Source organism: Mauremys mutica, chromosome 1 (genome assembly GCF_020497125.1).
Source record: "Mauremys mutica isolate MM-2020 ecotype Southern chromosome 1, ASM2049712v1, whole genome shotgun sequence".
Classification (NCBI taxonomy): Eukaryota; Metazoa; Chordata; order Testudines; family Geoemydidae; genus Mauremys; species Mauremys mutica.
Window position 1 is genome coordinate 304,841,200 of NC_059072.1, and position 72,089 is coordinate 304,913,288.

General features: G+C 43.5%; 1 protein-coding gene across 2 annotated transcripts; it reads right to left on the minus strand.

Annotated features, from left to right (window-relative positions):
* Positions 1-890: 890 nt before the first annotated feature.
* On the minus strand, positions 891-42,762 carry RUBCNL (rubicon like autophagy enhancer). Of its 2 annotated transcripts, none has more exons than XM_045013562.1 (16): positions 42,380-42,762; positions 35,014-35,115; positions 33,272-33,392; positions 24,598-25,287; positions 13,955-14,040; positions 11,017-11,224; positions 9,902-10,006; positions 7,919-7,961; positions 7,537-7,669; positions 6,982-7,127; positions 6,099-6,163; positions 4,788-5,026; positions 3,791-3,852; positions 2,120-2,273; positions 1,908-1,998; positions 891-1,398 (listed from the first exon to the last, which is right to left on the minus strand). In XM_045013562.1, the coding sequence occupies exons 2-16, from the start codon at positions 35,083-35,085 to the stop codon at positions 1,289-1,291; spliced, it is 2,325 nt and encodes a 774-aa protein (XP_044869497.1). In that variant the 5' UTR covers positions 35,086-35,115; positions 42,380-42,762; the 3' UTR covers positions 891-1,288. The 2 variants fall into 2 exon arrangements, with proteins under 2 accessions (XP_044869497.1, XP_044869493.1); XM_045013558.1 differs by lacking the exon at positions 42,380-42,762 and adding an exon at positions 41,748-41,885.
* Positions 42,763-72,089: the final 29,327 nt, after the last annotated feature.

Below are 72,089 nucleotides of genomic sequence, written 5' to 3' on the forward strand. Positions count from 1 at the left end.
GCCACAGGAAGATAAGAACTGTATATGAAGTGTCCCCACTTGTAATGTGTATTGTGAAAGATTTTCAGCTTGGAAGTGAATTGCAACAGATACTAGTTTCAGAGTTCCATTTTCTTTTAGTATAGCGGTAGTCTTTGAATGGATATTTAAGAGGAAGGGTGTTTGAAAGTCCCATAGGAAATTAGACATTGAATGACAGAAGCAGATCCAGTGTCTTAAAGGCATTTAGCTAGGGAGAAAGTACCTTTGGGACATGCTATCCAGATCAATGTCTACAATAACTCACAGTAATCCTTCCTGTAAGTTTTGGGGATCTCTGTCAGTGGGTGTCCATTGGTGTTGCAGTGAAGCTTGGACCATGTGTGCTGTCACTGCTGAGGCAAGTACCACAGGAGTAGGAGTGATATTGGTTCAGGCAATAGCTCAACACTTCTGTGTACATGAGCCACTTCCATGGCTGGCTTCATTAGAAGCATCTGCAGAAGCAGGTAAGGAAAGCAGTCAGTTTTCAAAGAGATACCCAGTACTTGGCCTGTAGGAGTCAGCAAGCTTGCAGTATTGGGCAGAGTGGATTCAGGGTCATGGACCTCCCTCTCCCCACCCTCCCCAAGTAGCCTGGCATCTCTCAGGTTGGAAAGTGCTGCCACAGAGTTTAACACAGGTCTCTTTTTAAAACAAAACTGATCCACCATTTTGAGTTAGGATGCTTACCAGGATAACATTTTCAAGAGGGTGGGTTTTTTTTTTTGTTTTTGTTTTTTTTTTTTTAAATCAAACTCGCAAGTCAAGGCATTTCTGTAGTATATTTTCAACAGAGGAGAGAAAATTCCTCACATTTTATCACCTCTTGCTTGTAATAAAAATCTGACAAGGTTAAAATAGTTTTTCAATCTTGTTTATTGTCTCTACATTGCATGAAAAGTTACACACGGGAATTGTCAACTTGTCAAATATAAAATAACAACAATAATAAAAAAACCTTAAGTTCAGAAACAAAAGAGTAAAAAACCAGTAGCAGCAAGATATTAATGATGGCATTAACATACACTTAAACCGATCACATTAAAAACTATTTTCTGTCAGGATAGGTATTCAAGCATAATATTCAAATCTTATTCTTTTTTTTAAAAAGTCACATTACAAAAATGTTAACATGGCAGGATGACTTAAAAATACCAATGTTTAAAACAACATTATCCAACCTGTAGACAGACACCATATGTATCTGTATCTAGTTTCTTCAGAGGTATATACAGAAACCTGCATGCCTCTTCATAGTAATCCAGTCTCACGTAGCCACAGATGGAGATTCCAAAAACATCCTCCGAGCAGCTATTCTCAGACATTTCGGGCATTCTCCAGACTTGAAACACTGATTGTGGAAGCATGCTTTGCAAACTGTTTACACACACAAGCAGGTGGGAAAAATTGCATCAATAATAGTATTCCTTGAAGGATGGTAGTTTATCCATATATGAAAGTAACTGAAGACAATTCATGACCAGGACAATGAAGCACAAAGTAACAAAGTTAATTCCATATTTTGATCCCAAGCCAATGAACCTTGAAGTCAATTGGAGTCTTTCCGTTGACTTCAATGGGCACTTGATTAGGTCTAGAAAAATCCGATGCAACAGCAATACATTTGCTATTTCAAACTCAAACTGAGACATGTAAACCCATACCAAGAACACACTTGAATTTTGTTTTCACTTACATTCAGACGACACATCCAAGTTTTCAAATATACAATAAACTCACTGAGACAAGACAGTTTGAAATCAGTGGGACTACTCACGTGCTTACAATTAGGCACTTAAGTACCTTGCGGAATCAGGGCCTGAAACATTATACATGCATGCACGCACATGCTCACAAGAAAGCAATAGATTTGGGCTGGAACATACCTGTACATCTTTTACATGTGGCAATCTGAAACGGGAAGAGTACATCTGAGCTCTGGCAAAATTCACAAATAAATCCCTTGGCTTGACAAAGCTAGAAGAATTGAAAGAGTTAATTACTTTTTTGATGTTTATTAAAAGTTCATATTTATAAAAATACATGGTCAGTTGTGGCTATTCTTCAGGCTATATACCAGACACAGAGATTTCCTTACCTCACAGTTTTCTACATGAGATATGGAGCTTTTTAGAATATCCCTGAGAAGAGGCACTAACAGCCCTCGTTTAGTCTTCACCAAGTCATCCATTGAGAACAGATGCAGCTCTGTCGTCAGGTGGCTGGAGACCTGTTCAAATTCTTTCAATACACTACAGATAAAAAAAACCATTAAATTAGAAAGTGGTGACATGTTTACTGAGAGCATGTTTAGCAAAACATGTAAGTGGAGACAGCTAAGTCTAATCAACCAGGAAGAACATAAAATTGATCTCTCTATATACAGCAGAACTTAGTTTAACTGGGTTAAAGGGCACTTGTGAATTTTGCCAAAAGCCTGAAAGTTATAATTTTTTTCCCCTGCTTCTTAACTAACCTTAGAAGAAAGAATATTCAGTCTTGCCTACCCAGTTTCTGCTGGAGTGTTCTTTGGAAGGCTACAGTGAGAACTTTCTTGACTCGTGGGTGAGGATGTATGGGGTCATTATTTAACAGCTTTTTCTCTCAAAGTTTGAGTTCAATAAGTATTTAAACTAAAAAAAAAAATCTGTTCTCAATTGTTTAGGCATCAATCTTGGGGGTGTATGAAAAAGCCTTTTAGACTATATAGTTATTGCAACAAGCACAAGATGACCACTATTGTACATTTTAACTTTCATTTGCTAACCATAACTGGATGGAGAAGGAGTGCATCAAAAATGCTTAGTTTTGACAATAATATTTTCATCAGTCATCGAATCGTTATTGTCCCTAGCCCTATAGTAGAAAGAGAGAGAGAGACTGACTAAAAGTTTTTGTTTTTTAATTTTTATTTATTTGCCTGGTTTATAAAAGACTAATTCTGTGGGTGTAAGCAACAGCATTCAGATGTCTTGCCCAGAACTCAGCTCAATGTCCAAGTGCTATCATATGCACCCACAACTAATTGCAGGTGCAAAACAGAGGTCCATTATTTTTCCATTTTATAGTTATTACATTAAGCATTGCAGGCAAGCGTTTGATTTAGACAAAAAAATAATAAAATTTGCTGGAAGAACATCTTACTTTTCTTTAAAGCCACCAATGTTTCTTTAAAGCCACCTTACTTTTCTTTAAAGCCAGCCTAAAACCACAGAGAAGTTAGGCTGATTGTGCAATGAGAGAAAGTAGTCACAGCTGCCTAACTCAGGCAGAATATGCACATTTTCTACAGCTTGTTTTGTGTCATTAGTTAAATGAAGATGGAGTGAATACAATCTACTAAAGAGCCATCATTTGAGCAACATATGGAATAACCACTCTAGTCACCTTAGAAAAACTTTGAATAGAAATTACATTGCTGAGGGAGGAACAATGTGAGTGTCCTTGAAGAGGAATAGTATCAGAAGGATGAAAGAAAAAATTCTGCCAAAAATAATTACACACATCTAATCATTAATCAAGTCTCACAGGGGTTTCTACAAAGGTACTGGCGGAAAAAAACAAGCTGCCTTATAAAATACACTATCACTTGACATTTGCAATAGATAAATTTGCAGGGAAAAGGAAGATATCATCAGAAATTCTGATGATCATATGGAACTAACGTCCTTAAAAAATGTGTGATTAAAAATTTTTCTGGAGGGGGAAGCTCCATGAATTACAATTGTACTTTTACCAAGTATTTACTATACTTAATCATGCTCCATACCTTTCAGCAAACCTGCAGGTTTTCAGTAGTTTTTTAATATGCAAAAGCTGTTCTTGTATCTCCTAAAGGATGAAGGGTAGGAAAATGTAGTATTTAAAATGAAAAGCAGAGCAGCATACTTAAACATTCAGAAGTGTTTAAGAGCACTAATTTAGCCAGTGATTATTTAAAAATTAGCATTTCACCATTAAAATTAGGAAAAATACAGCAGAGAGTTAGATCAGCTATATAATGCACCAAAAGGCCTGCCCCACAAGTGAGTATGCATGGCCAAAATATATGACCCGAAGCTGCAAGTTGTTCCTGCAGGATCAAAGACTATATAGAACCAATTGCTATGCCCCAGGGCAAGGGGATGGGTTTATAAGCCCTTCCCTTGGGTACACAAGGGCCAATAGACTTGTGCTGCACCCTTCTGTCCAACCAGTCAGCCACAGAGACACCCTCCTCTCCCCAACCCCCAGGGAGGTCAGTGTGCTCACAAGAAGGGCAGGGGGGAGTGTGAAATCCTTAGAGGAGTCAACTGTTTTCTTTTCCCTGCTGGCCAGACACAGCTGCTTTATGGGCAGAGAGCGGCAGCCAATCAAACTGCTGGTGTCTCCTGGTGGCAGGTACTTGTTCAACAGGGCATCCAATTCCCTGATAAACTGGAATTGGAAGTGGATTAGGAGAAGGCATCTCTTAAACAAGGTGGGAAATAGGTTTGGGGCTCCTAATGTCTGGTACAGAAAGGAGAAAAACCCCTCGTCCCCATCCCTTTAACCTTCATAAGAGTGGATGGTGCTAGTACCAGGTGAATTGGAACAGCGGGAGAAAGGTGGTACAGATAACAAATGAAAAATGACCTGCACTGGATGAGTTATTGCCAGATAGTTCCCAGATATGTTACTTAATAAAGCGGCAACCTAATTAAACCAGATTCCTGGGGTCTAGTCTTTCTTCTGGCAGTGTGCAGGACAATGCCACACTCCTCAATTACAAAGAAGCTGCTACTTACCCTGACTCTGTTCAGTTCCTTTGCTTTTGTATAGAGGGTTTTGTTGATACACGACACATTGAAGATGGGGTTTTGCCATATGCTGAGCAGGAGATGTTTGGAGAAGTTACAGACATAGTACTTTTTGAAGTCCCATTTCATCAATATTCGGGCAGGGATGGAAGTTTGCGCATAACTATGGCAACAGTCGCAGAAGTACTTCCCCAGGTAATCACAATAGCGGAGTCTCCTGATGTATTCTGAGGAGGGTCAACAATGAAGATAATTGTTTAAAGAACCATTCTTCTAAAAACTACGGTATTGCCTTTTAACTGCATCAATCCAGTAATAAATAATTCAGATCTACAGAAAAATAGGCTTGGGGGGGTGGGGAGAGGGAGTTTGTTTTTTTAAGAGGTAGAACCATGGTCAGATTTAGTATTCTGTATTAAATATAGAAAAACTCTCTTTTGCCTATGCAAGACTGATCATAGTTATGACCATCAAAATTTACACAGATCCTTACTGGAAACACTTTTGGCTGCTTCCCACAAAACAAGTTCAGGACTGGGTCTTGTGGTTACAGGTGTAACCTCACTAATTCCTTTGCAGAGTTATTGTTAATGATTCTCTGAGTCCCTGATGTCAACTCAAATATTAATTTTGTTCTGACAGGCATGAGCGAGTCTCTCTCTTTGTATAATGGACCCAGTATAGCACTTTACATTCATTTCAGAGATTTCCCATGCAATGAGACCTGATGAAGTGGATACATCTGAACATTACAATGCATTAAGCAGCTTGTGAAAAAAAAGTATCCCAACGATTCTTATAACTTCAACAGGGTTTTGTGGTCAAGTCTTTAAAAATAAGAAAACCACTTACACATCCTCTCTCTTTTTAAGACCAGTTGACAGTATCAATTGGCAAGGATTACGAATTCTATTTCAAAAGTATTTTCTAATTAAGATTTATGATTTGCAGCTTGGAGACTTATATTTTACTATTAGCCTACTTTAAAAAAAAGTCAAGCTATTTTACATCATAAATAATTTGCTTCCAGTTTTATTGTTGAAAGTCACCACTTCTAACTGTGGATAAGTAGGAGTGCTATGAAGTAGCCTACAGCTGATGGAGAAGAGCGTTGTGTTCAGGCTGTAATAACATTTCAGGTGGAGATATGATCCTACTGTGCATTGTGCTACATGCATCCCCAACCTGGAATGTTTTCTTCTAGTTAAGGTATTGCCGGAACTGCAAAATATATCCTGTCAACACAAACTGGGGGTTGCTTGGTGTGGTATGTCTGGGGGTTTGTGTTTCAATACTTACTGAGTTCTATTGGGGTTCCACAACCAGCACAAGTAAAGTTTTGTGCAGCTACAACGGCATCTCTCCTGTACAGACAGACAAAATTAAATCACACTGTCCAAAAGCATCTCTGATCAGTTACATTCTCCCAGAATGACAGACAACTGCACTAATACTTATGAATATTTTCAACTTGGAAGTCTGATCATGTTACTAAAAAAAAAAAAAACAACACAATGTAGGAAGAGAAGTCAGTTGTAAAAGAGAAGTCTGTATGTTATTTTACAGTGGAACTCTAAGTTAATCTTTGTAGACTATGCAGACACTGGTACCAGAGATCATGGTATGCCAGAAGTATGATACTTCCCCAGTCTTTCTTTAAGAAAGCTTAAAGGGATACTGTCGACCCGGAAAAAAGTCACGTTTGTCTGAACTTTTTGTACCCATTATTAATTACAAGTAACACAAAAGATTTTTTTCTGCCAACTTCTGCTAAAACAAAGTTATTAGTTTGTTTACTTTGTGCATTTGACAGCACTTTAAGTAGAGCAAGATTCATAATTTTTCTGCATAGTCAATCTTTTGCTTGCTGAAAAAAAGTCCTGAGCCAGCAGGGGAGCAAAAAACCAAAACCCCACAATCCTCAAAAAAAGTAACTCACCATATTGAGTAACAGTATATAGACAGTGTTAGTCAGGACATAATGACTCAGCAAAAGTAGGCATTACTACATAACTTCCAGTGAAACACTGGAGAACAAGGTACTGAACAATAGGCCTCATCCAAAGCCCAATGAAAATCAACAGAAATCTTTTCACTGATCTCAACAGGCTTTGGACTGGGCTTAGTGTATAACAGAAACAAAATGACCAGTCCCACAGACAGACAAATACTTGAGACTTACTTGAGTGATGGGTGAATACTAAATATTATTTGAAACCTAGGTGGGGCCCAGTCTGTGGTTCCTCTTAATCTGGCTTTGACCTTTATTTCTTCTGCCAGATTCCCACTAGACTCAAGTTCCTTTGGAATATTTTCTTTATTTGCATGCTGTTGAAGACAGAAAGACAGACTTAAGTGTGGAATTTAACCTGCAACCTAGTAGTTGAACAGATGCTAACATGCTTTGCAGACTATGCAATGAAATGTCACCTTCAACACTCCAACAGCTGTCAGTACAATCACAGTTTTGATACCCAAAGTCATGTTTAGTAGCAACTCTTGAAGGACTTCCTGTGTTCACAGAGATCCCATTTACATGACTGTCCTACGTTGCATTAAATGCATTAGAGCTTTCTAACCAAGACAGACTCCCCTCCCCACCAATTGCTTAAAAATAACCAAACCCTGAACACACATTTATATCATTCTAAGCATCCGCCTTCTCCCCATGCCAATGAGGCAGCTGCACTGAACGCTCTGAATAATAAGCACATTGTTTTCTGTTCAAAAGACTTACTTTCTCCTTAGTTGTATTCAGGCACCTAGACAGCTGAACGTTATTGGTTACAGACAGAAACTGTTTCCTGAACTCTTGGTAAAGCTTCTGTGCTGTTACTTCAGCAGAATTGCAGCCCGGATCAAAAGATAATCTGAAAATTAAGCAAGCCAAATGGTAGCATTTCATAAGTAAATTTGTGTCCTCCACATCCCTGAAGATTTCTCACACTCCTTCCATCCTCCCCCCACTTTGATTCACCTATGCCCTCTAGGATCCTTGTGCCACATCCATCAAACAAACTATGTTCCCTTCCTGCCTCTTTTTAGGAGAATCACAATATGGCAGGGAAGAGTATTGCCACCCGGCTATTTACTAAGTTATGAGAAATACAAAAAGTTACCTTTTATCTAGAGATGCTGTAATATTTTCCAAGTCTTCAAGTTCTGCAGAAAAGGAGGAAAAATTTGTTAGCCCTACAAAAGCAAAAACCTCCACCTCCTTGCCATTGTATTCTATCTACTTTAGGTTCTTATATGGCTCCCATTACCGTAGTATCTGAGCACCTGACAAACTTTAATATATTTATCTTCACAAGAGCGCTGTCAGGTAAGGAAGTGCTATTATCCCATTTTATGTTGTCAGTCCATCTCTTCTTCTGTCTACCTCTTCTCCTCCTCCCCTGTACTGTTCCTTGGAGGATGATCTTGGCTAGGCCAGATGATCTTGTTACATGGCCGTACCACTTCAGCTTGTGCTTCTTCACGGTTGTCAGGAGGTCTTCATATGACCCAGTGCATTGGGTGATGATGTTGTGGTTGAAGTAGGAGATGCCCAGGATTTTACAGAAGTATCTCATCTCTACCACCTGTATTTTCCATTCAAGTTCTGCAGTAAGGGTCCATGTCTCGCACACATACAGAAAAATGGAGATGACCAATGCGTGCAGCAGTTTCAGTTTGTTTTCCAGGGAGATGTTCTTATTCCTCCAAATTGGCTTTAGCATTGCCACTGCTGCTGTTGTTTGCGCAGTTCTTGCCAGAATTTCTGCCTGTGATCCTTCATCAGTGAGGATTGCCCCCAAATACTTAAACTGTTTCACTAGGACATCAGTCATTATTTGCTCCAAGTAGATGTTGAACAGTGTGGGCAAAAGAAGGCAGCCTTGCCAGACTCCAGCAGTGGTGCGAAACCACTCTCCTATTGTGCCATTGATGAGAACTGCACTGCTGGCCTTGGCATATAGTTGTTTAAGGGTAAGAATAAGCTTACAACCAACATTGTGCATCTTCATGGTTGCCCAGAGAGCTTTGTGCCATACTCAACGCCTTCTTGAAGTCAACAAAGACATGGTAGATGTCCTGCTGGTGTTGTAAGTACTTCTCACATAGAACACAAAGATTGAAAATCTGTTCTGAGGTACTTCTTCCAGCACGAAAGCCAGCCTGTTCTTCAGCGATGATATTCTCCACTTGTGGCTTCAATCTGTTCAATATGACTTTCAACATCACTTTGCTGGGATGGCTAATTAAGCTTATGGTCCAGTAATTTTGACACAATTGCAGGTTGCCTTTCTTTGGCAGAGTGATGATTAGTGACTGTGTCCACGTGGAAGGCCACTCATCGGTCTGCCATATCTTATTGCAGATCTTGGTGAGTAGATCTATTACTATTTCTCCTCCGAATTTCATCAGTTCGGCTAGGATATTGTCAATACTTGTAGCCTTTCTGTTCTTGAGTGATTTCACAGCTGTCTCCACTTCTTCACGCAGCATAGGAAAGTCATCCTCCCCTGTTGAATCTGGGCTATCTACACTAGTATCTCCATTTGTCTGGTGGTTTTATAGATCAGAGCAGTAATTTGTGCACCTATTGATGATGTCCCTTTCTTCTGTAAGATTGTTCCCTTCTTTGTCTTGAATTGCGTTAGCTTTTCAGATTTTTTACAGATGGGTAATGGAAGCACAGAGATGCTAAATGACTTGCCCAAGATCACACAAAACCTGTGGCAAAGCAGGGAATTGAACTCAGGTGTCTCAGCAGCTATATAGGGAATCTGTGGTGTGTGCACTTTGGGCACTACCACATACATTGCATGTGCACGTTAATATATAAGTCAACTACTGGAAAGTATTCTTGCTGTAGAAATGAACTCCTGTATTATTATTACATATGATAGAGTTTTAGCACTTATGAAAAGCTATTTCAACTCTTCCAATTAGTAGTGCACGATTACCAAGAGAGAAATTTTATCATACACTTGTGAGTTTGTACTATAAAATACATACTATGGCAACATGTAGCTCTGGAAAAGTGGCACTGAAGTAGTTAGTAAATCTATCCAGACTCATTGCAAGTTGCAGCTGCATTAGTTTGAAAGTCTTACCAATAATTACAAATTCATCATCTGAGTCACTATCGCAGTGAAATCTTCCGGCCTCATGATGTGACGGTGGATTTACTGATGAGCTGACCTGCAGCACAGCACAACCTTTAACAAAGTAAATGATCCATTAATAAGAGCTTCATGGAGGGATTAATATATTTAGATCTTTGCACTATTTTAAACATTCTGTCACTGTCTTCTCCTCTCTCTCCATCAAACAAAAGCCACACACTAAATGTAGAATGAGCTTTTAGGTTGTATGTTCTTTGGGGTAGGGACTGTCATTTCTTTTGTATTTGTAAAGTGCCTGACACAGCGGGGCCTGAGCTGGTTGAAGCCTGTATTAGCTACTGCAATTATAAATATTTAATAGTAACTTGCTTTCCCCACTCCACACACTTCTTCTTCAGTGATTTCCCCCCAAGAAGTTACATCATTTAGATTCATGTTATCCTATGTATTAAAATCCCTTTTGGGACATGCCCATTTTACAAATTCATGTATTGTGCAGTGTTACAATATCATAAGCCTTTGTTACCCTGACTCATACTACATGTGCACAAATACTGCTTGAGATTTCATCCTACTCAAATGTCTAGTGACTGATCCAGGAACTAATGAAGTACGTTATAAAGCAAATTGATGATAGTCAGACTCCATAACCCGTAATACAAAAAAGGAAGATGAAGAAACCACACATTACAAACGTTGCACTTGAAGGTGGTTTTTTTTTTTTAAATCCTAAATTGACAGTTTCACTAACAAAGAACATGAACTACAATTTCTAGTGAATCACAGTCCAGCACAAAGAACTACATATATCCCCAGGCACACTCCAAAGAGAGACACAAACCATAAAAAAAAGATACACAGATGTGAATGTTAAAGAAAAACTGGCAAGCATGGGAATCATTTGGAGAATCAAATTTATCAGGGATACATCTCATGGGACAAGCGACCTTTTATTTTTGACTGTCTGCCTGGGGAGTCAGTGAAGATTAGACAGGACAAGGAATTCACTTATGAGAAACACCCATCCCAACTCTTTCTGTAGGGTAATCACACAAAGGCAGGCAATAAAGCACTGCATTATGGGTTAACATTAAATAACTTGCCTTCATAGCCACTGTCTGAAGAAGCAGAAGAAGCAGATTGTGTCTTTACTCTGGTATAAGAGGATATTTCTGAATCAGTCTGATAGCTGCCTAGCGATCCACTGGTTTCCTCTGTATTCCAGGGCTCTGCATGTTGACTTAGGATACTGCACTTCATTTTTTCCAAAGATGCTATGATCATATCTGCAACAAAAAAGTGTGCATTCTCCTAGACGTAGAAAAGAGGAATGTTTATTACTAATTTACTCCTTAGTGTAATTAGTGTCAGCTTCTCTTCCCAACATTAACAAGCCAAGAAATGCATACTTAAAGCATACCTGGCCTTTAATTTAAGAAGCTGCAGGAAATTAAAATAAAACAATGCGGGTAAAAGGTACAGTATCCAAGAAACTCAATTTATGTCTATCTTAATTTTTTTAAAGTGTATTTGTTGCATTAATTCTCTTTCCCTCGTTTAAATCAAAAGGAAGAAACTTAAAATGCTTAATGCTCTTGGCAGGTGTGTATATTTAGGCATTTTTAAGGGCATATTCCCAAGATTACAACATAAATTTTAGTAAGCATATTTTAAACCATGTAGCATATTTACTAGGCTTTAATTCAAGGAGTGAGGTATATATAGACACTTTAGCGTGCATATTAATTTTGAAGCGGTGAGGTGTGGCAGGCTTTAATACTACCATGAGCTTCCCAGATGAGGGATGATAAAAAGTGCAAAAGCACTTGCCTATCTCACTGACTTAATTCTTTAATGTTTGCAAGGTATAATTAACCCCATTTTACAGGTGGGAAAATGGAAACTTGCGTGACTAGATCAAAAGGTCACACAGGAAATTGTTGATAAAGTCGGGGACAGAACTCAGATTCCCCTGGCTCCCACTGTGCAGTTGCTGGCTTGCTTGCATGCAACTTCAAGGTCTAATAGGAAAGCTCATTGCTTAAAAATACCCTCAGGATCTAGTGTTGCAACTTGTGAATGCAGATATCAAATAATCCACTAAAAAAAACTGAGTTACTGCTCTAAAAATGGCACTGGTTGTAACTGCAACATTCTTCACAGCAGTGTAATGGAAAGCTGTAGTAATAAGCTCTATTAAATTATCATCACTTAAGAACAATTAAAAATGAAAACTTCAGTAGGCATTTCTTCAACTTTTTAACCATCTTTAGGACAAAGAGGTGAACAACAGATTTTATTTCTAAACAATTCCAATAAAATGGCATTTTCTCAACATTACAGGCCCTCATATAATGTCTCAAGAAGTTCACTTGGGTGCCTGAAGAAACTGTATCTTAAACTACATGTTGTTCGATTATCACTACTCCTTTCAACAAGATTTGGGACATACCATTAAAAAAGGAAAGAGAATTAAACAGCCATGGTTCTGAGAAAGTTTGATGGATGCTGAATGGGGGTTAATACCTGGTCACTGGCAGATCTCAGAATAGTGCCATGTCCAATGGTTAAGAACGTGCCTGCAAGAGTTTGTGTTGCCAAGTGGGTACTTGCATATTGAGGAACTTACATAAGCAATCAGGCTGCATTTACATGAACTCTGCTCTCACTCCTTTTTCACCACCTTCCTTTTATACACTGAGCTCCTTCCCTTTAGGAAACAGCTCCGGATCATAGAAGAAAGGTGGAGAAGACCTATTAGGTCATCTATTCCCTCTCCCTCCCAGTGCAGGATTGTAACCTTCAATACACAGATTAGTGCTTTGTCCAATCTTCTAACAGTTCCCCTGGGAGACTACTCCATCATCTAATAGAGGTCAACTGTCAGGAAGTTTTCTCCTGATATTCATCTTATTTCCCCCCTGTTAGTTTTACCCCATTACTTCTAGTTAAACCCCTTGTACCATCCCTGGTGTCTGAACCCTTTCATATTTGTTATATTCTCCCCTCTCCCTTTCATAATGACTGAGCACTTTGATCTTTCCTCTAAGATGACAGACTCCTGATAATTTGTATAGAGAGGGCAGTGCTGCCTAGTGGACAGAGCACTGGATTGGAATTCAAGAGACCTGGGTTCTATTCCCGGCTTTGCCACTGATAGACAGGATGACAAAATGGTGGGGTCTAAATTAGCTGCTACCAATCAGGAAAGAGCTCTTGGAGTCATTGTGGATAGTTCTCTGAAAACATCTGCTAAAAATGCAGCAGCAGTCAAAAAAGCTATCAGAATGTTAGGAACCATTAGGAAAGGGCTAGATAATAAAATAGAATATATCATAATGCCTCTATATAAATCCATGGCATGCCTACACCTTGAATACTGTGTGCAGTTCTGGTCACCCCATCTAAAAAGATATATTAGAATTGGAAAAGGTACTGATAGAGGCAACAAAAATATTCAGTGCATGGAACAGCTTCCGTATGAGGAGAGTAAAAAAACTTGGACTTTTCAGCTTGGAAAAGAGATGATTAGGAGGGGATATGATAGAGGTCTATAAAATCTTGACTGATGTGGAGAAAGTGAATATGGAAGTGTTATTTTCTCCTTCACATAACACAAGCACAAAACAAATCCTGTGCTATACTTTCACAGAATAGCATGAAATAATGCAGATAAAATGGAGGTTTAGGAAAGGGGAAAACGTTGTTTGGAAAATGTTTGGAATGAAAAGGAAGTATCTTTAAAGTACTACATTCCCTGGAGTGAGTGAAAGGAGGGTGTGTAGATGGGGCAATATTGAAAAGCTTGGGCTGAATTTTAATTTGTAAGAATGCTCATCCTAAAACAGAATAAAAAAGAAAAAAAAACAGCAGGTTGTAAAAGACTAATTTTGGCATCACAAAAATTTGTTCTTCTAAAGCCGATCAGAAGGAATCAGTTCTATGTAGCCTGACTAGCAAACAATCAAGTGTAATTATTCATAAGTGACTATTCTGTACTAGAGTATTGGTGCAATAGATCCATGACAGCAATGATCTCACCTTCTCCACATCTACAGGAAGCATGAAGATATCCTGCAAGGAACGGTTCAAGGAAATAGCTCCTACGCTTAAAGCTGAAGTAGCACCTGTAGGCATAACAATAAGCATTATTATTAGTTATTTGTTTCTTTGCACTTGCCACAATGTGTTAAGTGCTTTCCAAGAGAAAAACTTGCCCTTGTTTTCCAAAACTGTCACCGGGTGTGGGAGGGGGGAAGAATTATCAAAGGTAGAGACAGTTTGAGAGGCCTTTGTCTTTGGAAAATACAGACAGTACTTAAGTTATCCAGCCAACCTGAAGAAAGTATGTCAAGTTTAGGGGAAACAAAGCTTAAATACACTGCAACACATAACTTCATTGTAAACCTGCCTCAGAATTCTAAGCAAAACCCAAAGCTGTTCATTTAGTACACTACCAAACACACAAAATACCACCACATTGAACTACAAATAGAGGAGTGTGGAACCGAGCAGTTAAGAAAAGCCACATGGCAAAGCCAGGACACTCCATATGCAACCCTTGGAAAACTTCATGTGTTATTACAGTAAGCACATGGAAAGTTAATGGTGCTCAGAACCGTTAGCCACTGGCTGGAAGATAAGACTCACACTAGCACAATACATGTTCCAGTGGGGGTCTAATCATACAGGGGCCAGCTGCAGACAGCGTGGGTGTTGGTTTCATATGAATGCAAGAAGTTCAGAAAAGTTTGATTTATATTTCCATATGTCCTGAATCCCTACTGCATGATAGCATATGTAGGACCACCATATATAGAACATAACATAACATAAGAACATAAGAAAGGCCGTACCGGGTCAGACCAAAGGTCCATCTAGCCCAGTATCTGTCTACCGACAGTGGCCAATGCCAGATGCCCCTGAGGGAGTGAACCTAACAGGCAATGATCAAGTGATCTCTCTCCTGCCATCCATCTCCATTCTCTGACGAACAGAGGCTAGGGACACCATTCTTACCCATCCTGGCTAATAGCCATTTATGGACTTAGCCACCATGAATTTATCCAGTCCCCTTTTAAACATTGTTATAGTCCTAGCCTTCACAACCTCCTCAGGTAAGGAGTTCCACAAGTTGACTGTGCGCTGCGTGAAGAAGAACTTCCTTTTATTTGTTTTAAACCTGCTGCCTATTAATTTCATTTGGTGACCCCTAGTTCTTGTATTATGGGAATAAGTAAATAACTTTTCCTTATCCACTTTCTCAACATCACTCATGATTTTATATACCTCTATCATGTCCCCCCTTAGTCTTCTCTTTTCCAAACTGAAGAGTCCTAGCCTCTTTAATCTTTCCTCATATGGGACCCTCTCTAAACCCCTAATCATTTTAGTTGCTCTTTTCTGAACCTTTTCTAGTGCTAGAATATCTTTTTTGAGGTGAGGAGACCACATCTGTACACAGTATTCGAGATGTGGGCGTACCATGGATTTATATAAGGGCAATAATATATTCTCAGTCTTATTCTCTATCCCCTTTTTAATGATTCCTAACATCCTGTTTGCTTTTTTGACCGCCTCTGCACACTGCGTGGACATCTTCAGAGAACTATCCACGATAACTCCAAGATCTTTTTCCTGACTCGTTGTAGCTAAATTAGCCCCCATCATGTTGTATGTATAGTTGGGGTTATTTTTTCCAATGTGCATTACTTTACATTTATCCACATTAAATTTCATTTGCCATTTTGTTGCCCAATCACTTAGTTTTGTGAGATCTTTTTGAAGTTCTTCACAATCTGCTTTGGTCTTAACTATCTTGAGTAGTTTAGTATCATCTGCAAACTTTGCCACCTCACTGTTTACCCCTTTCTCCAGATCATTTATGAATAAATTGAATAGGATTGGTCCTAGGACTGACCCTTGGGGAACACCACTAGTTACCCCTCTCCATTCTGAGAATTTACCATTAATTCCTACCCTTTGTTCCCTGTCCTTTAACCAGTTCTCAATCCATGAAAGGACCTTTCCTTTTATCCCATGACAGCTTAATTTACGTAAGAGCCTTTGGTGAGGGACCTTGTCAAAGGCTTTCTGGAAATCTAAGTACACTATGTCCACCGGATCCCCCTTGTCCACATGTTTGTTGACCCCTTCAAAGAACTCTAATAGATTAGTAAGACACGATTTCCCTTTACAGAAACCATGTTGACTATTGCTCAAGAGTTTATGTTTTTCTATGTGTCTGACAATTTTATTCTTTACTATTGTTTCAACTAATTTGCCCAGTACCGACGTTAGACTTACCGGTCTGTAATTGCCGGGATCACCCCTAGAGCCCTTTTTAAATATTGGCGTTACATTAGCTAACTTCCAGTCATTGGGTACCGAAGCCGATTTAAAGGACAGGTTACAAACCTTAGTTAATAGTTCCGCAACTTCACATTTGAGTTCTTCCAGAACTCTTGGGTGAATGCCATCTGGTCCCGGTGACTTGTTAATGTTGAGTTTATCAATTAATTCCAAAACCTCCTCTAGTGACACTTCAATCTGTGACAGTTCCTCAGATTTGTCACCTACAAAAGCCAGCTCAGGTTTGGGAATCTCCCTAACATCCTCAGCCGTGAAGACTGAAGCAAAGAATCCATTTAGTTTCTCCGCAATGACTTTATCATCTTTAAGCGCTCCTTTTGAATTTTGATCATCAAGGGGCCCCACTGGTTGTTTAGCAGGCTTCCTGCTTCTGATGTACTTAAAAAACATTTTGTTATTACCTTTGGAGTTTTTGGCTAGCCGTTCTTCAAACTCCTCTTTGGCTTTTCTTATTACACTCTTGCACTTAAGTTGGCAGTGTTTGTGCTCCTTTCTATTTGCCTCACTAGGATTTGACTTCCACTTTTTAAAGGACGTCTTTTTATCTCTCACTGCTTCCTTTACATGGTTGTTAAGCCACGGTGGCTCTTTTTTAGTTCTTTTACTGTTTTTCCTAATTTGGGGTATACATTGAAGTTGGGCCTCTATTATGGTGTCTTTAAAAAGGGCCCACGCAACTTGCAGGGATTTCACTTTAGTCACTGTACCTTTTAACTTTTGTCTAACTAACCCCCTCATTTTTGTATAGTTCCCCCTTTTGAAATTAAAGGCCACAGTGTTGGGCAGTTGAGATGTTCTTCCCACCACAGGGATGTTGAATGCTATTGTATTATGGTCACTATTTCCAAGCGGTCCTGCTATAGTTACCTCTTGGACCAGCTCCTGCGCTCCACTCAGGATTAAATCTAGAGTCGCCTCTCCCCTTGTGGGTTCCCGTACCAGCTGCTCCATGAAGCAGTCATTTAAAGTATCAAGAAATTTTATCTCTGCATTTCGTCCTGAAGTGAAATGTTCCCAGTCAATATGGGGATAATTGAAATCCCCCACTATTATTGGGTTCTTAATTTTGATAGCCTCTCTAATTTCCCTTAGCATTTCATCATCACTATTACTGTCCTGGTCAGGTGGTCGATAATAGATCCCTACTGTTATATTTTTACTAGAGCATGAAATTTCTATCCATAGAGACTCTATGGAACCTGTGGATTCGCTTAAGATTTTTACTTCATTTGAATCTATACTTTCTTTAACATATAGTGTCACTCCTCCCCCTGCACGGCCTGTTCTGTCCTTCCGATATATTTTGTACCCCGGAATGATTGTGTCCCATTGATTGCTCTCAGTCCACCAGGTTTCTGTGATGCCTATTATATCTATATCCTCCTTTATCACAAGACACTCTAGTTCACCCATCTTATTATTTAGACTTCTGGCATTTGTGTACAAGCACTTTAAAAACTTGTCCCTGTTTATTAGCCTGCCTTTTTCTGATGTGCCAGATTCTTTTTTATGTGACTGTTTATCATCTGATCCGGCCCTTACATTATACTTCTCATTCCTCTGCTCCTGACTATAACCTGGAGATTCTCTATCATCAGACTCTCCCCTGAGAGAAGTCTGTGTCCGATCCACACGCTCCACTGCAGCAGTCGGCTTTCCCCCATCTCCTAGTTTAAAAAGATGCAGCATTTCTCGTTTTACAATGTAGTAGCTGCCGTTTTCATTTTTACAGTGCTTACTGGTGATTTTGATGAATATGGAAGACAAAAGCACCATCTCATCCCTTTCAGCACCTTTTTATGACAGAGCAGAGCATACATTTGTGTGTTCCATTCTATGCATCCGAAGAAGTGAGCTGTAGCTCACGAAAGCTTACGCTAAAATAAATTTGTTAGTCTCTAAGGTGCCACAAGTACTCCTGTTCTTTTTGTTTCTCTATAGCTCTTGAGTACCTACATTCAATCACATAAACATGATGTGCTGGAATGGGTCTTAATTCTTGTTGAGATTAAAGCCTCACCTTCATTAAAATGAGTTGGCTCATATTCTAATACGTATTTTATATTCAAATCCCAAAGAACCACTACTGCAAGAAATTAGCCAACTAATATTGACAAGATAGAGGGGCAAGGGGATAGTTTATACAGTCACAACTATATATATATAATAAATAATAAATAAATAAATAAATAAATGGAGCATATGATAATAAGACCTGTGCTTACCACCACCTTTACCACTTTGCTTGTATATTGTTTCTCTCTTCCCTACCTTGCATGTATTGACTTGTTTCAGTTAAAAAGACTTTGGGGCAGGGCCTGGCTTTTTATGTACTCACATAGCATCTGGCACATTCTGGGTATACTACAATATAAAATGATTTAGAACATGCAGATGACAAGCAAACGGTCTGTCTTTTTCAAACTAGACCATCTCCACCATAGACTTTCTGCTTAAAATGATAAACTATAATGAACAGACAGGGGCGGCTCCAGGCACCAGCGCAGCAAGCGCGTGCGTGGGGCGGCAAGTCGTGGAGGGTGGCAGTCAGGCAGCCTTTGGCAGTGTTTCTGTGGGAGGTCCACCGGTCCCACAGTTTCAGTGGCAATTCAGTGGCGGGTACACCGAAGGCACGGAACCAGCAGATCCCCCACAGAACCGCCACCAAATCTGTGGGACTGGCAGACCTCCCGCAGAAACGTCACTGAAGGCTGCCTGACTGCCGTGCTTGGGGCAGCAAAAAACACACAACCGCCCCTGTGAACAGAGAGAGACTCCTGAAAACACATAAGAATAGTTTATGCAAATCATCCCTTCCAACTAATTAGCACTGAACATTTCTCAATACGTTAAGCATTTTTATTTGGCTATAATTGGACACTTCACCTTGAATGGTCCTTTAGAATGTGTTAACTATAATATGTGCTAACTACTTATGCTAAACTGTTTGATCTTGTATTTAGCTGTGACACAGACCTGAAGAAGAGCTCTGTTTAAGTTCCAAAGCTTGTCTCTCATCAACACAAGTTGGTCCAATAAAGATATTAACTCACCCACCTTGTCTATCTGGAACCCACAGGGCTACAACAACACTGCATACATTGAAGATAAAGTAATCCTGTCCTCCCCATCTTACTACAAAAGGGTTCCATTTCTCTCTGAAGGAGCTTAGTTAGGATAAGGTGGGGGAAGACAAAAAGACCAAACACAGCATCACACTAAGTAAGAGTGAGTATTTTCCTCTTTAGAAGTCTGCCTTCACATTCAAGTTTTAACTCAGCCAAGTTTCACCAAAACATTTGATTAAACTTATAACAATCTAAAATTTGTACTTCCTTTTCAGAATTTAACATCTTTACAGCCTCAACTTACATGTGCAACAGATCACTGTATGCACCGTTACAGAATGAGTGAGCTAGCCGTACTTTGGAGCTACCTAGTAGGATAAACATCCCCCTGCCTAGTCAGGTAAAGGTTTGGAAAGAGAGAACTGTGCCAGCTGGCGATAACAGCAGGGTTGCACACACAGTCTGTAGGAGGAAGCTAGGTGGGGCCTGACAGCAACATGTTTCAAACTGTGACAGATAAAACTGTATGCGGTGTTGTAGCCATGTGGGCCCCAGGCTATTAGAGAGAGAAAGTGGGTGAGATAATATATTTTATTGGAGAGAGGGAGAGGGAGGGAGAGAGAGAGAGAGAAGGTGGTCCAATACAAGAAATTACCTCACCCACTTGGACAAAATTGTCAGTTTGCTTGCTAGGAACTGTGCATCACTGCTCTAACCCTTCTGGGGTCTGGGAAAGGACATTTCAGACAGTCACATTAGGAAACTGGTTACTCTGAGTAGCCTAGGCAAAAAATTAAACCTAAAGGGAAGTAACAGCCATTTTGCTTGCCACACACCTATCACCACAAAGACCAGGAAAAACCATTCATTTAAACAGTTACCTAGCAAAGGTAGAGATTTGCATATCAAATTAAACTGTACTGAAGTCATGGGGGGGCACCTTAGTGTGGCCCTTTTTAATCAGAGATTATTGGAGGGGTCCTTAGAGGAAGTTTCACAGGATAAGTAGAAACAGTTTCATAGTTAAAAAGAAAATTCCATTAAAAATCAGTTTGTCTGGATTTAAACATCAAGGCTTTCATTTTCCTGGTTTTTTTCCTTAGCAGTGGGAGACAGGGCAGCAGGAATCACACCAACATTTAAATGGTGGGGGTGGATTTGAGAGAGGGACAAAGCTTGCTTTCAGGTAGGAATCAATCTTATCTCATCCTTCTGAGAATCAAAGGTAAGTTCAGCATTCAGGCTAGGTAGAGAGTCCCTCCTCCCCTCCCTCTCTCTCCCCCTCCCTCCAGATATTCTTGGAAGTGGTAGTGAATGGCCCTGCTCCACTAAGAAACACCCCTTCTTAAATACAGTCTATGCTTTTTTTTCCAGGTGCCCAAACTGAGACATTCCAGCCCCTTCCCCCAGTCAGATGTCTGAGTAGAGAGTTCATTATTCCATGGGACTGGGTGCAGTTGCAAGACAGTCAAAATTGATGATCTGGGGGCTTTAAAATTATAGTCATTCAACAAGGTATCAAGCATCTTTCCTGGGCTGGGCACCAGTCTAGAATGCAGCGCAACAGACTGGTCTTGACAACATTTTTCCAGCACAGAATGCAAAATTGTAGTCAGCACACAGAATGGAAGACATTGCAAAAAGAGACGTCATAATTTGAAAAAGACCTATTCCACTATGCATGATAGGTAGAGCCCTCCATAGATACAAAATTTGTATCCGCATCCGATCCGCAATCTGCAAAAAATGACCCACATATATACACATCTACATCCACAGATATGGAGATCCATGGATTTGCAGGGCTCAAATGATAGGACCCTAGCACCTGATGGGTGGGGAGGGGAGGGCATTAGGATCTACAATAATATTAACACAGGCAAGGACATTTTTAGAGTGTTGACTTCATCTTTAGCACCCCTCTCCCCTCAACCCGTTCTGGCATTTGTTTTCCAGATGACCATTACACTACCCAACATCATCAGACTCATGAGATGTGCCAAAAGCCTACATTGTTTGCAATAAGACAGATAGTTCCATGCAACTTTAACGCATAACAATCCCTGGCAACAGTTTGGAGACTTGGCCAGGATTAAACTATTCAAACCTGCATGACTAGCTGTACTTGGTTACAAACATGGGTGTAGTTTGTTTCTTCCCTTGTCTATTCCAGACAGGATCCAAATACATTGTGGCTGGTTCAGTGAACAACTGTGAATAACTGGAGCAAACCACAATTGTCAGGCCACATTAATCAACTGCTCCCAGTGTTTATGAAACTATATGTCCCAAATAACTAGTTATTGTTAAAGTCCCTGATCCTGCAGTGGGGTCTGCCTATTAAGGAGCTCACTGCAGGATCAAGACATGTTTTGAATTAACATGACATTAGCCATTTACAGATGAGAGAGACTAGAGTACTTCAGGGTGGAGCCACAGAGTTTGTCTTGGATTCACCCTCCAGCATCTGGATCTGGACATCTTGCCACCACCTTAAATTTAATTAGCAGAGGGGTAGTCTGGATCTGTAAAAGCAGCAAAGAGTCCTGTGGCACCTTATAGACTAACAGATGTATTGGAGCATGAGCTTTCGTGGGTGAATGCCCACTTCGAAGTGGGTATTCACCCATGAAAGCTCATGTTCCAATACGTCTGTTAGTCTATAAGGTGCCACAGGACTCTTTGCTCCAATTCACTGAGGGTTTCTGGCTCCTCGGAGACCTTCATCAGCAAAACAGGGTACAAAAGATTTTACATTCCTGAGATTTCTAAGATAAAACAGAAAAAAAATCAAATTCTGAAGCAAAAAGCCTTACAGTTCAAGCCTTTTTTCTAATCACAAAGAAGAGGAAGAGAGCACAAACCCCCAATTCTCTCCAACTTCAGGTCTCCTTTAAGTAGAAATCAAATCAGTTACCATTTTAGTTACTTGTATTAGAATAGCAGACAGATGTCTTAACTGAGATTGGGCCCCATTGTGCTAGGCACTGTACAAACACATGAAAAGAGACAGTCCTTGCTGCAAATAGCAGCTCACTATCTAAAGGACAATACAGACAAAAGATGGGAGGGGAAACGGGCATGAAGCAACTTGTCCAAACACACACTGGAGGCCAGTGGCAGAGACAGAAAGAGACCTAGGTCTGACTCCTAGTTCAGTGCCCTGTCCACTAGACTAGACCATGCCATCTCCCCTAATGTCACTATTTGTCCTTTATTTTCCATTGGTGACAATCTGGGACTGTACTATTCATATGACTAAACAAACAAAAACTGAAGCTTATTAGCAGCAATGTATTTGGAACAAGGGGCTCCTGCAAAACTCTTCTCCCTGATCCTGTTTATGTGCTCACAAAGAACAGTGGGGAGTAACTGATGAGAAAATAAATTCCTATAAAACAGAAGTTCTTTATCATAACAATTCCAGGAGGCAATGCTCCAGAACAAGCAAACTTAGTATATGCACTTTTTTAGGAATAAATATGGTGTGGGGGTTTTTGGTTTTTTTTTAGGAACAAAATACAAGTATATTGCAAATACAGCACAGTGTTAAAATTTGTATCGTTTGAAGGAGGTAGATGACAAATGAAGAGCTTTTGGACGGTGTCAGTCTGAAGATAACATCCCTTTGAGGATACCTGCCTTTTGGTGAAATCTGGTCTATTCCAAAAGCAAAATATATATATATTCTACAGAAGGTATAAGTCAATTATGGCATAGGATGATATAGCAGTACCCACAAAGGAGATTAATTCCCATCACAGTCAGGGAAATCACTACTCTTTCTTGCATGCAATTTGGTGTCAAACATCATAAGGGTCTCCCAGGCAGCCCCTCCAGCACATCGTTCAATCATTAGCTAAAGCAAAAAATGCCAAGATTTACTTTATTTGCTTTTAGCATAAGGGAAATTCTGAGATAAGATAAAGTCAGGTAGCAGTCTCTTAAATTACATTATCTGCATCATTAGAATTAAATGACTTATATTCTATTAGAGATTCAATACTAAATTAGAATAATTTAGAACAAGAAAATAGCAGACACACCCACTAGATGTGTTCAGAGTCTCACTGATTAGTTTGTCCCCAGAGAACAACTGTTCTTCATTTGCTATTCCTCCATCTTTACTTTGTCCCATTCCCAGGCCTGGATTACACTATAAAGTTAGGTTGACCCAGAGCTACATCGCTCAAGGGTGGGAAAAAGCCACACTCAAGTGGGGTAGTTAAGCCAACCTAACTCATGGTGTAGACAGTGCTAGGTTGACGGAAGAATTCTTCCATTGATATAGTTACCACCTGTTGGGGAGGTGGATTATCTATGGCAACAGGAGAACCCCTCCCATCAGAGTAGGCAGTGTCTACACCAGGGCCAGCAAACATTTTGGCCTGAGGGTAATATACAGTTTCCAAATTGTATGGAGGGCCAGTTAGGGGAATCTGTGCCTCCCCAGACAGCCAGGCATGGCCTGTCCCCACCCCCATGTGACCCCTCCTGCTTCTTGCCCCCTGACAGCCCCTCTGGGACTCCTGCGCCATCCAACACCCCCGTTCCCTATCCCCTGACAGCCCCCAGGGACCCCGCCACCCCATTCAATCCCCCCGTTCCCTGTCTGCCCCTGGAACCCCTGCCCGACTGCCCCTCGCCACCCCATCCATCCCCCCCTTCCTGACTTCCCCCATTCAACACCTCTGTTCCTCGCCCTCTGACCGCCCCGACCCCATCCACACCCCCACACCCCTGACCACCTGACCCGAACTCTCCTGCCCTCTATCCAACCTCTCCTGCCCTCTATCCAACTCCCTACAGCCACGCCACCCAGACCACCAGGACAGGCAGCCGTGCAGCCCGGCTGGAGCTAGCCACACCACTGCGCAGCACAGAGCACCAGGTCAGGCCCCGGCTCTGCAGCTGCACCGCCCCAGGAGCTCACAGCCCCGACATCCAGAGCATTGCACTGGCGGTGGAGCAAGCTGAGGTGCAGGGAAGGGGGAACAGAAGGGGAGGGGCCAAGGGCTAGCCTCCCGGGGCAGGAGCTCAGGGGCCAGGCAGGAGGGTCCCAAGGGCTGGAGTTTGCCCACCTCTGGTCTACACTGTAGCATTTCAAGTGTGGACAAGTCTCAAGTGGCAGCGTTTGCGTTGTCAGTTATATCACCATAGTGAGACCAGTTTCATTTGGGTCTATCCCTAGTACTAAAAAAGTCTTAACAGGAAAAGGTTTGGAAGTGATTAAATGAAAGTTACCTTGCTGATCAGAGGGCGCTGACTGTGAACGCGGGTGGAAAGCATTGCTGCCCTCATCTGTGAGTGGCATGGGTTCTGAAGTCTCAGAATTCCTAAATGCTGCTGACAGCTCATTAGCTGTTGAATCTGGAGAGATTCCTTTAAAAGCCAAAGGCTGGTCTGGTGAACTTGAAGAGTTTTTAAGTTCTTTTTCTGAACACATAATAGCAGAGTTTGCCAATGATGTGATAGTGCCTCCAGTTAATGTTACTTGGGTAAAGTAATCACATTTCAGAGGAGACATTTCCAAACGGGATGAGCTATTTAAAGCTGAAGTGATGGGGCTTCTGCCAGGATAAAGTGGGCATGATGAGGAATCCAGTGAAGATTTAGAAGAACTACACTGAGTATTATCCCAAGATGCCTTATGCCTCATAAATCTAATGTCCATTTGTGTAGAAGCAATATTGTGATGTGTACAATCTGGGTCACTGTCATCATTAGAATCACCATCAGTACTCTCCTCCCAGTGTTCCATATCGCTGTCTGGATCTTCAGTTGTCTGCAATACCGTTTTCTCTGGCAGCGAAGATGGTTTAATAGCAGATGCATTTAGAACAGATGCAAGAATTTCTTTGATGGCTGCAGTACTGTCCAGTAATGATCTAAAATTTCCTGCATGCCCAATCACTGCTGGCCTTGAGTACTCATCTGTTTAGGAAAAGTAAGGGATCAAGAGGTTAGGAAGTCATCAAAAAAAAGTTACTAGTTACAGCATGAATAGAGAATACATTCAATGGGAAAAAAAATCCAAACAAACCCCCCAACACCACCTCCACTGGAAGGTTAGGATCTTGTCTCCTGCAACCTGGAAATGTTTCTATTGTTGATCGATGAACAGTAAAGTAAGCCATTCCTAGCCAAGAACTAGGCGGCCGCCTAGGGCGCCTAGTGGTTGAGAGCGCCTAAAAGCCCACTCAGGCGAGGAGGTGGAGTGGAGGTAAGCTGGGGTGGGGGGAGGTGGGGAGGGCCACCCGCAGTAACGGGGGAGGGGCGCACAGGGGAACTGCTCCCCGCTCCAGATCACCTCCACTTTGCCTCCTCTGCTGAGCACACAGCCCCCGCTCTAATTCTCCTCCAATCAGCGCCACAAGCCTGGGAGGGGAGGAGAATTAGAGTGGTGCCAGCGTGCTCAGCGGAGCGGAGGTGAGCTGGGGCGGGCTCCCCGGGAGGGGTTAGCTGCCACGGAGGACGGGAGGGGTTAGCTGCCGCAGAGGAGGGGCTCCCCAGGCGGGGTTAGCTGCCACAGAGTGGGGGGATCCCCAAGTGGGGTTAACTGCGGGGGGGGGAGGCTCCCCGGGTGGGGGGATGGCAGGCGTGGTTAGCTGCCGCACGGGGGGTAAGCTGGGTGGGGGGTGCAAGGTGGAAGTTTCGCCTAGGGCACGAAACTTCCTTGCACCGGCCCTGGCCAAGCATATATAATTAGTAAACATTTAAACTGTAGTTGGTTGCCCCAATACGTTCCCATGTATCATTGTTGGAAACTACATGTGAGCTCAAAAGAAAGAGCCTTCAGGAAATTCTGAACAGGGAAAAACAAACAAACAAAAACCACAAACACACACTGCTCCAGTCCTTACACTATCTCCTGCATTAAGGCAAGAATGGAACATAACAGTTTAGCAAGACAGAGGAATACAGATTACTACAAAAGGCAAAGGAGTCATATATTTTGTGTCAAAAAAGAAATGCTAGAGTCTTCACCGACAGGACTTAGGCTTGGTCTACACTACAAACTTATGTCGATATAACTATGTTGTTCAGGGGTATGGAATATCCACATCCCTTGTCAATCAGTTATATTAATGTAATCCCCAGTACAGACAGCTCTATGTCGACAGGAGGGCTTCTCCCATCGACATAGCTACTGGGGAGGTGGAGTACCTATGCTGATGGGAGAAGTTCTCCCACTACAACCACTGCAGCACTATAAGTGTAGACAAGCAGGCAAGAAAGATTCCCACTAAACAAAGAGGGTAATGAAAGGTGTAATATTTAGAATTTAAACTTTCGTTTATATCCTTTACAGTTGCAAACGTCATTTTTACAAAGACACTTACTGAGTCTGCAAATAGACAGAAACAGGCACCAAGTTGAGATCTTTATAAGGACTTATTTTTGAAGCATAAAATATGACAGAATCCACTTTTAAAAAAAAGGAGCAATGGATACCTACAGAATGCTTTTACAAGAACCTTCCCATTTTTTATGTGCTTTCTTTCATAGAAAAAATTACCCTTCTTGAAGCATTTCCCCACTCACTGATACTCCTGCTGGATCCAGACCAGACCCTAGCTGGTGGGGACAGAAGGCAAGGGCATATGGTGCTTTCACTGCAGGCAGCCTTCACACTCACTCATACTCCTGCTGGATCCAGAGGAGACACCAACTGAAAGTATGGGCCCAATACTGGCTCAGCCAGCTTAGCACAAGTTACAGACTACACTGCTCTGCCTACACCAAGTTTTAGAATGTGTTCCTTTCAATCCCAGACAAGACAAGGCCAAAATGACCATGAATCCATTATTCAGAATGGCAGCAGCATTTTGTCTGGACCCTCGGCAAACAACTGTAACACACAGAGTTCTTTGGAAGGAATCAAAAGCTCTATATGCTAAAATTTCACAATTTTAAGTGAATTACTGCAAAGTTGGAGGTCAACAGAACAGGGAAGAATTTGGTTAAGATTTTTAAAAGCAGGTCTGACATCATGAATATGATGTACTAGTATGCACTGCAATCAGTAACTACAAATTATGGACTTGTAGAACCAAACATTTCTTCATCAAGAAATTTAGGAAAAACTTACCATCAGTCATGAAATGAAGGGCCTTGTCATGTGGTTGATGTTACAAGATAAGTTATCAGACCTCACATGACAAAGAAATGGGCATGTGTATCATTGACAGCAGATAAGTTGATTGTGAAAGTCTGAGAATAGGTGCAAACAACAAGATTCATATCCAGATCAAAGGGTGATTTATTAGGACCAGAGGGAATGCCAAGAACCACAAGTGGAACAAAGTGGCAAGTCTGGGAGACCTTTGTCCAGGAGTTGTCTCCTTGGACATTGTCAGGAAATGAATCTCAGCTAAAAACAACTGGCAACAAATCTCACTAAGGCTCACTCAACTGGGAGCCAGTATGTGCTGGAATTATTTGTTAGATAAGAGAGTTTACTAATTTAGGGACTCAAAGAAAAACCCTAGTCACTTTGCTCAGCCTAGCAGCCTCAATATTGTAAAAGCACATCTCAAAAAGAGAAATCTAAGGTGCATCTGAAAAACTGCTAAACATTAATGAACTGATCCCACTGCTTGTGGAAATCACGTTGCTAGTGATTTGTTACTTAAGCAGCATAGACTCAAAGAGACAGGGACCAAAAGCTAAAAGACTTTCAAAAACAAGAAAAAAGGGGCAGTACAGTAGAAACTCAGAGTTACAAACACCAGAGTTACGAACTGACCAGTTAACCACCCACCTCATTTGGAACTGGAAGTACACAATCTGGCAGCAGCAGAGAGACACACACACACAAAAGCAAATACAGTACGGTACTGTGTTAAACGTAAACTACTAAAAAAAATAAAGGGAAAGCTGCATTTTTCTTCTGCATAGTAAAGTTTTAAAGCTGTATTAAGTCAATGTTCACATGTAAGCTTTTGAAACAACCATAGCGTTTTGTTCAGAGCTGCAAACATTTCAGAGTTACGAACAGCCTCCATTCCCGAGAAGTTCAGAACGCTGAGATTCTACTGTACTTTGATTTGTTTTCCCGGGGGCGGGGGGTCAGACTGCACTTGAATATCTCCCTCCGCAAACGCACATCATCCTTCATATAAGACAAAACATTAAAAAATACAGCCTCTCCTCTACCTTTGACTCTTTTGCCACTCTTTCCAATGACAAGTTCTGCCTGCCAACCCCCAGCTCTGGCTCGGGTCACTCCACCCCCCAACATCCTCTTCCTCCAATCCTACTTTTGCACTGTGGAGCATCTCAGGTGAAAATCCCAATGACTAGGCTGACTTCCTCCACTGTAAATTCGTTCTCTCCTCCTTCAGTTCTGCCATCATCCTAAGTAAACAGCTGTACTTATCCAATTTAATTGAATCCCACACCCACAATCCTAGCTGCCTTTTTGTCAGCTTTGACTCACTCCTTAAACCTTCTCCTCCTCCCTTTACTTCTTGCCCCATACAGGATCTCACCAATTTCTTCCAAGAGAAAATTAACTACACATGACACTGACTTACCCTTTCCCCTCCTATAGCTCTCTCCACCTTCTCCTCTGTAACAGATGTAGGTTTTTGCCTGCTCACCTCCCCCACTCTTTCCACTTCCATGAGTAACCCCACCCTATCCCATCTTCTGGTAGCCCTTACCCCCACTCATCTCCTTCCTTACTCTTCTCCTTAACCTCTCACTTTCACTGGTTCTTTCCACTCACAATACAAACATGCTTTAGTCTCTCCCACCCTTTGCTCCATTTTTCTCTCCAACTACTGCCCCATCTCCCTTCCCCCATTCATCTCTAAACTCATTGAATCTGCTGTCTGTACAATTGCTGTCTGGAGCTCTTCCATCCCAAGACCTCTTCAGATTTGGTTTTTGCTCCTTGCACTCCACTGAAACCTCTCTCAAAGTCTCTAATGGCCTCTTCTTAGCCAAATCTTAGAACTAGCATTCCATCCTCATCCTCCTTGGCCTGTCAGTTGCAGTGGCAGATTTAGAATGAGTGGAACCCTGTCCGCAGCTTCATTTTCGGGGCCCAGCCAAGAAAAATAACATTCTCTCTCCTCTCTCCCCTCCCCGGACGTTTTTCATTCTTTTTTTCTTCATCCTCCTCCTCATTGGGGCAGGGCGTTGGGGTGCAGAAGGAGAAGCAGGGGGGCGGGCACTGGGAGGAAGTTTGGGTGCTGGGTGTGGGCTCTGGGCTGGTAGGAGGGGCGAGGGGTGCAGGCTCTGGCAGAAAGTTTCAGTGCAGGCTCTGGGCTGGGGCAGGGGGGCAGCGCTTAACTCAGGTGGCGCGGCTCCCAAAGCAACTGGCACACACACCCCTCTGGTAGCGGCTCTTAACCACAGGCACCACCTCCGCAGCTCCCATTGGCCGCAGTTCCCAGCTGCTCTGGAGTCGGCATTCGGGGTGGGGGCAGCACGCGGAGACACACACACACACACACACACACACATACCCCCCAAGGGCCGCAGGGACATGCTGGCTGCTTCTGGGAAGCAGCGTGGAGGGAGAGACTCAGAGCGGGCAGGGAGCTGCCTTAGGCCTGCTGCTGGCACGTCTTTGTGTGCCGCTTGGGGGAAGGAGGGCAGTGGATCTCTGAGCTCTGCCTGGGCTGGGGCAGCGCACGGAGCCACCGCCTCCTCCCCCCTACCAGGGGTGCACAGATATGTACCAGCAGCCAGCCACTTCCAGGAGCAGCGTGGGGCCACCTGCCACAGCATGCAGGCAGCCTGCCTGCCTGAGCCCTGCTGCGTTGCCGGCCGGGACTCAGGGGCAGGTTGTCAGATATTTGTCCTGCATTTTGGGGGCTCCCCTGGTGTTGGGACCCCATGCCACTTAACAGTTTGTTTCATGGTAAATCCGCTCCTGGTCAGTAGCCTTCAAGATAGCCAGCCATGTTGTTCTTAAAACATTTTCCTCATTTGGCTTCCATGACTCCATCTTCTCCTCTTACCTCTCTAATCACTCTTTCACTGTGTCCTTTAGAGGATCTGCCTCATCCTCCCTTCCAACTTTCCATTGGAGTCCCACGGGGTCCTGTCCTTAGTCCCCTTCTATTCTCCTTTATCTCTGGGTCATCTCATCTGCCAACATGAATTCAGCTATCATCTTGATGTTAATGACTCACAGCTCAACCTCTCTAAACCACACCTGCCTCCTTCTATCCAAACTAAAATCTCAGGCTCTCTCTCCAACATCTCCTCATGGATGTCTAACAGTCAGCTGAAACTCAACATGGCTAAAACAGAGTTCTTAATCATCTCACCCCCACCCCCAACCATCCTCTCACACTTTCTTGATTGCTATGGACAACACCATCATTCCACCTGTCCTTTAGGCCTGGTTATCATCTGTGACTTGGACTTCTCTCTAGGTCCTCATATCCAGGCTACGTCTAAATCATTCAGATTTTTTCTGTGTAATATCTCTTAAAATAAGGTTTTTCCTATCCATCCATACAGCTAAAATTTTCATCCAAGCTCTTATCTCACGACTCAATTACTGCAACATTCTTCTCTCTGTCCTTGAGAAATGCAATCTTGCCCCAGTCATACCCATTTAGAATGCTGCCACAAAGATCATTCTCCTAACTGGTCGCTTTGACCAACTTATCCCTCCACTGGCACCTCCTTCTCCACTGCAGGCATGAACTGCTTGTCTTCACTGTCAAGGCCCTTCACGGTCTACACTTCCTCCTACCTATCATCTCTCATTTACTATTGACAGAAAATTATAGAACTGGAAGGGGCCTCAAGAGGTCATCTAGACCAGTCCCCTGCACTCATGGCAGGACTAAGTATTATCTACACCATCCCTGGCAGGTGTTTGTCCAACCTGATCTTAAAAATCTCCAATGATGGAGATTCCACAACCTCTCTAGGCAATTTATTCCAGTGCTTAACCACCCTGACCCAGAGAGTTTTTCCTAATGTCCAATCTAAACCTCCCTTGCTGCAATTTAAGCCCATTGCTTCTCATCCTATCCTTAGAGGTTAAGAAGAACATTTTTTCTTCCTCCTCCTTGTAACAACCTTTTATGTACTTGAAAACTGTTATGTCCCCTCTCAGTCTTCTCTTTTCCAGACAAAACAAACGGAATTTTTTCAATGTTCCCTCATTTGTAGGTCATATTTTCTAGACCTTTAATCATTTTTGTTGCTCTTCTCTGGACCTTCTCCAATTTGTCCACATCTTCCCTGAAATGTGGCACCCAGAATTGGACCCAATACTACAGTTGAGCCCTAATCAGCGTGGAGTAGAACAGAAGAATTATTTCTCATGTCTTGCTTATAACACTCCTGCTAATAGGTCCCAGAATGTTGTTCGCTTTTTTTGCAACAGTGTTACACTGTTGACTCATATTTACCTTGTGATCCACTATGACCCCCAGATCCCTTTCTGCAGTTCTCCTTCCTAGGCAGTCATTTCCCATTTTGCATGTGTACAACTGATTGTTCCTTCCTAAGTGGAGTACTTTGCATTTGTCCTTATTGAATTTCATCCTATTTACTTCAGACCATTTCTTCAGTTTGTCCAGATCATTTTGATTTTTAATCCTATCCTCCAAAGCATTTGCAACCCCTCCCAGCTTGGTATTGTCTGCAAACTTTATAAGTGTACTCTCTATGCCATTATCTAAATCATTGAAGAAGATATTGAACAGAACTGGACCCAGAACTGATTCCTGCGGGGCCCCACTTGTTATGTCCCTCCAGCATGACTGTGAACCACTGATAACTATTCTCTGGGGACAGTTTTCCAAGCAGTTATTTTCCAACCATATTGATTCCTACATCCAATCAGCCCATAATGTCAGCTTCTGTAATCCACTTGTTAAAAAGTTTCAAACAAGAATTTTTGTGCTTTCTCCCATGCTGCCACTCATGCTTGGGAGGAGCTCCCATAAAGATGTGCAAAGCTACCGCCTTAAAACTCTTAGCCAGGATGCCTAAAAAAAAAAAACCCAGTTAGGCCACTGGTACCACTACCTATTACACTCACCAACATTGTCTCATTGTTTCTTTCTACTCCCCCACCTGTCTGTATCCATCAGATGTTTCTTGTCTTATACTTAGATTGTAAACTCTTTGGGTAAGGACTGTCTTTTCAGTCTGTGTTTTCACAGTGCCTGGTACAATGGAGTCCCATAAGTAGGACTCCTAGGCACTAAGGTAATAATGACAAAGTGATTATCTTGCCTTCTGAGGCTTTCAATGTTCTCTACTGATTTCTCCAACTTTCTATGCACATCATTTAAAACAAAGCTTAAGCGAACAATGGAAGGGACTGTCCAAGTAGAAGTATTGTGATTGTTGCCTCAAAATTGAGTGTTTCCAATGGTTGGATTTTATTCTGGGTCAGCACTGGCTAAAATCCTAGACTGGCTAACCCACCATCATAAACTTTCATCTTTACTCTGCGCTCCCTATGTTGCCAACATCAGAAGTGTTACTTTAAACTCAAATTTTGAAATTACAACTAATATATTCCTACTAATAGCTTCATCTTGCAAATTGTATTCAAGCTAGTAACCTGTTGAAGTCAACAAAATTATTATTATTTGCATGAGTAAGGGCAAAGTCTTTATTTTCAAATACCATTCAGATTATTCATGGGAAGAAGCATTCATTTTAGCTTTTGAGCACTCAGATTGCTGTTCTGACCAGAATGGATGGCAGGTTCTTCTCAAGGCAAGGAAGTGAGGCAGAGTGAAGGAGACACTTTTGTACTGACTCATCTCAACAGCCAACAAATAAATTTTCAATTTCAGTCAGTTAGCTCTCGGTAATTAAAGAGCTATACAAATCTCTACCATTTCTATTAACAGGCTGATTATCATGCCATGCAATCAACAATTAAGACTATGAATTAGAAAATCAATGATAAAAGTCATACCTGAGAGATCTGAAATTTGAGGTGTCTGAGCAAGACAGCTAATCCTTGCTGGAGCAAACACTGTAGCATTAGATGAATACACTGACTCGGAGACAGTTACCTTATTGCTTTGCTTGGTCAACTAAGACAAAAAAAACAAAACAAATTAAAAAAGACAATTGGATTATGGAGTTCTCTCAGGAGAACAATGCACAATCTTTTATTAAGCACTGCAGAGAAAGACAGAGTTTAGTCAAACCTGTGTTACAAAAATGCTCTAATCTCTCACTGTAATATTGTTGCATTTCCATTGTTTAGGTCACAACAACATAACAGTTCAGGACTGGCAACAAAAAGTGATATGCTTCACAAATGTAATGGCCAATACAACTATTTTATTTTTAGTTATTTTTGAGAAAACAAAGTTACTAAAATATGTTGGGGGGTGGGAGAAGCAAAATATCTAAGGGGAAGAGGAAGAAATCCTGTTTTCCTAGGCCCCAATCCTGCTGACACTTATGCACATCCTAATTCTACTACCATGAATATTATTTATTTCAATGTAACTAACTACTCGTGGTAAAGTTAAGCATGTGCCATTTACAGGAATAGGTCCTTAGTTTGTGTTGAATTAAGATGTTTAAACACACTAGCATAACACTGAAAGTGTTAAGAAAAGAAAGAGGAACTGTAATTCTTGTAAACTAATAGTTGGAAGGGAGAAGCTGCTTAGATACGTACTGTTTTTAAACTAAACAAGCTGCACCAGAGCCTGACAGCAGACAACAGTCTCGTTAGTTTAAAGATCAGAGCAAAGCTCCTTTGGAATCTGGGAAGGAAAATCCAAATCAAAACTGAAGTATTTTCATTTTAGCTGGAGAATAGTTACTGGGGACAACCATATATTATTGTATGTTTGACATAGTTAGAATTCAATAACCTAAAAGGTTAGGGAAATATTCCGTTAAACATCGGATTTCCTTTAGACCCTTTTCACAAGATTCATTTTTAAAAACTAACATTTCCAAACTTGTCATATGTAATACACACACACACACACTATAACCCAGCACCATCAAGACCAAGATTTCTTATAGGAACATAAACATTTAGCAACCAGTCCGTTTGATTAAAACTTATTTTTGAGTACTCATTATTAATCAGTTATGCAATAAAGAAGTGCTGCCTTTTAGGACCCTAATGCCCTAATTATCACACAAGTCAACACCACACCTTACTGCAAGTATTCTACAACTATAACATTTACACTGAATATATTTTTACTCTAAGATGCTGCCTGTTAGATCTTATCAGAAGCAGTTACTAGTCTCAGAACGTAGATAAGATATTTTAATTACTTTCAAAACAACTCCCACTTAAATGAGATAATATTTCAGGTTTTGGGAAAAGCTTGAAAAGGGAAACTCTCTTAGATATGTTTAATTATCAAACAAACATTTTAGTTAGACACAATTTTACTGTAAAGTCATAAATGAGTTATCTGAAGTCAATGTCCAAACCTAACAGAGGTATACAATGCACAGTTGTAATCAAAACTAACTAGTCACAACCAATTTTAGTTTTTCATAAAATAAATAATACATTTGGTTTTCAATTTGTGTTGGGCTTAAAGTCCAAGTTCATCATGAAACCAACAGCAGTTTAAGGATACAGCATCTACTGCACCTAAATTAAATGAAAAGCAATAACATAAGAGGATTTCCAGTTAATTAAAAAAAGGAACCAAGAACATGTTGCTTTACCTCTTGAGCACTTAACTGTTTGAAGGCTTGTGTTCTACCGTAGCTCATTAGTGATCCTGTGTGGAGAGACATGATGGGAAAATCTTCATTTTTTAAAATTACCTGGAAGCAATTGAGAAAAGGTGATAACAATTAACTAAATTAATCATGCTTTCATTTTGTTTTTCAGTCTTTAAATTCAGACAAATCTTTATGTACTGTTAAAGCTTGACAGTTGTGCAGTTTCTAACCTTCCCATTTACTACCAAGCACAATTTAGAACCTGCCAGGGCTAAGAGATAGAAAAAAAAAACCTTATTGGAACAGCCACTCTCTCTTCCTCTAACATCTATTATTCTAGAAACAACTGCTTGTTGTGTATTTCAACTCTTGCTTTTTTGCCCAGGATATCTGTAAATAAGATTTTGTGCTTCTTTAAGATTTAGCAGTTTTAGCTATCTTTTCCCCATCTGTACTCACAGTATTCGTACATAATATAAACTGCAGTTCAGAACAGATATACCATGAAACTGTTAATATACTGTCCACCAAACTACAGTAGGACTCCCAGCTAGTACCAGGACTGGATTAAGGAATAGGCATTACAGGGTCCTGTCTCCTAGAGTCCAGTGAAGAGATCAGTCCCCGTTTTCACATTAGAAAAATGTTTCTAATCCTCCTGATAGCAAAGAAAAGCTTGAAAATGTGACTTGGCATAATTAATGTCTGCAAACAGCTAAAACTATAGCTCCAAATGGTCTGAATAGCCCACCTCATCTTAATTCTGAAACCTACTTCCATACCCATGTGGAATGTGCCCAAAGGGCTAGATTGCCTTAATTCAGCTTTGTCTGCTATCACATGTGGACAGCATCGATGTTACAACAGTGGAAAATTTTTAGGAAAAAAATCTGTTGTGGACAAAGCCTTAGGGCACTATTGTGTCATATCTATTGAACTCGGAACACCCTAGTACAACCAATGAGGGTCTATTTAAAAAAAATAAGGCTGTGGCATGATGATGATCTTTTAAAAAAAAAACATATATAAATATATATATGGCTTGGAAGGATTAGATTTTTGTTAGCAAATGTCAATTTTACCATGTACACACAAACTGACAATTATTTCCATTGATGATAATCAGAATTTACAGATAGGAAAAATAAGAAAAATGTTGCTTGAAAATTTATTAGAGTTTTATTTAAGAATATTTACTTTGTATATTTTGACACATGAGGTCCACAATTTGTGTTTTAATGGTTACAAAGCTTTAACTTTTTGAATCTCAATGTCTACTCTCAGGAAATAATTATTGTCTGACTCCTCACCAATTTCCCACAACTGTGAAAATGTAAAATGAATAAAAACAAATGCTTAAAAGTAAACATCAATATTATCCATCTAAAAAATAAAAATCAAATTCTGCCACCCACATATGTATTCCACAGTACTATGTAGCCCTTTAAGTGAAACTGACCAACCTTACAAGAAGCCATTAGATGCGAGAGAGATAATGTTCCAACAAAAATGTTTTAAATAAATTATTAGAGAGACAAAGTAGGTGAGGTAGTATCTTTTATTGTATCAACTTCTGTTCGTGAGAGAGACAAGCTTTCGTGCTTACAGAAGTCTTCTTTCCCAGACCTGAAGAAGAGTTTTGTGTACATTCAAAAGCTTGTTTATTTTATAGTTAAACAGGATAATATAATCTTTACTTTACATACAATAGAATACAAAGTAAGAATATTAGTCTTAGAAACACTGATGAAGATTGACTTAAACCAAATCAACTGCTACCGAAGTCCAACTCTATGCTCCAGTATTTATTAATATTTGTACAGTACCACAGATATGTGCTGTCTTTTACAAATAAATTCAAACAGTTTCAAGACTTGAGATTACAAATCTAGGGCCGTGATGCTTATAAAAATGCATAACTTTACCCACTGGCTTCAAATAACTATTCAAATACATATAATTAAATGTGCATAAGTATTTGCAGGATCAGGGCCCTAAAAAAGCTAACTTAAGAAAATGCTGTTGAAGAAATATCCTCTGATATATGCATAAGTATCTTCTGATAAGGATCACTGTTCATCTTTATAAAGCAGATTAGGCCAGGTTCAGCCCTGGTATAAAGCAGGTGCTACTTCAGTAGTCACATCTGCTTACACAGCCGCGTGTATAGTCCAATGTTTGTTCATGCAAATAATGAGCCTACTATAGATGTGTATGAAACATTTATAATCAAATGGAAAGATACTCAAGTAAGGAATTCTTAAATATCATTATGTATGTGAAAATTTACGCAGGGCCCAATTCCACCATGTGTCTCATGCTGAATACTTTACTTTTATGAGTAGTCAAATTAAGTCAACAGGACTACTTGTCAAAGGAAGGTACTATTCATGAATAAGAGTAGCAGAATTGGGCTCTTACTTTTTTTGTGAATTACTTTCATTAAAAACTGACCACCACATTAAATATATATTTTATCACCTAGAGCAAGAACCATTTTGAAGTGAAGGCAGCTTTGCAGTGGACATGCTTTCAATGTGAAAATAGCCATTTTACTGAATTTCATTGGGGCGGGGGGAAACTGGCTAAAAAGAAAGTGAATATTTTTTCTTACACTTTCAGTTATCTAAAGAAGACAGATCTGCATAGACAGTTTTCTGCATATCTGTTTGTAAATGTAATATTTGGGATTTTTTTCCCCCCAAGTTTTCACATGAACCTTGCCATTTATGCTGCACTCATCACCATGGAATCTGAGCATCTAAAATGAGGAGGAGACAGCAGCTCTTTAAGCATAATTTTGTAAGAGGCTTATTTTTTTCTTCTGTTAAACATTTTAGTTATAACATATTGGTCAAAGTAATTGCTGAAACATTACTCACAACTGATTTAACCAGCATATCAAATTTACCAGAAACACATATTAGGCAGAGGCCGATATGAAAGATGAGGGAACCCCACCTACAAGGGGCAGAAGCAATGCCCTGGAGAAACCCTACCCAATATTTGCCTTGGTGGTTCTGGGATTCTCTCAGGAAGAGGACCCCATTTTTTGTATCCACCTTTAGCTAACAGATGAATGAAGCTTGAAATCCCAGCTCTTGGAAGTAAACCGGTTTCTCATCCTCTACTTCCTACTGGGTCCCATCTAGGGTGACCAGATGTCCCAATTTTATAGGGACAGTTCCAATTTTGGGGTCTTTTTCTTATATAGGCTCATATTACCCCACCCCCCACCCCCTGTCCCGATTTTTCCCATTTGCTGTCTGGTCACCCTAGTCCCATCTGACAGGGCCATCTTGAGGAAGAATTTCTGGACAAGTATACCAGAAAACCAGTGATATAGCTGAGACATATCGATGATATTTTCATCCTCTGTACAGATGACCTAAACTCACTCAGATTTCTACTACAACTTAAACATCCACCACCCATCTATCAAACTCCCTCTAGAACACTCCCAAACCAGCATCAACCTCCTGGACTCCACAATCAGCTTCAGCAATAGAACCCTACAGACAACTATATACAAGAAACTCACAGATCCAGTAACCACCCAAACGCACCAAGAAATCTTATCTACAGACAGGCACTCGGATACCACAGAATATGTTTTGAGGAGAACCTCTGGGACACAAACCTAAACACACTTAAATGTGCCTTCACCAAATAAGGACACTCCACTAGAGAAGTAGATCACATCCAGCGCCAGCTTTAGGACGTGCAGGGCCCGATTCGAAAGAGCTGCTGCCGAAATGCCGCTGAAGACAGAGGAGGGTGGGGCCCCTCTTCCGGACACTGTGGGGCCATCTTAGGCGTGGGGCCCAATTCCCAGGAATCACCCTAAAGCTGGCCCTGATCACATCATGGAACAGGCCATCCAATACCCCAGAGAAAACCTTCTTCAATACAAGGGGTGTAGGATCTGAGGCTTTTTTCCCCTAGTTGTCACCTACCACACGGGGATCCATATGAGGTATCATTAAACAATTACAACCCATACTCGACAGGAACTACATCCTGAAAGAAATCTTTCCCGAATCCTCTCTTTTTGCCTTCAAACAATCCTCCAGTTTCATCATTAAGAGTGAGCTCTCTACAGACACAGACCCACCAACTCAAAGTGGCATCCGACCCTGGCATAACAACAGATGCAAAACCTGTAGCCATATCTCCACTGCTATAATGATCATTACTACACACAATACATCTTTCAAGATCCACAGGTCCTACACATGCCTATCACAATATGTGGTATACTTCATCCAGTGCTCTAAAGGCCCCAATAACTACTATTGGATGAAGCCAGACAATCACTATCCTGTTGAATGAATTCACACAGAAAAAATGATAAGAGACAAAAACACCATATTACCAGTGGAAAAACACTTTTCACAAAACGACCACTCCATATCTGATCTGTCAGTCCACATCCGCAATGGAAACCTGCACAACACCTTCAAAAAATCAGTTTTAATAAAGATACTAGATTTGTGTCTCATTACAACATTCTGTAACCCACCAGCCCCTCTTTTTTGTCCTATGACTGCCAGGATGTTAATGGGCCATTTCACCTTGAATGGTCCCTTAGAATATGCGTTAACTATTTATGCTAAACAAACTTTGTGTTTAGCTGTGACACTAGGTACCTTTCCCAGACCTGATCAGAAGTTGGTCCAATAAAAGATATTACCTCATCCACCTTGTCTCTCAGAGAAAAAGGAGGGCATGTTTTTTTCAATCCTGTTAGTTTAACTCAATTGAAAGCCCTCTTAACCCTGGGTAAGATGCAAGCTAACGTGTGGAAGCAGTGTTAGCTTCTATATCAGGGGTTGGCAACCTCTGGCATGCGGCTCGCCAGGGTAAGCACCCTAGCGGGTCGGGCCAGTTTGTTTACTTGCCACGTCGGCAGGTTCGGCAGATTGCGGCTCCCACTGGCCGTGGTTCGCCGTCCCAGGCCAACGGGGGTGGCGGGAAGCCGCAGCCAGCACATCCCTCGGCCCGCACCACTTCCTGCAGCCCCCATTGGCCTGGGACGGCGAACCACGGCCAGTGGGAGCCGCAATCTGCAGAACCAGCCAATGCGACAGGTAAACAAACTGGCCCAGCTCACCAGGATGCTTACCCTGGTGAGCCGCGTGCCAGAGGTTGCCGATCCCTGTTCTATATTCTAGCCTAAATCTTCCCTCCCCCCACACATACACCTTTTGGCAACAACAGGGCAGCTAAGAGGGCATCAAGGATGTTAGTGGTGCATCTTAACTAGTAACAAAAAGGGCTTTTCAATTATGTTAAGCAAACTTGAGTGAAAATGCACCTTTTTGCCTGTCAAAACAGGGCTTTAGAGAGTGCTTGTACCTCACCCTCATTTTCCTGTGAATAAATGCAGGCTTTGTCTATGCTAGGGAAAATGTGGTTACCTCAACCAGCTAATACATTTTAAAACTACAACTGCCTTGTCTACACTAGGACTTAACATGTGTTAGCTACTAGCATGTATTAAACACATCCTTTTTTGTAGTGTGGATACACACTCAGAGCTTGACTCTGTTACACTTCATAATTTTCCCAAGCAGAAGCAGAGTGAGACTGATGTGATTCTTGAAGGTTTCACTACTGTCAAAAATTCTGAGCAGCAGCACTTAAAGCTGATCAAATTAAGCCAGTTTCTCTTTGCTGCCCTTTGGAAAGCAACAGCCAACAGTAAAACTGGAAATGTCCGCAGACTTAGGAAGACAGCCCCATACCCATTCACATTCTTTGCAACCAAAAAGGCAAAAATAAAATAAAATAAATGGGGGGGGGGCCTTAAATTCTTCAGAAATTGACAGCTCAAGCCCACAAACACACTTGATTGGTAAAGTTTCCTATTTGCCACTTGTATTTTTTTCCCCAAGCATTGAGTTAACATTAACTGATTCTAGAGATATAGAATATTGAGTAGGCCTTTTATGCCCCCAGAGAAGGCCACTAACTTTGCATAAAACACAGTAAGGTAGGGGGAAAGCCACATAAAAGCATTAAATATGTGTATCTTACTGCCAAAAGATATTCAAACTCTAAACAGCCAAAAACGTGGTCTCCTGCAAGAAAGTTATACAAATACTTACAAGCTAAAGTAAAAAATAATTACAGAGAAAACAAAATTGATATTAAACCCTTAGTGTTCCTGTAACACTTCTGATTCAGTTAACACTAATACTGTTTGCAGTCAGAGCTACCTCAGGTATATCCTTTGAGAGTCTGGTTGTGGGGGGGGGTTGTTTGTTTTTTAGTAAGAACAGGTTTAGTCTCGCACAAATATTGCATGTTTCTTATGACCGATTCTCCCAGCATCCACTCCTGACTACTTATTAGCTGATGCAATCTATTTACAAGTATACCAGGGGAGTCACTCTATGCAACATCTGAATGACAATGTGGCTGTGACTGTTTATCTTAAGCCCTCCCGTATCTAGCCCCCCCAGTGCAGAAAGAGCCCCGGCCCTGATTCAGGTCAGAACAGGCTTTGATCAGTACTGTCAGTAGGAAATCGAGGGCTTGGGGCAAGCACCAGGTAAGGCTGACAAGCACAGAAAGAGCTTGGAAGCCAGAGCGACCCTTGATGTTCCCAGTCCCAGCCAAATCCCGCACTACTCGGGATGGAAGGAGCGAGTCTGCGCCGCTCCCCCCCAACAGTCACTGTTTTCGCTTTTCGCAATAGGGGATGCGGCTAGATCATTTCAAAACCTAACCCTAGGAGCAGCCCGCCTCTTCCCAGCTCCCTCCAGGCGCACCAGCAGCCCGGGGAACTGCAGCTGCAGGGCCGGTGGCCTCATGCCACAGGCGCTATGCAGTGCTCGCCACTCCTCTGTGCAGCCATATGGTGCCCACTCACACCCCGCATCTCTATCCCCACCGCGCAGTAATAACCAGCGCCGCCTCCCATTAATCAGCACCCCCCTCCACCTGCCTCTCATTAACCAGCGCCCCCCTCCAGCAACCAGCGCCCCCTCCACCTGTCCCCCGCCCCCCATTAATCAGCACCCCCCCACCTGCTTCCCATTAACCAGCGCCCCCCTCCAGCAACCAGCGTCCCCTCCACCTGTCTCCCGCCCCCATTAACCAGCACCCCCTCCACCTGCCTCCCATTAACCAGCGCCCCCCTCCACCGGTCGCCCGCCCCCCATTAATCAGCACCCCCCTCTAGCAACCAGCGCCCCCTCCACCTGTCCACCACCCCCCACTAACCAGCACCCCCTCCACCTGCCTCCCATTAACCAGCGCCCCCTTACATGTCCCCAGTCACACACTCCCTCCACAACGCCAAGCCCCGGTCCCCCCGTCTGCGTGTCGGACGCTCCCCCCAGCCCGCTCTGCCCCTTACCCCTGAGGCTGGGGGGGCGCAGGGCGCCTCCCTCGCGCGGCGACCAGCAGCTGCCCGCGCCGTTCGGCCCCGCGCGCAGGCTGGGGATTGTTTGCGCCGCCCCGGTTGCGGGGCCGCCTGCCCGGGCTGTGGCGGCGGCTGTCGGGCTGGGGAAGGGCGGGCTCGCGTCGCTGCCCGGCGGGGTTACAGCTACTAGCTGCGGCGCCAGGCGGGGAAGCGAAAGACGCCGGTTGCAGCTTCCAGCCTCCAGCCCTAGCCCGGTCTTCTTCCTGCCCTGACCTCCCGCTCCCGGGCGGGTGGGAACAGGGCAGGGGCTGTCCCCGTCCGAGCCGGCGCACGCCCAGCTAACAGCGTGAGAGGAAATCCCACGCCCAGGGAGCCTTCCCTGTCCCCGCTCACAGACTGGAGGGAGCTGGGGGCATGGCTGCAATGTCACTGACAGCGGGGCCGCAGGGCTCCTGTTGTAACACACACACCGTGTTCTAACCCAGCCAGGCAACTGTGGCGTCAATCCTGAAACATACTTCAAAGTTTTAGGCAGGGTGGATTTGATTAAAATCACTAGTTAGGAAGACTCAATTTCATCATGGATGCCTACATAAAAGTACATTCTTGTTGGTTATAACCTTAATACATATTCTTCACAACTGGGAGATAGATGTAGGTTTCATTTTTAAGTAATTTATTTTGAAAACTTTTCAGATTAGTTTTACAGCTATATCAGAAAATGAATGATTGGTTATTTCATTTACCAAAGGTAATTGAAGCAGATATTTATGAAGTCATTGGCAGGGGAACTATCTCCAATTCAATAGGTTAATCATTAATATTTGGAGGATTTTCTTGCCATGCTGTATTAGGAGGAGAACATCACCAGACAGTCATTTACATTGTTTTATTTAACTAAAACAACAATGTTATGTATTCTGGATTTTTTTTTCTTCAACAGCAAACAGATTAGCGGTATATTTTAACAAAACAAGCAGATGAATTTTTGAATTTAGTTAAACATTCAAGTTTTTTAAAATCAGGTTTGTTTTTGTTAAAACTGTTTAACTAAAATAGTTAAATGAAATATTTAAAACATCAATAATTAAACTGACTGTGTCAGCCAGGTCAACATGAGAAACTTAAAATATTGGCTTCTGCAGCTAACTCAGTCATCTTCACCTTCATTTTCCTGATTGTTCATAATCTGGAAAAGAAAAACAAGCTTTCCTTCTTTTTCAGGTCCCAAACGATTTCTCAGTGTAGAATGAATTAGTTGGGGATTGGTCCTGCTTTGAGCAGGGGGTTGGACTAGATGATTTCCTGAAGTCCCTTCCAACCCTGATATTCTATGATTCTATGAAAATATTCTTTCTACACCAGCAGAAGAAGCTACTGCTGTTAAAAGTGAGATTATAATTTCAACAGTCTCTGAATCCAAGTGCTTAAGTGACTTCCACCAGTTCACTGGTGTGACTTTCTTTAAAACGTCATCAGCAAACATATTTCTTGAATGGTTCTTATTCCCAAACTGGGTCTCTTTTACGGCCTGCTGCCATTATAGGTTTTCCCTTCTAGGGAGAGAATGATATGGTAGATCTCAAATCAATGAAGGCTACACTCAGAAAGACCTCAAGACTTCTCCGTTATGCTGCTCAAACAGTTTCACTTTTGTTTCTACTGCCTGCCCTCCCCTCTCACATTTATCTCCAGACTTTTCTCCTTGTCCAGAGCTATTCAGCACCCAACAATCTTCTATTCATTGAACTTTTTTAAACTTTGCACTTTTTAGAGAGAAGTAAGGGATTGACTCTGTACACAAATTTGCGGAGGGACAATAGGGTTGAGGTCTGTTATTTCTCACTTCTAATTATTTATTTATTTAAAAACATTTTTGCTGTTAACAAGCATGTTATCTCTGGAGATACAAATCCAGTTTGAGAACTGCAAAACTAAGCATCTCTGATGGTATCTTCTAGACTGAGCACTGAGTTCCATTGGGCAGATAGAAAGATTAACCTAAATAATCTATACAGAAGCCCCGAATCACATAAAATTGGGTCCCTAATCCATTAACTATTGGAACTTATTTACAAAACTTTTCTTTATTGTCTCATACTATAGAATTAGAATTTATAATCCCTATTCCATAATGAGATATCTTTGAGCTATAATGTATCTTAATTAAAACTATCTTTAGATAAAATGCTTTTTGAGGAAGAACCTATCAAAAAATCCAATTTAAATTTTTAAAAATCCAATTTAAATAAAAAAAATCCAATGTTTTTATTTTTATTTTTTAAACAAAATCATTGATTTTTATCCACCCTGGTTTTAGGTGTCTCCTAATGTATAGAACAGAGGACCAACAAGGGATCTTGCCTCATTTCTGGTTGGCTAGCAGTTACCACATAGCCATTAATGGAACTAAATAATAATTAAGCTTATAGAGATTCATGTTTTTAATAATACATTTCAGTTTTCTTTGTGTAATGGCCATATGATGTTATACTCTCCAATTATTGGTTTTATTGTATACACAAATGTATGTATGTACAGTACCTGGTACAATGGGGCCCTGATTCTAATAAGGGTCTTTTGATTTTTCCACAATATAAATAATAGTAATAGCCCAATGTTATCCCTTTGAAGTGAATCTAATCTGAAGATCATTTGCCTGCTACATAATAAGAGTGGTTACTCAAAAATCTAATCAAAAGACACACCTTATTACAATACATGCAGCTGTGTACTGGTTGATCTGTATCCAAAAACCCTATGACATCTGCTAATATGTAAAGATCAGTTAATATAAAGATCCATTAATACTACATGGAGGCTTTGGGAAAGAGTAATTTACCTCAATTTCAGTAAGGCATTTGATACAGTGCCACATGGGGAATTATTAGCTAAATTTGAAAAGATGGGGATCAATATGAAAATTAAAAAGTGGATAAGGAACCGGTTAAGGAGGGACTACAATGGGTCATACCGAAAGGTGAACTGTCAGGCTGGAAGGAGGTTACTAGTGGAGTTCCTCGGGGATCGGTTTTGGGACCAATCTTATTTAATCTTTTTATTACTGACCTTGGCACAAAAAGTGGGAATGTGCTAATAAAGTTTGCGGATGACACGAAGCTGGGAGGTATTGCCAATAGAGAGAGGGACCGGGATATCCTACAGGAAGATCTGGATGCCCTTGTAAACTGGAGTAATAGTAATAGAATGAAATTTAATAGTGAAAAGTGCAAGGCCATGCATTTAGGGATTAATAACAAGAATTTTTGTTATAAACTGGGGATGCATCACTTGGAAGTAACAGAGGAGGAGAAGGACCTTGGAGTATTGGTTGATCACAGGATACTATAAGCCGCCAATATGATATAGCTGTGAAAAAAGCTAATGCGGTCTTGGGATGCCTCAGGCGAGATATTTCCAGTAGAAGGAGGTGTTAGTACCGTTACACAAGGCACTGGTGAGACCTCATTTGGAATACTGTGTGCAGTTCTGGTCTCCCATGTTTAAGAAGGATGAATTCAAACTGGAACAGGTACAGAGAAGGGCTACGAGGATGATCCGAGGAATGGAAAACCTGTCATATGAAAGGAGACTCAAAGAGCTTGGCTTGTTTAGCCTAACCAAAAGAAGGCTGAGGGGAGATATGATTGCTCTTTATAAATATATCAGAGGGATAAATAACAGGGAGGGAGAGGAATTATTTAAGCTCAGTACTAATGTGGACACAAGAACAAATGGATATAAACTGGCCATCAGGAAGTTTAGACTTGAAATTAGATGAAGGTTTCTAACTATCAGAGTGAAGTTCTGGAATAGACCTTCCAAGGGGAGCAGTGGAGGCAAAAGACATATCTGGCTTCAAGACTTAGCTTGATAAGTTTATGGAAGGGATGGTATGATGGGATAGCCTAATTTTGGCAATTAATTAATCTTTGACTATTAGCCATAAATATGCCCAATGGACTGTGATGGGACACTAGATGGGGTGGAATCTGAGTTACTACAGAGAATTCTTTTCTGGGTGTCTGGCTGGTGAGTCTTGCTCACATGCTCAGGGTTTAGCTGATTGCCATATTTGGGGTCAGGAAGGAATTTTCCTCCAGGGCAGATTGGCAGAGGCCCTGGGGGTTTTTCACCTTCCTCTGCAGTGTTGGGCACGGGCCACTTGCTGGAGGATTCTCTGCACCTTGAAGTCTTTAAACCACAAGTTGAGGACTTCAATAGCTCAGACATAGATCAGGGGTTTGTTACAGGAGTGGGTGGGTGGGTGAGATTCTGTGGCCTGCATTGTGCAGGAGGTCAGACTAGAAGACCATAATGGTCCCTTCTGACCTTAAAGTCTAAGAGCAAACGTCTGCTAGCCAGCTCTCAGAATCAGCTTTACTAAAGTGGCACTAAAATTAACAAACTGCAATTTCTGGTAGTCTCAGTCAGTGCTAAAAATAAAGCCAAGAAAAACAGAGCCAAAGTCGTGGTTTTAAAAACTTGCTGACAGTATGTAAACTGATAATGTATATACAAAAAAGGAAGGAAACTACTAGCAACGCAAGCACCAGAGAGGACACAGAAGGCAGTGTAAGTTATAGAGGAATAATTGGGAACAGTAAATAGAAGGCCGATTCTGAGCTGTGGCTAAAAATTTGGGCTTTCAGCATTGGGAGTCATTCAGGAAGATGAAGTGGGCTGGAATTCTGGAGACCTTGGTTCAATCCCTGGTTTGGTTGCAGATTTCCTGTGTCACCATTGGCCAAGTTATTTAATGTACCTTGTGCTTCAGTTCCCCGGCTGAAGAACTGAGGTAATATTTCCCTACCTCACAGGGGTGTTGTGAGGATAAAATCCATTCATGATTATGAGAGGCAAATAAATATGAACGGAAACAGAAGGGCATATAGGTCTATTTCTGGTTCGGCCAGACTTTCTGTGTGACCATGGGCAAGTCAGTTAATATTTCTGAGCTTCGGTACCTATGCCTGTAAAATAATCATATTTCCCTACCTTACAGGCATACCGAGGCTCAATTCATTCTTGAAAAGTCCTCTGAGATTTTCAATTATATAAATGCAAAATATCAGAATATCAAAGAGCAAAACAGAGCTGAAGAAGGGTAATGGCATTTTAAAGACTTTCAGATCACTTCAGTGCATCTTTCTATCTACACTAATCTCTTTAAAAAAGAGGTTAGTGTGTTCTAAATAGTGTAGGATGTTTGTCACAAAGCATCTTTGAAAAACAAATCATGTCTGAGTCATACTGCACAACTGATAAAATCACAACTTTGTATCTATTTGTGATTCATCTTGACTCATTTTTTTTTTAAATCTTTCCATCTCCTATTTCATGCTCCTTCCCTAACCTCCAGTGCCTTCAACAGAACCCCTTTCACAACAATCCTCTAGTGACCCAGTTAAGGCCTTTCTGCTAATGGCATTGCTAGGTGTGGTGGCTAGGCAAATGAAGAATAAGTAAGTCCCATTCTTCATTGAACAAGAGAGGGAAATAAACCCATGTTTGTGAAGGGGATGACCAAAATCAGTCTGCCAGCCATACAAGTTCAAGTTGATTGGCTTGTGCTCCAAAAATGTATCAGAGGAAACCTGCTCCAGGAGTCTTTTCAAGAAAAGTGTAGGAAAGCTTGGGGAAGAGTTGTGTAGTGGACATGGGTGCATTAGAAATGCCTTGGATAGAAAGTTCTGCTATCCAGGAAGAGGTTAAGGCTTGTAACTGGAGCTGGGAAATGGGTCTTTTGAAATGTAGAAGTTCAACTATAACCAAGCAAATTGCAGCATCTGGACATCTTCAGCAAATGAAAGAGCCAGGGTGATAGAGCTTCTCAATGTAGGTGTGTCTGAGAAGTGTTTGTAGGCAGGAACAGGAGTCAGACATTTATCTCTAATTTATTAAATAAATTTCTTCCAATATGTTCAAGGCACTGGCCCTCACTGCAGACTAGGTATATGCTAAACGTGTAGAGATTATATCAAGCTGTGCTCATGTGAGTGGAGAAACTACTTTGTTCTTTAAAAAGAGGAATAGATAAGGCTTTTTCAACAAAAAACATTTAAAATAAAAGAGCTTAAAGGATTTTTTTTAACTTTATAATTAACTTGGGCTTGGGCTAAGTTTACAAGAGAAACTGCCTAAAAGGTGCTTCTTGCTGCTGCTGTTGTTAAATTAGAAGGAAGTGAAAGTGGAGGCCAGAATAAACGCATCCTGCAATTTTAACTCTGGCGATATTATCACACTTTCTCAATTCCCAGATAAAAACTACATGAAAATGGAGTTGAAGATTGAAAGTACATATTGTCAATGTAAGGGTAAAAAAAAAAAAAAAAAAAGAATTCCAGGGATGTTATAGTTTCCCCCAAACCAAGCAAGTCCAAGAGATTCAGAGACAAGGTTAACCTTTGAAGAAATCCAAACCTGTTAATATATGGGAATGCACAGTTAAGGTACCCAAATAATTTTAACTTTGCCCTGTAGTGACACCATGCAAGAACATAGAAAGATGATTAATGCATATTAGTTTCTGTGATTCCCTGATTAGATTAAATTAATTTTAAAGAGACATTACAGTGTTGGGGGGTGTCACTACAAGGCAGGATTAAGTTTGTATCTAGGTGGCTTTTGAGCCAATGGAATTAACAGTGCAAAGGAAGGATAGAGTAGAGCCTAATGGGGGTGAACATCTGGTACTAGAAGTATGTAGGGAGAGTGGTTAGAAGAGTTTATTGCTTTTCACTAGTGGTGGTTGCTGAGGTTTTCATGTATGATCCATTACAGGGATGATGGGAATACTTGGCATAATGGAGGAATAATAAGCCTTGAGGCCACAATTTGAATATCAGAAGCAGCTGAGAAAACATGATTGTAAATTCCCAGAGTCATTGCGTTTAAGGCCAGAAGGGACCACCAGATCATTTAGTCTGACCTCCTGAACAGGGAGGGGCACCAACCCCACCCAACACTCACACACTAAACTCAACAACCAAAATAAGACCAAAATATTACAGCCCTTAGGAGACTAAATTATTATGTGCCACAGGCAGAGAATAGAAGGGAATGAAGTACACCCATGCCCAAGGGCCCTACAGTGGCAGGGAACTGATTAAGTGAGATATACCCAGATAATCCCACACATGGGCGGCAGGTTATATACATCTACGGTGCCCAGGCTCCAGGAATATTCAGGGCTGGGGGCCCTGCTCCAGCAATATTTGGAGCTGGGTCTCTGCCCTGGCCCTGCCTGGATCGGGCCCCGGCCCCTGCCTGCCACCCCTCCCCCTGTGTATCCCCTCCCGCCCCCGCGCCGCGTCCCTGCCTGACAGAAAGCAGCGGAAGCCTCTTCCCTGCCTGCTTCCACTGTTAGAGATCAGCTCCCGGCAGAACAGCTGTCTGCTGCCCCAGGGTCCTAGCGCCCGCCATTCACTAATGGCAAGGCAGGCTGCCCTAGCCCTGAGCCTCTCCAACGCCCCAAACCCTCGTCCCCAGCCAGAGCCCTCATCCCCCCGCACCCTAATCCTCAGCCCCAGCCCTGAGCCGCCCCCCGCAGCATGAACCCCTTATCCCCAGCCAGAACCCTCATCCCCTCGCACCCTAATCCTCTGCCCCAGCCCTGAGCCCCCTCCTGCATCATGAATCCCTCATCCTCAGCCCCACAGCCCTCAGCCCTGTACTCCCTCCTATCCCCAAACTCCCCAGAATGCTTGGCCCCTGTCCCCGACAGCTGAGCCCAGGTGGGCAGCAGAAGAAGCAGAACCAGACGCTTCTCATGCCGGCTGCTCTGGATCGCTGCTCTGTGAAGTGCAGCAGCTGCCTGAGAGAGCCTGGCTAGAGAGGCGGTGGTGGAAACCCTCTCCCAGCACTTCTCTGGTTAGCAAACTGATCACTAGCCCCACCCTGGTCTGGACAGTGGGGTACGTTCAAGGGGAGAGCAGAAAAAGGAGGCAGCATTGGTTCAGGAACCCCCTGGACTTCTGGTGGTTCCCACAAAAACATGCCAGTAGCCTTACTGCAGGACTCTGTCTGGAGGTCAGTGGCCCAACCTGAGCCTGGAGCACAGACTTCTCTTCCTGGGACTGTGCTAGCTGCTCGCGAGTGTCTGATTTTCTGCTAGGAGCTGCACCATCTGGGACCGCAGCACACAGTTCTTGGTTTGGAGTTGAGTGACACACTCCTGCAGATTCAGTACTCTATGGGGTCCAGTGGATTGTGGTAGACCGTCTCTTCCATTTACCTGCTAAGGGGCTTCTATGGAGGGGGTCAGAAATGGGTCTGGATGAATTGTAAGGGATCAGGGCATAGGCAATCCGGCCTAGTAATCATGGTTAGAGTGATGTTCACATGTCAAGGAAGGCCACTAGGCGGTAGTCAGCAAGCTGGGATCAATAAGCAAGAGCCAAGGTCAGAGTCAGGCCAGGGCTGGAGACCAGAGATAGTGACCAAGCTGGAATCAGGAGGCAGGAGGCAAGGTCAGAGTCAGACTAGGGTCGGAGACTTGTGATCAGAAAGAAAGGTGGAGGCTGGGGTCACAACAGGCAGAAGCCTGTGTGGTTACCTAGACAACTTCCTGGAGCACCCTCTGGGTTAAATAGTGTGCATGGGCCAATCAAAGGGTCGCAGGGTGCTATCACTCTGGACCTTTTGGGCGGTACTTCCTCTGGCATCTAATCTCCACAGTGCTCCTTTGATGTGGCTCTACGTAGTCTCCTGGTTGCAGGGTGGGAATGTCAGTTGTCCCAAGCTCTAGTCCCACTCCTTACAATGAGTTTTCTGAATGAAAGAGACTTATCAAGGAGGATATAGATAAGGTATTTTTTTGTGTTAAAGTAAATAGAAAAATCATGGATAAAATGAACAGCAGCAAAGTGAAAAATAAAAACAAGCATGAGTGTAGAAATGTTTTCCGTTCCCCTGCTCTGCCTAATGGGAAAACAGCTTCATTCGTAAGACTTTGTCTTCACTGCCAAAAAAGTTACTCTGAGATAGCTAGCTTGTCTTAGCTATACCGCTGTAAAATCCTAGGAGACGAGAAACTTCAGTTTTATTGTGAGGTAAACTAGGTAAGGTTGCTCAAAGGTAGGGATATCATTTGTGCTGATCTTGCCTAGCTATCTCAATATAAAAACTATAGGTGCCTTGTCTCCACTTGATTGTACAGCAGGATAGCTAATGCATGTTAGGCCTGGCCTACGGGGTGCAAAAAGTCCACACTCTTGAGGGCCGTAGCAATGCTAACCTAACCACTGGTGTAGATGCAGCTGGATTGATGGAAGAATGCTTCCGTTGGTCTAGCTACCATTGCTCGGGGAGGTGGTGTTCCTATGGCAATGGAAAAATCCCTTCTGTCACTGTAGGAAGTATCTACTACACTACAATGCTACAGCAGCATAGCTACAGCACCATAGCTGTGCCACAGAAGAGCCCATGATATAGACGTGACCTTAGACATCCCACAGCATGCACACATGTTTTGCAGTGAAAACATAGCCAAAAGGTTCATCTAGTCGGACACTGAGGTTATGTCTACACTGCGATAAAACACCACACTTGGCATATGTCAGCTGACTTAGGCTTGCAGGGCTTGGGCTGTGGGGCTATACAATTGCAGTGTAGATGTTTGGGCTTGGGTTGGAGCCTGAGCTCTGGGATTCTTTCCCAGCACGAGGTCTCAGAGCTCAGGCTCCAGCCCAAGTTAAAATGTCTACACTGCAATTTTATATCCCTGCAGACTGAGCCCCATGAGCCCAAGTGAGATGACATGGGCCAGCCGCAGGTGTTTTATTGCAGTGTAGACATATCTATAGTCTGTGTCTAAGTTAAGGTCTTGTCTTTACCAGAAACTTCTCTGTACTAAGAAACGTTTGTTCCTTCTCAGTCAATTGAAATGAATCCAGCAGCAAATGCCAAAGTACTTCAGCTGATTGTCAAAGATTTAAGTTTGCAATGTTGTTGCAGCTGTGTTGATCCCAGGATATTAGACAGACAAGCTGGGTGAAGTAATATCCTTCATTGGACCATCATCTGTTGGTGAAAAAGACAAACTTTAAAGCTTACACCAAGATCTGAAGAAGAGCTCTGTGCAAGCTTGATCGAAAGCTTGTCTATTGCACCATTTGAAGATGGTCCAATAAAAGGTATTATTTCACTCACCTTCTCTCTCGAGGGATTTAAATAATGTTACAACTAGGATGTTTCTGCAGGAGTAAGTAAAGATTGAGGTAAAATTGTTCCAGGCTCAATTGTTTGTGTGCTCAAAATGGATGGAAGTGTTTTCAAAACATAACAAATAAACCTCCAACCACAATGAAAGTAGGAGTGACATATTCTGCTCCGCAGCTGTCAGCAGCTGGCTGTTGGTCTAACATAGGGCTTCCAATGTTGCTAACACCAGTGGAAATAAACTGATGTTAACTCCATTTGCAAAAAAAATCCCACTATTGCTAAACTTCCCTAGCGTAGCCAAGGACATATCTTCACTTACAGTGGGAATAAACTGCTGTAAAAGCAGGTGTCAGGGATTCTGCCTTACCCCTTTGTCAGATAGATAGTTTGGCAAGCTCCGCATCCAGTAAGAATAAGGCCATGTCTACACTACAAAGTTAAGTTGTCTTCATGTAAGTGGATATCAAGCCTCTGATTTAAGCAAGTCAATCTTGCGTGTCCCCACTATGCTCATTGTGTCGGCGGAGTGCACCCTCACTAGAAAGGCTTGAATCGACACATGGAGCACTGCACTGGGGGTAGCTATCCCACAGTGCACATAGCCGAGTGGAATTTGGGATTGGGCTTGCAATGCCTTCTGGGACCAAAACATTTGCCCAGGTGATTACGGGAACATGGAGTTAGCCTCCCATGATGCACTTACCTCCCTCCCTGAAATCAATGGCAAACAAACCAAGCCTTTTTCGCACCTTTTTTCATAAGCAATACACAGTGATCCCTTCCAACCACAACCATGGCACATTTGGGAAAGCGTGGTTGTGTGACCCAGATTTCACCAAACTGGAGCAGCTTACTTGTTGATTTGTTTGTGGTTTAAGGACTAGCATTAAAATCTTCCCATTTCCCCAAGGTGACCGTATGTGATATTACTCTCCTGAGGGTAACACAGGAGGCAAGAGAGCAGATGCTGGTCTTTATGCTGCAATGCTGTGTGCCGCAATGATGCCAGCAGAGTTAATACTGGAGTGGCACGGGATAAGGCAGCCCTTAACAGAAACCTTCTGGAAAGGATTGCAGAGTACCTCCATGAAAGCTTCCTAGAGATCTCTATGGAGGATTTCAGGGCCATCCCCATGCACATAAACAGTCTTTTTCAGAGAGCATCCTCTGTGTAGCTGGAGTGGCCACTGATACTCACTACATCCACTTTTTTGTTCAGATTAAACATAAAAAATAATAGCATATAACCTCAACAGTTTGATTGAAATTTTGTACTCACCAGAGGTGCCTTCCTCAGCATCACACTCCGCTGCTAGCTGGTCCTGTGAAGGGATGGGCTCCAGGGTTAAAAACAGTTCTTGGCTGCTGGGGAGAATGCATCCTCCACTTGCCTGCTGCGCATTCTCCTCCTCCTCCTCTTCCTCATCAACAATGTCCTCTTTGTTGTTGCCCGAGGTCGTCTGGGGCTCCTGGGAGGTGTCCACGGAGCATTTTGGGACAGTGGTGGGGTTGCCACTGAGAATCGCATGCAGCGGCATGTCTGTGGGGCAGAACCAGAACGACTGTTCGCTTCCCTTGTTTTCTCGTACTCTTGCTGAAGCTCCTTTATTTTCACACAGCACTGCTGTGTGTCCTTGGTGTAGCCCTTCTCTCCCATGCCCCGCACGATCTTGGCATAGATGTCAGCATTTCTTCTGCTGGTTCGGAGCTCTGCCTGCACAAACTCTTCTCCCCACCCAGGAAAAAGATCCACCACCTCCTGTGTATGCCATGCTGAAGCGTGTTTGTGGCCTTGAGTCTCCATGATCAGCTGTGCTGACGAGCTCTCCATGCCGATGAAACAGGAAATGAACATTCAAAAGTTCCTGGGACTTTAACAGGGGAGTGGCTGTTTCCTGTGTACCTGGATGACATGCAGTGGACTTGAAAGTGCTCTCCAGAGCAGCCACAGCGGAGCACTGTGAGACACCTCCTGAAGGCCAATTCACTCGAGTTACTCAACACAGAGTCTACACTATCCCCATGTTGATCTGTGGATGTTGAATCAAGTGCTACGCCTCTCATGGAGGTGGAGTACAGAAGTCAACTTTACAGGCCACTTACGTCGATGGAAGGGACCCGGTAGTGTAGACACATACGTTAGATCAACTTAATGTGGCTTATGTCGACCTAAGTTTGTAGTGTAGACCAGGCCTAAGTGATATAAGAGGAGAAGGTGATAACTCTCTTGGAGTGCAGAAATAACACCTGAGAGGTAAGTGATATCTGTTGCATTCTGAGGGTTACAAGACAATATCCAAAAGTGTCTAATTGCTGCATTCCATAGTCTGTGCATTATAGTGGGATGAAGCTTCATCTCCAGAGAACAAAAGCCCACAGACAGCACACTAAAATAATTGATTTTCACTTAGGACCGTCTCCTGTGTAGCAATGGAACAATGGAAGGTGGGGATTCTCCAGACTTGGATTGGACCCCTTATGATTGCATGGATTTCTAAAGCACCCATCACCATAGCATCTGGTAGCACTTCACAGATAGTATATGAAAGGCATTCCCAATAATGCAATATGCCTCTCCCCCCCATTTCTTTTACCCTCATGACTTCTTGAAAGGTTTTATTCCAAGATGATTCATGGCGTTCCTTATGGTTTGTTATGAAAACACCTTTACAAAGCAATTATTCTTGAACCACGTTGTGAGCATCTCCAGCAGAAACATGAATAATCAAAGTTCCTGATGTGCAACAGCTGCCAACTGTTTCATTTTCAGTTGAATCAAGCCACTTGATTCTTGTCATTTCTCAATCAAACCTACTTTGTCTTTGACAGCATAAAACACTTGCACTAGTTTAACTAAATTTGTGTTTTGGGAGCCCTTTGTTTTCACTGCAAACTGTTATGTAACTATGATTGGGCTATTGTGCAGGTTGCAGTTGAGCAAATTGCAGATATTCACAGCTCAGCAGCTTTGAAACACATGGTTTAGTCATATGGTTACTTCTGTATTTCATTATTAAACAGGAGTTCCTCTATTTAAATACCTACTGTTCCTTCAATAGTGATATGAAAATTTGTTAAACATTTTATTAATCTTATTTTAAAGTATTTCCATCAGTAAATTAGTTAAGCTAAACCAATTTAACTGAGGGCTAAAGTGATTTAAGTGCACCTACATTAGGGGGTTGCACCTGTTTAGATTTTGTTTTTAAACTGGTGCAACTTGTTTAGTACAGATAAGGCCTAAGGATCTATTACTGAAATAGGAGCCACGACATATATTGACTGCTCAGGCCCACAGGTCCATCTGTGCAGTTCCAGTTGCAGGATTGGAGCGTAAGGTTCCTGCTCCTGAAAAGCTTTTCCTTACTATGTGTACTATAAAAATAATGAGTTTGTCTTTAGTAAATGTAATAGATATAAACATACTCAGATATTACTGTGTTGATGGAGTCCATATAAATACTTAGAAAGAAACAGTATCAGTCAGACAAACTTTTTAATTGTCAAGTGCTTTAGAAAGCAATTCTGAGGACTAGGAGACTGTTATATTTCTGTTGGGGTTCTATGTCTTACATGGTACATTATGAAAGGGTTTCCTCTTTCTTTTTAATGTAAAGTGAAACTTTGTAATACTTCACACTTGGAACTTACCTGTCTGCAAAAATGGACTGAAATAACCTGAAGCTAATTGGAAATGGAAGAAAAACCTATGACCTTACATGAACTGGTAAATTAAGGGGAAAGCCAATGGTCAGAAATTAAACAAAAGAGATGTTTGTTTCATGGAATCCAGGCTAGAGATTGGCATTTGCCTACATGGGGAAATTTACTGGCATAATTATACCACGGGAGTTTTACCAGTATAACTCCACATGTGGAAACTCTTAAACCTGCACTCAGGCTTTTGTCACTTGAGTCCCAACCTTGCTCCCACTGCCTGCAGTCAGTGGGAGCTGTGACAATAACTTTAGTGGAAAGAGGACTGAACTCTTGTGTCTATTTCAACTATTACAGGCGAGTCTCATCTTACGCTGGGGTTAGGTTCCGCTGTCAGCGCATACAGCGAAAAACGCGTATAGTCAAAATTACATTGAGTGTAATGGTGGGTGGAATCGCCCGCACTACAGGAACAGTATTTAAATGGTTATTTTTCTCTTTTTTTTTTTTGCCGACTGCGCAAAGCTGAATTTGCGCATGTTAAATGCGCATAAGATGAGACTCACCTGTACTTTCTTTTCAGGTGTTTTCTTGTGTGCTAGGCTCCACTATTACCTGTCAGCATTGTGTTCTTGGAGAACCAGGGTACAGTACTCAGCCTGTCTGACTCATGAAAGACCCCTCCGCCCCCAGCCTCTGCTTGAACGAAATCTGCATCAGAAGAAAGACTTACAAAAAGCAATGAAAAGGCAGTGGGAGATGCACCTAAACCCCTGGGATAAGGATGACAGGATTAAGGAAACGCCCCATGCCCCATTTGCATTGAAGATGGGACAAGGAGGCATCTCCATTAGCATACAGAATGGAGAACAGATTCCAAAGCAAGAACCGCATGGAACTCTGGGACCAGACAAGCAGGGAAGCACTGCATGATGGGGGATCTCTGCTCCAGATGTTAAAGAACTCACGCCTGCACACACCCAGCTCAGTAGTTATCAGACCAATTCTAGTAATAAATCCTTTATTGGTATCCAAAATAGTGAAGCTCCCTAATTGCATTGTGAGCTCCCTCCAAGGAACACCACCCAAAGCCAGGAATCATCAGCTCGCATGTCTAGCCTGAACAAAACAACTTTGGTATTCTCCCTTGTTTACACATAAACAAATCTAGTGTTCTCCCTTGAATCATTGTTGTTTCTCTATAAAAAACCCTACCTATAAAAAATGTGAATCAGTTCCGTTGGAACTTCATCTTCTCCTGATTGAGCATGCTGGGGTCTCTGCCTGTCTCCAGCATGCCGGACCCTCAGCTACCACCACCAACTGGGACCCTTGATTGATTCAAGCTTCATGGGGTGGTGAGAAGTCATCTCTCTCTCTCAGTATAGCCTTCTGACCCTGACTTGTGTGATCAGTTATAATTTTCTAAACCTGACTTTTATAATAAAATTTAAGTTAGATTTAATATTATAAATGTTTTGTTTGTTTGTCTCCCCTATGGTTATTACCTGGCAATAAATAACTTTCATGATTAAGCTGGTTGCTTCTGTCTCTCTCCCCCTCCCCCCATGTGTGTGGGTTTTTTTTTTGTTTTTTGTTTCCTCATTTGCTCTGCAGCAACGCTCCTCGTACCTAAGCTAAAAGATCCCTGCAGCGCTCAAAAATCCTGTGGGGTTTGCTCATCAAGTGGGTTACTACCAGAACAATTGTAACATGAAAGTGGGGATAAAGACATGCTGAACCAGGGACATATTAGGGTGGCAGCTTGGAGGGATAGCTTAGTGGTTTGAGCATTGGCCTGCTAAACTCAGGGTTGTGAATTCAATCCTTGAGGGGGCCATTTGGGGATTGGTCCTGCTTTGAGCAGGGGGTTGGACTAGATGATCTCTTGAGGTCCCTTCCCACCCTAATAATCTATGATTCTAACCCATCCCCTGGGGAACCGAGGTCCTGAAGGATAGTTCCATTGGGAGGGAACTTGCAGCAGAGAGAATTAGAGCTCTGTGTGAGAACACAAGTGACAAGCAGTACATTGATAGAAGTACAGAACTCCCCCCCACACCCAAAAAAGTAACCCTAATAAATGAGCATACCCCAAAGTAACGGGCAAAGCTAGTAACACTGCCCAAGAAAGCAAAGCTATTGTCCTACCCCCATGTACCACATAGGGCTCTGATGCTGATTGGAGTCTTTGAGTGCTACTGCAATACAAATAAGTGTGGTTCATAAACAGACAAGGGTGGGAGTGAAGAAGACAAGGGTGACAACAGAACATGCAGTTACTCATTAAGGCATGTACACACTGAAGGTTCTTTTACTTCCTTCCCCCTCAATTCTCACAGGTTGTGTGGCCGCAGTACTAAAGTCCAACTATTTTATTTGCCACCTTCATACAACAAGAATTTGCCACTGGGGGCAGAGCCCTGCTGATTTCATGGATAATTTATACATTTTCCTTTAACTGCTATGTTACTAACAACTAGAGTTAAACACACTGCAGCCAACTGGGCCTAAGGAGCCACCATCCTTAAGTGATGAGTCAAACGGCAACAACTGCCCCTTTCCCACACACTACACACCCTAGTGAGCACGCCTATTTATAGTTATCGATGAATAATCTCAGAACAACTGCACTAGGTCTTTTTTCATTGATGTGAGATGCAATATCCGCTAGTACACATGCACATTTCAACAAACATGACTGCCTCCCAGCCTTCAGGGTGTGGACAATAATAATTAACACCTAGCCCTTCTATAATGGCTTTCATCAGTAGAGATCAACGGATTATCCCCATTTTATAGATGGGGAAACTCAGGCAAAGGGAGGTGCAGTGACTTGCCCAAAGTCAACCAGAAGGCCAGTGGCACAGCTGGGACTAGAAACCAAGTCTCCTGAGTGGGTCCCAGGAACCTCTTAGTGCTAGCTGGCAGAAGACACAGTGGGTGCATAGTGTTCTACAGGAATCCCCTGTGTCAGATATGTGCTTAGTAGTTCACCAAAGGGTGATATGTGAGGTCTCTACTGAGAGCCAGTAGCCTGCTGGTCATCATAATCATTGTGAAATGTATGTACGGATAATACTTAAGAAGATATGTATCTATACAGAAAGTTATGTTCTTAAGGTCCTGGACGAAAGGTGGGTCACCAGGAAGTGACCAGCAGGTGTGAGAACTGTTGAACGCTGTTTGTCTAGAGAGACTTGGGAAGTATCATACCCTGGAAGGGGAAATCACTTAGTCACCTGGCCGGAGGGGCGAGTCATGGAGAGGAAGCAGCAGCTCCTAGAGTGAGAGAGAGACAGAGAGTGACAGAATGCAACTGCTGGAAAGGAGAGTTTGCCAAGGCAGAGCTAATCCCCAGAACAGCCAGGAGGAGGTGCCGTCGAGTGGTGAGTAGAGCACCCCGTGACAGACTTCCATAGGCACAGGTCCTCTTGAAGCACAAAGACGTAGTATAATGGTTTTTGCTGAAAGACATGAGGGCAAGTAGAAATCTGGCCAAACAGGCTGGGAGAAACATGGGTACTTCTGGCAATGGGGAGATTGGGGCTGCAGGCATTATGCGACCCTTACAAAGATACATGATCAGAACTTGTCTTCCAGGAGGGTTATAGATAGGAGATTATGTAGTTTCACCAAATGTATTTGTGTCTGTGTAGTGAGGCGGTGGGATACGCCACAGCCCCGCTGAGGGATGAGCCTCCCCTAGCACCAACGTGGGCGGAGCCAGTGGATCCTGCGCCCGCCCCCCAGAGGTCATGCTGCAGGACAGGAAGTAGAAAAGCCCTGCTGCAAAGCTCAGTTAAGAGCAAGCCGCTGGAGAGGCCAGATACCTGTGGCCTAGCTCCCCGGCAGGCCGCGGCCGACCTGACGACTGGCCGGGCCAGCCGGGCCTACCCCTCGCCAGCTACCCCGAGGAACCGATAGTGCTGGGAACCGCCGAGGACGCCGGCCAAACCTAGGTACCTTACAAGGGGGAGTCTGGAAGTAGCCCAGGGGCAGCCGACCCTGGCCTGGCCGCAGCAGGGCCAGAACCAATGTCAGTGTGTTGCGGTCAGGATCCCCACTGACGCAGCAGCGAGTCTTCTGCTGCTGCTAGGGCCCCAGGCTGGGACGCGGTGGAATGGGTGGGCCTGTGTCCCCCCTGCCACCCCACTCACGGGTGGCAGTCTCCCCCTCGCACCAGACACTCAGAGGCCTAAGCTTCTGACTGTGTGTTTGCTGCCCCGCCCTGACCTAGGGCCAGGGCTCCTATTGGACTATTGGCTCTGCCCCTCGTAAGGGCCCTGAGCCCCTGACTGTTTGTTTACCGGCCAGCACTGACTCAGGGCTTGGGCCCAGAGCAAACTAGTGCGAGGTGGTGGGATACCCTACAGCCCTGCTGAGGGCCGAGCCTCGGCTGAGCCCGTCTACAGTCTCCAATTTACTGCCTCCTTCTCTTGCAGACTTAAGCTGTTCTAGAGCAAAGATACAGAGGTGGTTGTGGGCTTGGCCATAAATATAGTTTCCTGCACTCAGCTGAATTTTTGCCAGTGAGTTATACAAAAAGGCTTGGCCTTTTCCCACACCAGTGTGGTGTCTCGTTTTGCCTGTAATACAGTCAATGTCAGAACGCAAAAGTCAACATTAAACAAATGAAACACCGGAAATACTGCTAGGGACATGGGTGGCAAGTTTGTAAAAATTTTGGTGGTGCCCAGAACCCGCCCCCCAACTCCACCCCCCACCTGCCTAAGGCTCTGGGAGGGGGCTCAGCGGGGGAGGTCTGGGGTGCAGATCCTGGGCTGGGGATTAGGGTGCAGGAGAGGTGCAGGGTGCAGGCTTTGGGATGGAGTTTGGGTGCAGGCTCTGGGCTGGGGCAGGGGGTGGGTGTGCAGGAGGGGGTGAAGGGTGCAGGCTTTGGGACGGAGTTTGGGGTTGGGAAGGGGCATGTGGGAAGGGGGAGGGGGTGCACCTTCTGGGGAGGGAGTTTGGGGATAGGAGGGAGTTCAGGGTGAGGGCTGTGGGGCTGAGGATGAGGGGTTCATGATGCAGGAGGGGGGCTCAGGTCTAGGGAAGAGGGTTGGGGTGAGGGCTGTGGATGAGGGGTTCATGATGCGGGGGGGCTCAGGGCTAAGGCAGAGGGTTGGGATGTGGGGTGAGGGCTGTGGGGCTGGGGATGAGGAGTTCATGCTACAGGGGGGCTCAGGGCTGCGGCAGAGGATTAGAGTGTGGGGGGATGAGGGCTCTGGCTGGGGGATGAGGGGTTCATGATGCAGGAGGGGGCTCAGGACTGGGGCAGAGGTTTGGGGTGAGGTCTGTGGGGCTGAGGATGAGGGGTTCATGATGTGGGGGGGGTCAGGGCTGGGGCAGAGGATTAGGGTGTGAGGGGATGAGGGTTCTGGCTGGAGATGAGGGGTTCATGCTGCGGGGGGAGGCTCAGGACTGGGGCAGAGGATTAGGGTGCAGAGGGATGAGGCTGAGGGGTTCATGTTGCGGGGGGCTCGGGGCTGAGGATTAGGGTGCAGGGGGATGAGGGCTCTGGGGTTCATGTTGTGTGGGGGGGCTCAGGGCTGGGGCAGAGGATTAAGGTGCGAGGGGATGAGGGTTCTGGCTGGGGCTGGGGGATGAAGGGTTCATGATGCGGGGGGGCTCAGGGCAGGGGCTGAGGATTAGGGTGCAGGGGGATGAGGGCTCTGGCTGGGGTTGAGGATTAGGGTGCAGGGAGATGAGGGCTCTGGCTGGGGCTGAGGGTTTGGGGCATTGGAGAGGCTCAGGGTAAGGGCAGCCTGCCTTGCCATTATGGCAGGCAGGCACTAGGATCCTGCGGCAGCAGACAGCAGTTCTGCCGGGAGCCCTCCGGCAGCGGAGAGGCCTGCGCTGCTTTTTGTCAGGCAGGGACATGGCGTGGTGGGGTGGGGACACGCGGGGGGGGTGGCAGGTGGGGGCTGGGACCTGCTCCAGGCAGGGACGCAGCGGGGCCCGATCCAGGCAGGGCCAGGGGAGAGACCCAGCTCCAAATATTGCTGGAGCAGGGCCCCCAGCCCTAAATATTCCTGGAGCCGGGGCACCGCAGGTGTATATAACCTGCCGCCTATGGCTAGGGAAACTCCTGATTATATTTACCCTGATTCTAAGCTCCACTCATGCCTTGGAACTCACCCTGAGGTGCTTGCATGGAGTGGAATGGCCTTTCCGAACTTCCAAGCAGTTAGAGAAGACTGAAGTCCAGGAGTGGAAGCCTGACCCTGTAAGGTGCTGAGTGCCCTCAGGTCTCACTGACATCAGTAAAGAAGAACTGCAATGGGAACTGAGGGTACATTGCACTTTGCAGTAGGCATATCCAAAAGTTTTGAAGTCACTGCTGGTCATCCCAGTTTTGCAGCACAGTATGGTCTCACCACGGGGTACCCATTGTATGAGCCAAAACCGCTGCTCTGCCATGTACAAGTTTCTCAGTGAAATACAAAAGAATGTCCTAGAAAAGGTCAAAATAGTTGAGATCTGTGTAGCCTCCAGGGTTTTGAAGGTGAGAATGAAAAATGGTATGAAAAAAGCGTAGATTATGGGATGGAACAGAGGGATTTGTGAGAATTTGACCCCAGACTCCTTCACTTTCCTGAGAGGAGTGATGGTATTCCACAATACAAGCCGGCAGCCCAACAATACATTGCAAAAAATTCTCACAAGTTAGTGTCACCAGTGGTTCAGGAGCCACTGGGATGCCTACCTATTGTGCCACATTTTTTGCTGATACCAGTTTGGAATTGGAAATTCCCAGTAGGTGCTGTTGTGATGGAAACTTGTAAAATAGTGTGTTGGAAGGATGCGTGGGAGTTCTGACCATTATTCCAAGGGCAAGTTTAGTTCTATGAATAGGGTCTATAAAGCACACGTAAATTAGAATGGACAAGGAACAGTTGAGAACTGCTTGGAGAGAAACGGGATCCTCACGGCCTGATTCCCCACTTGATTACATCAGTTTTACACTGTTATCACCTTATTGAAATCGTTGGAGTTATACTCACGTAGAACTGGTGTAAGTGAGTGGAGGACTCTGTATCTGGCAGTGAGAGTGAGGCTTTATCACTGTTAGAGTATCTTTATTTATTTCAGATTTTGTTTGAATTATGTATGGTTGAGTGTCTTAAACTATTAGTGGCATTTGTTTGTCAAAGAAAGGATATACTGAGTAGCTCGCACAGAATTTTACAAATCACTTCACATTTGGAGTAAATTATTGCCCTACATTATAAAGGTTATTTATTGAAAGCCAATGCCGAGCTCATGGCTGCACAAAAGGAACAGGCCCTGCCACAAGGATGTGACTACATTTGGAATCTAGTATTGTGCTCTTTAAAATGAGCTGCTCACAGCTACTAAAAAGTTGTACCTCTTGGAACACCCTGCAATGTTAATTTAGTCAATTTACACATTGCATAAGAAATAGTTTCCCATCTGTCAACAGCTGACACCTCAGAAGTAAAACATTTTTACAGCTTATTTACACAATCAAAGTGTTGTGCTGAGACTTTTCTCAAATATTTTAAATTGTATCCGACGAAGTGGGTTTTCACCCACTAACGTCTGTTAGTCTATAAGGTGCCACAAGACTCTCTGCTGCTTTTATTTAAAGAATAGAATGTAATGTGTTACTTAAATATGCAAACTGCTCCACTATCCCCCTAGAAAACGCATGAAGTACAAAAGCATGCACCGAATACTTAAAGATGCTTACCACAATATATGTATTGGGTTACATTTTTGCTATTTTACAAAGAAATAAATGTAGAGTAACTTCATCTATATCAATGGGGTTTCTTTGGATTTATACAGAGAAGAATTTTGTCCAACAAGTCATTATACTCATGGAAAAAGAGGAATAAAAACACCCTCACACTTTCCTTGTTATTTAGTATTTGTATTGGCTAGCCCCCATCAGGGAGTGGGGTCCCATTGTGCTAGGTCAGGGGTGGGCAAACTAGGGCCCGCGGGCCACATCCCGCCCGCAGGACTGTCCTGCCCAGGCCCCAAGCTCCTGGCCCAGGAGGCTAGCTCCCGGGCCCTCCCCTGCTGTCCTCCCACCCTCGATGCCTCAGCTCACTCGCTCTGCTGCCAGCACAATGCTCTGGGCGGAGGAGCTGTGAGCTCCTGGGACAGCGCAGCTGCAGATCCCGGCCTGACCAGGTGCTCTGTGCTGCGTGGTGGCGGCGGCAGTGGCAGCAGCGTGTCCTGGTTCCAGCCAGGCAGCGCAGCTGTAGTGCCGCCAGCCACTGGTGCTCCAGGCAGTGTGGTAAGGGGCCAGGGAGCAGGCAGGGTTAGGGCAGGGTTGGATAGAGGGCAGGGGAGTTTGGGATGGTGGTCAGGGGGCAAGGGTATGGATGGTGGTCGGAGGGAAAACAGGGGGTTGAATGGGGGCAGGGGCATGGGGGGGTAGTCAGGAAAGGGGGGGGTTGGATGGGGCGGTGGGGGGCAGTCAGGGGACAGGGAGAAGGGGTGGTTGGATGGGTCAGGGGTCCCGGGAGGGCTGTCAGGAATGAGAGGAAGGGTTGGATGGCGCAGTGGGGTTCCGGGGGCAGTCAGGGGACAGGGAGTGAGGGTGTGTGGATGGGGCGGGGGTCCCAGAGGGGTCGCCAGGAAATGGGGAGGTTGGATGGGCAGGAGTCCTGGGGGGGGGCAGATAGGAGGTGGGGGTTGGGCCACGACTCCCTCCCTTAACCGGCCCTCCATACAACTTACAAAACCCAATGCAGCCCTTAGGCCAAAAAGTCTGCCCGCCCCTGTGCTAGCTACTCTACACATGTATAATGAAAAGCCAGTCCCTGCCCCCAAGAGCTTACAGGCTAAGTATACGATGAGGCAACAGCCAGAGATGGGAAGCACAAGGTGATAGTGAGACAGTTCTGATCAACAGGGCTGGCTTTAGGGCAATTCAGCTGATTCCCCAGAATTGGGCCCTGCGCCCCTAAGAGGGTCCCGCAACGTCCCGAAGGAGCTGCCACCAAAGTCCCGGCACTGTTGACAGTGGCAGCTCAATTGGCTGCCAGTGCCTTTGGCGGCATTTTGGCAGAGGGACCTTCCTTCGGAGCAGCGATTGAGCTGCCGCTGAATACAGCGGCGGGACTTCAGCGGCAGCTCCTTCAAATTGGGCCCTGCAGTGCCTAAAGCCGGCCCTGCTGATCAATGGTTATACCTTCGGCAAAGATAACAGTGCACCTATCATTTGACTGCCAGTGAAGTTTAAATTTATGCTTAGTGCTACATAAGAATTTAGTTTGTCCACCATTTATAGACTTTCCCCCATGCCACTTCCAAATCAGGCACTGGTCTATATGAGTAGGAGTATCAGAATCTGGCCCTTGATCTTGTTTTTTTATGTGAAGGGGAGAGGTTTATCCTATCTAAACCTTTATGTAACGCTTCTTCCACTATTCTGGAGTGTAATATCTACAGTATGGCTGAGAAAGCGCTTCTTTAAGGCTTTAATCTCAGCTGAAACAGAATTATTGTTGAATCAAGCTTGAACTGCTACCTGGTAAAGATGGGTCCAATGGCGCTTTCCTTTATATCATTTTAATAATCTCTGTATATCTTTATTTTTTTATTGCCAAATATTTTCTTTCATCACACTGATGCAAAATGGCTACTCATACAGGGTGATTAATAAAATAAATGATTAACTGAAACAAGCAAAGACAGCTTTCATGGTCTCTAGATACATTCTTCTGCAGCGTACGTGCAAACCCTTGCTTTTCTGTATAGAATAGTACTTTTATTTTGCTCTTTGTTGTGTATCTTAGTTATAACTGACCAATTACTACTGCCTTCTGCTTCTGCACTTCAGCAATGAGCGACAAAACGAAGCTGAACCAGTGCTTGACAGAGGAGCACAAATAATACATTCAGTATATTATTTTCCAGACACTAGGCGAGATTCAATCAGGTCCTATGGCCAGCATATCTAGCCCAGGGCTGGCCTTACCATGAGGCTAACTGAGGCAGCTGCCTCAGGTGCCAGACTGTGGGGGGGCGCCCCTAGGACCCAGCGTGTAGAAAATAGTGTCTGCTGCTGGTGCATATGTATTCTCTCTGCTCTAGATGCACAGAGATGGTGGAGTGCTGTGCTGGAGGAAGGAGGGCACAAGAGACATAACAGGCAGGCAGGAGAAAAGGTGAGAGGGAATAACAGAAAGCAGCAGGAGCTGCAGGGAGAGAGAGGAGGAGGAGCCTCTTATGTACCTCTCTAACATCCCCAGGAGCCTGGACTGATAAACATGAGTTTCTCAGGGAGCTTCCTGTTTCCTGCTGCTTCCCTGAACCCACTTGAAGAGAACAGGCAGTCAACTGAAGTAGTAGGAGCCAGTTAGGCCCTTAAGACGCTGATATCTTCCCTCACTCAGGCCCTGCTACCAGCCTGTTTATTTGCCCCCTTCAACTGAGGGTTGAGAGCCACTATAGCTGGCACAGAACGGCAGTCATGAGTGAAGGATGAAAATGCCCCTCTAGGGCAGCATTCAGAAAAAGAAAGAAAGCAAAGGAAGCTTTTCTATCTAAGCAGGAAGGAGCTCTCCTGAGATACATAGACACAAATGTTCATGGTGAGCCTTCCGGCCCCAGTGAGGATAAGAGTGGTGAGGAGATGCCTGATCTTCCAGTTAGTCAGAGTGCAGGTAACCTGGCAGCTACTGCAGCATCCATATCTCCATCTCAAATAGATGTAACCATGCACATCCTGAAGTGTAGATCAGAGAAGAGAGTGTGGTGGAGGCATAAGAAACAGCTGCTGCTGAGTTTAATTCCTTAAGTCTAGATGATCCAGGACTGTGGACTCACTTGAGCAGTAGCCTGAGGGACTTCCTTGTACTGCATGGGCCACAGCAAGTGAAAAACTTCATGTTCCCCAAAGACAATGAAAATAGAAGTTTCCATCCAACACATTACTGACATGAAATCCCCAATGGTGACAAAGTAGAGAGGCCATGGCTTATGCACTAAAAAACCCAGAATGCTGCATACTGTTTTTGTTGCAAACTCTTCCAGTCTAATGTTCCAGCCACATTGGGTTCTACAGGAACAAAGGCCTGGAAAAAATCTGACTAGAAATCTGGCATGCCATGAGAAGGCGGCAAATCAGAGAGCATTCCATAGGTGGAAAGAGCTTGAGATGAGACTAAGGTTAAAGGCCACCATAGATGATTGGCATCAAGAGAAGATTGCATCAGAGTCTCTTTACTGGCAAAATGTTCTGAAAATCCTCATTGCCATTGTGAGACTGCTTGCTACCCAAAACCTAGCACTTCAGATCAGCTGTATGTGCCAAACAATGGAAACCTCCTTAAAATTGTGGAGCTGATGGCTGAGTTTGAGGCTGTATTCCAGGAGCATCTAAGAAGAGTCACTACCCAAGAAATGTACACACACCACTACCTTGGAAAAACAATTCAAATGAGATCATACAGTTACTGGCAACAAAAGTCAAACAGAAGATTGTGGCAGATCTGAGGTCAGCAAGATATTACTCTGTTATTCTGACTGCATACCTGACATCAGCCATACGGAGCAAATGACTTTAGTGGTGCATTTTGTAACAGAACCTACTGAAAATGTCCCTGCAATGGTGACTGTCAGAGCATTTTCTAGAATTTATTGACATTGATGATACTAGAGGAGCTGGTATGACAAGTGTGGTTCTTAAAAAGCTGGAAGATATGGGAATTGCGATAGCTGACATGAGAGGTCAGGGCTTCGATAGTGGTGCCAACATGAGAGGAAAGAACAGAGGAGTGCACACACAGATCCGAGTTAAACCCTCAAGCTTTTTTTTGTCCCATGCCGTTCTCATTCATTGAATTTAGCGGTCAGTGATGCAGCAACAGCTTCCAGTGAGGCTGCTGAATTTTTTAATTTAATTCAAAGCATCTATGTATTTTTCTCTGCATCAACTCATCGATGGCAAATTTTGAAGCAACATCTGGGAACATCCTCTCTGACACTGAAACCACTGAGTACCACACAATGGGAAAGTCAAGTGGAGGCGATAAAGCCTATCAAATACCAAATTGATAGAGGATGCCATAGTTGCCATTATGGAGGATAATGCTATGACAGGAACTGTTCATGGGAGAACAGTGGCAGAGGGAAATGGAATCACCAGAAACATACATCACTTCAAATTTCTGTGTGGCTTAGTGTAGTGGCATGACATACTGTTTGAAATAAATGTTGTAAGCAAGAGACTCCAAGGTGTTGTCCAGTTGTTCCATTGCTCCAGATATATCAAGGTCAAAGCAAAGTCATACCTACAGTCTTACTGGTCAGATGAGGGATTTCATAACGTTCTGAAGAGTGCACAGAAGTTGGCAGAGGAACTTCACACTGAAGCCATTTTCCCACCCATTCAAGAATACAAGAGTCACCGAAGAAGAACACATTTTGATTATGAGGCACGGGATAATCCCATGAGAGACCCCAAAGAACAATTCAAAGTTGAATTATTTAACCAGGTGCTAGATTATGCAATACAGTCTGTTGAAGAACGTTTCATGCAGCTCAAGGAACACAGCACTATATTTGGGATGTTGTATGATATTCCACAACTCCTCACTATACCTGAAGACCTACACCAGCAATGCACATGATGACAAGTGCAATATTGATGCGAGTGATTTAGGTGATGAACTGAAAACCCTTTCAAGATACATTTCAGTAGGATCAACTCCAAAGGCTGTTCTGGAATATATGTGCACAAATGAGATGACCACCCTCTTTCCAAATGCTTTTGTTGCTCTGTGCATACTTCTAACACTTCCTGTAACAGTTGTCAGTGGAGAACGCAGCTTCTCCAAGCTGAAGTTAATAAAAACACATCTACACTCCACAATGACACAGGAGAGACTGGTCAGCCTTGCAATCATCTCAATAGAGCATGAGCTGGCCCAGACTGTGGACCTTCAGCAGGAAGCAGTTCAAATCTTTGCCACCAAGGCGGCACGGAAAGCACCACTTTGATTATTCAAACAGATAAAAATGCCAGTGTTTACTATGCAGACAAGAAACGTTACATTTGCTGTTCAGGCATTTGAAAATTAAGTGTTAAAATTTATGAACAAGGCATTTTAAGTTAAGTTGTTAGTTCTCCTTTTTGGGGTAGGTAGCAGAGCAGTACCATGAAAGGAGTAGAACAGGAATAAGGCATAATTGAGACCTTTAAAAGTTTTGGCCCAAGTGAGGGGACATAGGGGGTGTCATTTGAGCTCCCTGCTTCAGGTGCCAAAGTGTTGTTGGCCGGCCACAGGAAAACTCACCTAGAGGAGGAATGCAAAGTTCCCACAGACCAACACCGCCCTCAATACGAGCTGTGCTGCTTGGGAAGGGGTGATCAGGATGAAAAGGGATATGTATTTTTTAGGCAGCCTTCAGCAATGGGGCTCCTCTATTGGGATTCAGTTATAGAGTGGTGGTGCCAACCCACAGCCACCATCCTGCACACAGTAATCCTTGCTAGCACATGAAGGTGTAACTTACTTGACTGCCCTCAGTTCCCACTGGACTCACTAGAAGTAGAGGGTGCATCAACCCTGCACTGGGTCAACGGGGGCTGACCAATTATTGCGGGCCCAGGAGACCACACCCCTTTATCCCTGCTGCACATGTTTCTGGTGGAGGGGCAGATAAAGGAGGCAGCCCAGTTCAGTCATGGATGGCTGGAGAGGAGGAAGGATGTGTGCTGTAGGCTCCTGCAAAGGAACCTTTGCCTCTCTAGGCCACTGGGACTGGGCACCTGGACTATGCTGTGGATGACCAGCCGACCATGGAGACTGCCAGCTGAGGAGATGCCCCAAATGGACCTTATGGTAAGAAGTAACCCAGGGAATGTATAGAAGCGGTGCTTGAACCCTTAATAGGGAAATTACCAGCTTTATAGTACCCTGGGTCAGATTCTGCTGGAGTACAGTGGGTGTAACGGATGCTGGTTCTGGTGGGACCCAACTGAGAGTGCCAATTCAAGACAAATTGCTTAAAGCAGGGAAGTTACAGCCGAAGGCTGGGGTTTTTCCACCTCTAAGGCAAACCAAACCAGCCAGACAGAGGATTTTGGTTTTACCCCACTGGCTAACCACAAGTCACACAAGCAATTCCCTTAGACACTCCAGTTTCCCAGTATCACCACCAGTGCCACTCATTATGGGGACAAATGATTATCAAAACCAATGCCCTAGTAAAAGAAAAAAGGTTCTCTTGATCCTAAAGAATCAAGCCCCAGACCCAGGTCAATATACACATCAGATCTTACCCACAACTCACACTGTTGCCAATCCTTTAGAATCTAAAATCTAAAGGTTTATTCATAAAAGAAAAAAGATATAGTTGAGAGCTAGAATTGGTTAAATGGAATCAATTACATACAGTAATGGCAAAGTTCTTGGTTCAGGTTTGTAGCAATGATGGAATAAGCTGCAGGTTCAAATCAAGTCTCTGGAGTACATCCACAGCTGGGATGGGTCATCAGTCCTTTGTGTAGAGCTTCCGTTTGTAGCAAAGTCCCTCCAGAGGTAAAAAGCATGACTGAAGACAAGATGGAGGAGCTGCAGCACCATTTTATAGTCTCTTGTCATGTGGCCTCTCTTTCTTTGTTCCAAAGACAAGCATTTGCGCACATGGCAAGAAAAAACCTTAGAGTTCTCTCAATAGGCATGTTCCGGCATACCTTGCTCAGTCACAAGGTGTATCTGCCTTCTTTCAATGGGTCATTTGTATAGCTGAGGTCCTTAATGGGCTATCAAGCAGGCTAGGCAGTGCTGGTGCCAAGTTGTCTGGGGTGTCACCCAGAAGCCTAGCATAAGTTTGAAATATAGACAGTACAGAGACAATATTAATAACTTTAAATACAAAAATGATACATGCACCCAGATAGCATAATCATAACCAGCATATCACAACCTTGTCTTAGGCACCTTGCCTGATCCCCTTTATACAAGATCTGGTGCCACTACAGGACCTTGGTAGCAACAATGATCCATATGGTCCCATTTCATGTCAATAACATCACAGTGTGGGCCCGGGTTCCCCTACATGCTCCCCACACCAGCCACGAGGTATGGCTACTGGGAGCCCCAGTTCTAGACTGAGCGCTTGCTTAAGAACATAAGAGAGGCCATATTGGATCAGACCAAAGGTCCATCTAGCCCAGTATCCTGTCTTCTGACAGTGGCCAGTGCCAGGTGCCCCAGAAGGAATGAACAGAGCAGGTAATCATCAAGTGATCCATCCCGTCACCCATTCCCAGCTTCTGCCAAACAGAGGCTAGGGACACCATCCCTGCCCATCCCGGCTAATAGCCATTGATGGACCTATCCTCCATGAATTTATCTCAGGGGTCAGCAACCTCTGGCATGCAGCTCGCCAGGGTAAGCACCCTGGTGGGCGGGGTCAGTTTGTTTACCTGCTGTATCAGCAGGTTCGGCAGACCAGGGCTCCCACTGGCCGCGGTTCTCCGTCCCAGGCCAACGGGGGTGGCGGGAAGCCGCGGCCAGCACATCCTTTGGCCTGCAGCGCTTCCCACCACCCCCATTGGCCTGGGACAGCGAACCGCGGCCAGTGGGAGCCGCAGTCCGCTGAACCTGCTGATGCAGCAGGTAAACAAACTGGCCCGGCCCTCCAGGGTGCTTACCCTGGCAAGCCGCGTGCCAGAGGTTGCCGACCCCTGATTTATCTAGTTCTTTTCTGAGACCTGTTATAGTCTTCGCCTTTACAACATCCTCTGGCAAAGAGTTCCACAGACTGACTGTGTGTTGTGTGAAAAAATACTTCCTTTTGTTTTAAACCTGCTGCCTATTAATTTCATTCAGTGGCCCCTATTTCTTGTGTTAGGAGAAGGAGTAAATAATACATCCTTATTTACTTT

Bases quoted from the DNA above. Each gene is read 5' to 3' on its own strand.
- RUBCNL (XM_045013558.1), bottom strand. From the start codon at position 41,831: ATGAGGCCACCGGCCCTGCAGCTGCAGTTCCCCGGGCTGCTGGTGCGC. The intron at 7,670-7,918 runs GTAACTTTTTGT...CTTAATTTTCAG, and splicing joins ACAGCATCTCTAGATAAAAG to ATTATCTTTTGATCCGGGCT. The intron at 5,027-6,098 runs GTAAGTATTGAA...GACCCTCCTCAG, and splicing joins TGGAACCCCAATAGAACTCA to AATACATCAGGAGACTCCGC.